The 65,722-nt window shown below is 54.8% G+C and overlaps 3 protein-coding genes across 3 annotated transcripts; 1 reads left to right on the top strand and 2 right to left on the bottom strand.

Moving 5' to 3' along the window:
* The first annotated feature begins 13,578 nt into the window (after positions 1-13,578).
* Positions 13,579-14,640, top strand: LOC141974218 (olfactory receptor 14A16-like). The gene has a single exon (XM_074933557.1). It carries the CDS (start codon positions 13,579-13,581, stop codon positions 14,638-14,640), a length of 1,062 nt encoding a protein of 353 aa, XP_074789658.1.
* Positions 14,641-14,742: 102 nt separating this feature from the next.
* On the bottom strand, positions 14,743-26,016 carry LOC141974217 (olfactory receptor 14A16-like). The gene is made up of 3 exons (XM_074933556.1): positions 25,106-26,016; positions 23,810-23,877; positions 14,743-14,807 (listed from the first exon to the last, which is right to left on the bottom strand). The coding sequence occupies exons 1-3, from the start codon at positions 26,014-26,016 to the stop codon at positions 14,743-14,745; spliced, it is 1,044 nt and encodes a 347-aa protein (XP_074789657.1).
* A 20,825-nt stretch (positions 26,017-46,841) lies between these two features.
* LOC141974187 (olfactory receptor 14A16-like) lies at positions 46,842-47,765 on the bottom strand. Its single transcript, XM_074933525.1, has one exon. It carries the CDS (start codon positions 47,763-47,765, stop codon positions 46,842-46,844), a length of 924 nt encoding a protein of 307 aa, XP_074789626.1.
* Between the last annotated feature and the right edge of the window lie 17,957 nt (positions 47,766-65,722).

The following is a 65,722-nucleotide window of genomic DNA, read 5'->3' as shown; positions in this document are numbered from 1 at the left end:
ACTTTTTCAGACACCTTTCCCCGTGATACTCTCAGTGATCTACACCACTCACCCGTGACACGAGGGGACAAAGACCTGGGCTCTGTGGGCCCCTCCCAGCCTTGCCAGCGCCCTTTGCCATCCCACCGCGGGCTGTTCTGCCCTGTCCCACCCCTGCCCCTCTCTCCCCGCAGGCTGCAGCACCCATCTCCCTGCCCCGCCTTGCTCCCACCCCACCATTTCCCGACCTTCACTGATGTTGCCCACTCCAGGGAAAGCTCTACGGCCTCCGAAACCGCCCTCCCAGCAGGGAACCCAACCCAAAGGCTTCCTGTGGCCTTTCCCCTGACCAGAGAGCAGGAACCCCACCAGGACCTTCTCAACCACGTGGCCGCTGTGGCCTTCCAGCTTCTGGGAGGGACGTGCCCAAGCCCTGTGCCTGCTGCTGTCCCACGTGTGCTCAGGTGGAATGGACACGACAGCCCACGGCCCAGCCCTTCTCCTGGGTGAGGCCTGCGGGGGCTTTGGCAGAGGCACTTTCCCAGCCGGGTACCTGCTGCTGGCCTCTCACCCCAGAGACAGAACTGACCTCACGGTCCCTTCACAGCCACACGCTTCCTGCTGGACTGAGACTGTCTGAGACACAACTGACTCATAATACCGTGCGCATCCACCCCCTCCTCATGGCCCAGGACCTGACCAGAGCAAACTCTGCTTCTTTATTAACGTCTATCACATATTTCTTATTACTGGTCTGAGTGGAGAAGCATTCTTCACAGGAACCGCTGTAGTTATGTTGACACATTTCATAGCTCCTCTTTGTTGCTTGATATTTTCTCTTCTCCCTCAGGCTATTCTGTCATCAGAAACCTTGTCAAGGGAAAGATCCATAGAATCAAAGAGTAACTCAGGGGTGAAGAGAGCCCTGAAAAACCTCTTGTCCAGCTCTCAAGCTGAAGGCAAGTTGAACCAGGTGAGGTTGTTCAAGGCCTCTCTCCAGCTTCGCATCACCCACAAAGGAGCTGATGTGCGCTCTGTCCCATCGTAGAGGGGGACAGGAAAGATGTTCACTGTGTTGGCCCAGGAGCTGGTCACTGAGGGATGCCGCTAGTGACCGGCTGCACGCAGGACTTTGTACCCCTGATGGCATTTAAGGTTGATCACCCAGCCAACATCCCACCCACCCTAACGTCCACTTCTTCAGCCCAGGCAGCACCAACCTGGCTATGAGAACACGATGGGAGACCATGTCACAGGCCTTGCACAATCCCATGTGCACAACACGCCCTGCTTTCCCCGGTCTGTTGTGCGTCAGCAATCCCTTCCTTGGCCTTCAGCTACCTGGACACAGCTGAAGGAGGACATAGCCTACGACCTTCCCAGGGATGGAGGGAAGCTGACAAGCCTATAACTCTCCCCCTATACTTCTCCCAGTTCTCATTCCTGCCCTTCTTGAAGATGGGTTTGCCCTCGGCCTTCTCCATGGACCCCAGAACCTCTCTGATTGCTCTGGCCCTTCTGAGGGCTCAGCCCAGAATCACCGGCGAGGGTGATGGAGCCAACAGGAGCACTTGCCATGAGCCTGTCCAAGGCAGCGGAGATGAGTCTCACTGGGAGAGTGGGGGTTGTTCCTGGGTCACACACACAAGTGTCTGGGCTCTGTCAGGTGCCCACATCTCAGCTGGCCCCATGCCCTCACCTTACACACAGGGGGTTCAGAGACACGAGTCCTTCCCTTGCACACGCAGAGGCAGTGCATTGCCGGAGTCGTCGTGTCTCTCTGGGCTCCTGCTGCCACGGCCAGAGGCTGGGAGGCCCCTCAGCCCTGTGCTGATCACCCTGCTCTGCACTCGTGGGAGATGCCCCACGGCATGAGGAATGGACTCGGGGACCTCGGTTCAAGGAAACACCTCCCAGGGCTGCAGCCAGGGGGTTGCCCAGGGGACGTTACTGTCAATGTGAAGTGACCTCATGACCCTGTTTGTGCCACACACCTTCACAGCACCCCCAGGAATAGCTGATGGCATTTGTGCTCTCTCACCTCACACACATGATGTGCATGTTTACATCTCCTCCATAAAATGCAAACATGAACTTCTGACCTACTCATTTGGTGTCCCTCTGTGGAGGGACAAAGACCCACTATGATCAAGGGTGAGAGGCCCGTGATGGAAATGGTGTTTGGGAGGGGCTAGAGCGTGATGATTTCCCTGGGTCAGGGTCATGGTTTAACCCCAGCCAGCATCTGAGCCCCACACAGCCACTCACTCACTGCCCTGGGTGCGATGAGGGAGTGAATCACAAGGGTAAAAGTAAGAAAACTCACAAGTTGAGATACAGACTATTTTATAGGTAAAGCAAAAATCACACGTGTAAGCAGAGGAAAACATGAAATTTAATCACTTCCCATTGCCAGGCAGGTCTTCCGCCATCTCCAGGATATCAGGGCTCCATCACAATTAATGGTAAATTGGGAAGACAAACGTCATAGCTTTGAATGTCCCCATGTTTGTCCTTCTCCCCCAGCTTTATATAACGGAGCATGATGTCATAAGGTACAAAATACCCCGTTGGTCAGTCAGGGTCAGCTGTCCCAGCCGTGTCCCCTCCCAGCTCCTTGTGCACCCCCAGCTGCTCGCTGGTGGGGTGGGGTGAGGAGCAGGAATGTCCCTGACCCTGTGTAAGCCCTGCTCAGCAATAACGAAATCAGCCCTGCGTTACCAGCACTGTTCATGGCACAAACCAAACCCCAGCCCCATAGCAGCTCCCAGCAAGAAAAGGAACTCTCTCCCAGCCAGAGCAGCACAGGCAGCTGCCCCAGTGTGTCCAGTGAGCGCAGACACAGAGCAGAGCCTGCTCCTTCAGGTCTCTCCCAGGAGGCCTGGCTGTGCGAGGACACTGCTGCCAGCCCCCACCCTGCAAATCACACTGTTCACCTCTTCGCTGGGGTTTTCCTCTGCGGGCCACTTCCTTGGGCGTGTTCTTGAGATCAGGTTTGGGAGAAGAGCTCAGCCTTCAGGCACTGCCCTGAGCAGATCCTCTTTCATGAGGGAACCGCTCTTCGGGAGGCCGGCTCTGTCACACAAGTGCCCAGTGCCTGTCCCTGCCTGCGGTCACAGGGCTGTCACACAGCAGGAGTTGTCTGGGCTTCCCTTCTTAGCCAAAGGAGACAAAGGAGTTGTCTCCACTGAGGTGTCTGGAGATCCTTTTCCTGGTGGCCAGGGAATGCTCCAGAAGGGCTCCCATAGGTCCTGGGTCACCCTTCCAAGCACCCTGTGGGTACTTCAGCTCCCCCAGGGCATGTCAGAGAGCAACAGCTGATGGATGTGGGCAAAGGAACTACTGAGAATCACGGAATCATCGAGGTTGGGAAAGACATTGAAGATGGTCTAGACAACCATTAACCTCACGCTGACAGTTCCCCGCTGCACCATATACCTAAGAGTTATGTCAACGTGACTCTTCAACCCCTCCAGGGATGGGGACTCCCCCCTGCCCTGGGCAGCCCATTCCAACGCCCAACAGCCCCTTCTGCAAAGAAATCCTTACTAATATCGTGTCTAAACCTTCCGTGGTGCAACTTGAGGCAATTTCCTCTTGTCCTGTCGCTTACTACTAGGTTAAAGAGGCTCAAACCCAGGTCTCTGCACCCTCCTGTCAGGTTGCTGTAGAGGGCCAGGAGGTCTCCCCTCAGCCTCCTCTTCTCCAGACTGAATCCCCCCAGTTCCCCCAGCCGCTGCCCAGCAGACCTGTGCTCCAGACCCTGCCCCAGCTCTGTTGCCCTTCTCTGGCCACGCTCGAGTCATTCAATGGCCTTTTTAGGGTGAAGGGCTAAAAACTGAACCCAAGAATCAAGGGGTGGCCTCACCACTTAGTGAAACTCCCCGAGTTGGGCTAAGCCCATGGCTCCAGCCTGGCCAGGTCTCTCTGCAGAGCCTCCCCACCCTCGAGCGATCAACACCCCCACCCAACTGGGTGTCATCTGCAAACTGACTGAGGGGGCACTCGATCCCCTCGTCCAGAGCATCAATAAAGTTGTTAAACTGGATCGAGTGGATCTGGACTGGCAGCATAAAGGTGAATTTCTGGCTCGCTGGGCCCTTGACTCCTCAGGCCATCAGGGCTGAGATGGAACATCGAGACGGGCTCGTGACTGAGGGGTGGACACCATGAATGTGCTACGATCAAGCAACCAATCGGTTAAAGCCCCTTTGGTACAGAGGATGAGGGTTAAAATATAAATATGGGGAGGCCTGGCAGGTTGATTATACCCCACTCCCACAAACTCGGCACGACAAAGCCCCCGTAGTGCTCCCTGGGATTATGTTGGGGAAGACCGTCGGGGTTACTCCTCCATGGGGTAAAGTTAAACCCGTGCGTGGGCTTACTTTTGCCCAAGGCCCGGGGTGCACTTGGTGGGGGAGCCAGAAGGATGGAGAGGGCCGATGTGTGCCTCGATGGGAGCTGGTTTTAGGTGAGAACAGCCAAAGAACCGCAGTGTCAGACACCCCTGGTATTGCCCACAGTGCCTTGCAGCATCCCCGGGCCACAGCCAAAGCCTCCTGCTCGCACCGAGTGAGCCGACTCCGCCTCATTCCTCAGATTCCGGACAGATGGAACCCGAAGTTACGGACTAAATGACCTCAGCAAACATTGTGGAAGGACGGAGCAGAGACCGAGGGAACGATACCTGATTGGAATTTGGAACGTGCAGGCTTCCGGAAACCCACATCACCCCCAAAAATCCCGTGTCTCCTGTCTGTAGATGCTGCTAATTTATTAAACCACGACAATGTCCACCTTGACACTCCAGGCCACCATCATCCACTGTCAATCCCGACTCTCCATCAGACTTTGGCCCCGTGGGGCTCTTAAAGGGGCAGCGCATCCCTTATGGTGACCCCATGGCTAAACGACAGGTAGCCACAAAGCTGCTTTATCACTTGCCCCCCACCCCCCCCCCAACCTTTCCCCCTTGATTTTCTCAACAGGGCAAAAAAGGGAAAGAAAATAAGAAAAACCAACCCTTGGGGGTAAAACAAAAGGAGTTTGAAACAAAACAAAGCAAAAGTCCACACGTGGAAGCAAAAAAAAAAACCCAACAAACCCCACAGAAAAGAGATTAATTCTCTACTTGCCACGGAGAGGCGCCGTCGTGCCTTCTCAGGGAGCAGGGCTACCACACACGGAGGGCTTGCTTTGGAGGACCAAGAGTGACCCCACCCCCTTCCTCCTTTCTCCCAGCTTTATACTGAGCAGATGTCACGTGGTCTGGAATATCCCTTAGGTGAGTTGGGGTCAGCAACAAAGGCCAACGATGGCCAACGATGGCCAACAAAGGCCAACCAAGGCCAAAGATGGCCAAAAAAACCCAACGATGGCCAATAAATGCCAACGATTGCCAATAATCACAATTATGGCCAACAAAGGCCAGCAATGGCCAACGATGGTCAAAAAAGGCCAACAACTGTCAACAAATGCCAACGATGGTCAACAATAGCCAAGAAATGCAAGCAATGGCCAACAATGGCCAACAAAGGTCAACAAAGGCAAACAATGCCAACAAAGGCCAGCAATATCCATGGTTGGCCAACAATGGGTAACAAAGGACAGCAAAAGCCAAAAAAAGCCAAAAAAATCCAACAAAGGCCAGCAATGTCCAAGGATGGCCAACATTGGCCAACAATTGCCAACAAAGGACAAAAAAGACCAATGATGGCCAACAGTGGCCAACAACGGCCAACAAAGGAGAGCAAATGCCAAGAAATGCCAACAAAGGCCAACAATGACCAATGATGGCCACCAAAGGTCAACAAAAGCCAACAAAGACCAGTAATGGCCAACAAAGACCAACAATGGCTAACAATGGTCAATAAACACCAACAAAGTCCGCGATGGATCACGTGGCCCATTACTGGATCATGTTTTCTTACCGTCCACCGGCACGGCCAAGGCCTTGTCCCCAGAGCTGCTCCCCAGCCAGGCAGCGCCCTTCTCCCGCCACAGCAGGGTGTCCGTCTGTCCCAGGTGCAAGACGTCACCTTTGTCCTTCTTCTGTCTCATGAGGTTCCTCACAGGACGGTCCCGTTGCCTGGCAGGGTTCATCTGAACGGCGCCCCCAGGGCTCAGGAATTGTCGTCTCTAGTGTCAGTGACAAGCACGGCCACAGCTGCCACCTCTGGGTCATGGGTGCACCCAGAAGGGTCCCCTGTGCTGCCACAACGCCCCAGTATGTCCCAGTGACCTCCAGGTGTTCCCTCCACCACAGCTCTCTCAGCCTCCAACGGGTGTTTTACCCATCTCGTTGCCACCCCAGCCCGGCTGTAACGGCCTAATTTAGGTACGAGAATATTGAGGGAGACCGTGTCCAGTGGACTTGTTGACTTGGAGTCAGGTGACACCCACCGTTCTCCTCCCACCTACCAAGGCGGCCACTTCCCCATGAAGGCAATCAGGTTGGGGAGCCATGATGTCCCCTTGGGGGGTCTGTTTGGGCACTGTCTGTTCTTCTGGGTGCCCGGGAATGTCACCCGAGAGGGCTCATTGGAAGGGCCACTCCTCACCTCGTGCACCCAGTGGGTGCTGGGGGGCAATTCTGGCCTCTTTCAAATGTGGGTGCGACATTGGCTTGTCCTCACCCACCAGAGACCTCCTGCAACACCGTGATCTTTAAAAGGGAATATTAAAAAAAAATAAAATAAATTGCTCTTCCCCTGTAACTTCATTGTCACTTCTGGGCAACACTGTGTCAAATTCAGTTTTCATTTTTTTCACCTGTCCCAATTGAACGAACCATTCCTGAAGACACATTTTTCCAAAGCGAACTGACTAAAGTAAAAAAAAAAAACCAAAAAAAAAGGGCTTTCCCCACAATTCTTTAGTATTCTTTCTCATCCTTTCGGTTAGTTCCGCTTCCTCTCAGCTCGCGAGCTGCTGCTTTGAACTTCAGGTGGTTAAAATCTTGCCTCTCTCTCAGCAGACTAATTGTCTTCTTGGCCAACTCCTCCAGTATGTTTATCTCTACCTTTTTCTATCTGCACACCGAAATATTACTCATAAAATTACACATTGTAGAAAGGCAACCTCATTGGAGATTATACTTAACTTATAGGAGAGAAATGTATTTTATTTTGTATGAACCCTGATGCTGTTTGACTTTTTCGTGCTTGCAAACAGCAGAAATCCTTCTGCGCCCGTGTGCAGGCGGTTCTCCAAGGACAACAGGGGGGAGATTGTGCAAAGGAGCTGTAACCTCCCGCTGCAGAGATCAGAGGAGAAATCTGATGTAAGGAGAGATGATGCGAGTCCCAGGCGGCTGAGGAGAGAAATGCTGGGACTGGGGGTGAGGACAAAGGTTGTCCGGACTGTGTTGGACCCCAAGGGACTGTCCAGGAGATCTCCCGAGGAGATGCTCTGCATCGATGTCAGTCAGAGAGTGCTGCTATCGCCTCTTCTCTAAAGTGTAAATTAAATAATGTGCTCTTTAAAATACAGATTGATTTGTATTAGGGGCACTTTGAAATCTTCCTCCTTAACTACACCAGGAAATGACTCCAATTAGCTGCACAAGTCCTGATGACTTGAAGAAATCTAAAGGAAGAGAACGAGCTCGTTAGGGCTTTGTGTATTTTAATGAGCCCCGTGGTGTGTTTGGCCCCATGTCCATGATGCTCAGGCCCTGAGAGGAGACTGAGCAAAGGCCTCAACAAGTCCAAGTCAGCAGCAAAGCTCCCCGTGCCCTGAAGCCCTGATTGGCCCCACGGAGGGCCAGGACTGACAAAGCCTCTGCAGGGACTCGTTAGAGCAGAGAATTGGAGGCTGTGATTGCAGGCAGGCAAAGGCCCCGTGCAGGGCTGTCCTGCTGTGAAACCCTTGGGTTGGTGATGGAGCACAAAGGCCAAGCCCTGACCCTCAGGCCCTGGGAAGGAGATGCTGCCCCTCGTGTGTGGCTCAGGGCTCTTCCTGGGGGCAGGGGCTGTGAGGGGGAGCAATGCCAAGTGTAGGAAACTGCACAACCCCTCCCGCCTTCCCCAAGCAATGGCGAAGAAGAAATGAAGTGCAGAGCCTCCCAATCAAGTTTCTCCTGTGAGGCCTCAGTGGCAGAGGCAACTGCCATAGCCCAGGGGAGAAAGACCTTGGTCCTGTTGGGCCTTTTCGCCGTGCCACAGCCCTTGGCCATCTCGCCTGCCGGCTGTCCTACACTGGCCCCTGCCGGCACCTCTTTCCCTCCAGGCTGCAGACACCCATCTTGCTTTCCCACCCAGCTCCTACCTCAGCATTTCCACACCTTCACTGATGTCTCTCCACCCTCACCGGCTGTTCCTTGAGAGACAAACCATGGGCTGATCCTGACTCCCTCGACGGGATCTCTTGCACCACACTGCTACCATCTGAGTGAGATTGCTTCTCCTTCAAATGCAGTCTGAACCTTCCAAGATGCACTTTGTTGAGATTTCCTTCTCTTCCGACTACCGAGAAATGCTCCATCACTCGGAAACCCCCCTTCAAGCAGCTGCAGGCTGTTTGTACAGTGCCCTGAGGCTGCACCTCACCAGGCTCAAGCAGCCCAGGTTTCTCAGCCTCTCCACCAAGTCCCCACACCCCGTCCTGGCAGCTCTGCTCTGGAGCCTCTCCAGTTCCTCCCCATTCCTTCAGCACAGGGAGCCCCACCCCAGACACCCCAGTCATGATGTGGCCACCACAGTGCTGATGGGAACTGCCTTGTCTGAGCTGGCCACATGCCCCTAACGCAGCCCCATGGGCAGCTGGCCTTCCTCACGGGGACACGCCCCTCTGCCTTGGATGGCATCCCGAGGGATGCCCAGGCCCTTCTCCTCGGGGTCACTGCTCCGCCGGTCAGGTCCCAGCGTGCCCCCAGCTCTGGGGTTGTTCTGTCCCCAAATGCAGGACTGGCCACTTGCCCTTGTGAAGATTCAGGAGGTTTCTACTGACTGAAGCCCAGAGATTTTCAGGGTCCCCCAGCAATGCAGCTGGCTCCAGGGCCAGCTGGGAATGTGCAGGTAGAGGAGAGCATTCCCCCAGGTGCAGTCAGGGATCACTGTCCACCTTCCCTTCAACCCAGGCTGGCTAGCAGAGGTCCATGGACTTCCAAGTCCCCGCGGAGTACCAGGGCCTAAACCTGTGTCCTTCCTCCAGCTGTCCAGAGGAGACTTCATCCTCCTGCTGTCCTTCATCAGGAGGTTGGCTGATCCTGAGCAGAAGACCCCTGTGCCCTGAAGAGTCCGTGATGCTCAGCACAGCAAACCTGAGCAGAGCCAGGCCTGGGCTGTGCCGGGCTGTGCTCCATGTACAGCTGGGCCTTCAGGCCCTGTTGGGCTGAGTGTATCCCTTGGGCGTCAGTTCAACTTGATTGTAAGAGAGAAGAGTGCAGGAAGGTCCCACCTGCCCCTGGCCATCCCGCCATCGGCATGTCCTGACCTTTATACAAAAGCAGCAGCACACGCCCGTGGGAACATCCTCTGTTGGGGGCAGCAGGAGCAAGAAAACCCTTGGGAGAGCAGCACTGTAACTGGTAACACAGAAAGAGCTCACAGGGGCACAATGAGAGAACAGTTCCAGGGGTGGGATCTGCACAGCTCCCTGCACCAGCATCAAAACCCTGTCCTTGTGCAAACCAGCACCCAAGCCTGCTGCTGGCCTGCCAGGGATTGCGGCAGGTGTGACCTCACAGCTGCCTTCACAGCCATGCACCTGCTGCTGGCCCACGAGATCCTGAGGCACAGCTGAGCTCATCCCAGCGTTCCACACCACAAGACCTCCATTGCCAATGGGATGTCCCCAGTTCCAGCAAGGGACTGGAGAATCAAGTGTACCCCAGTTGCCCAGACTGGAGGCCCTCCAAGTCCCCCCCACTAATTACCACCACGCCATAACCTGCTCTCGCTTTGAGGAATGCCTCGGGAAGAAGAGCAAAGGGGTGCTCTGGACTGGATCTTGGTGGGCTGGGGGTGGGCACAGCTTTCCCCAGTCCCCACAGGCCCATGGCTTCCCCTGGTCTGAGCAGGAAAATCCCTTCTGCCCTGCCCAGCCCCATTCCTCCAAGTGTCCCCGGGGATACCTGTCCATGCAAGGGCCAGGGGTGGGGACGGAGACAAGGAGAGAGTGAGGAATTCATGTCCTCCAAAGGGGAGGGGTGGAGGTGGGGGAGACCCAAAGACAGGGCACTGGGGGGAATTAGTGGACACCAGGGTACGGGGCTGGAGGGGTTGCCGGGACAGGACTGTGTCGAGTGCAAGTGAGGATGAAAGGAATTCAAGTGGAGGGACACGGAGACTGCAAGCAGAGTGGCTGTTGGGGACAGAAGGAAGAGGAGTGCAGAGGACAAACCCAATGGGATTGGAGAGTGTTTGGGAGTGGGGGATCAAGGCAGGGGATCCGGGGACACTCCTGCAGGGGACAGGATGGACAGTGAAGGAGTGAGTGGAGAGAGGGAAGGAAAGGCCTCGGGAGGGATTCAAGGGAGGGGATTTGGGGACCCCAGAGAGGACATGAAAGAGATGCCAGGGATGAGATGTCTGAAGGGAGCAAACCAATGGGATAGGGAGGGATAAAAGGGGTGGAGGTGGGGGCATCAGGACAAGAATTTTCCTTTGTAGTAAGATACAGCGTGAGAAAGGTCTAATGCCATGTGAGAGACGAGAAACCAGGCCTGTGAGAAACTAAGACAAACAACCTGGGAAAGCAAAAGTTGAGGCTGATTGAAGAAATGCCTCAAACACTCGCAAGACAAAACTATGAGTCACAGGGTGCATGCTGTGAAGGCCCAAGCTGATAACGCTGCCCGATGTAGCTGGGGGAGAGAGCCCTGTGGAGACAGGACGGCTCTGCCCTGGGGCACCTGGGCAAATTTCAAGGGCCATGTGTCCGGTGAATGAACTTTGCTTCATTATCCACAAAATGCATATTAAAGTTGACACCCCTCAATATGCTAACGAGGGCTGTCATGATCATGCTAATGACATCATCCCATGAAACACCTTACCCCTCCCTGTACATGGGATACGTAGATATGTGGGTCGACCTAGGGGACGGACCCAAGGAAAATGGTTATAAATCAAAGGGGGGAAGAAAGGGCTCTCTCTCTCTCTGCCCCTCTCCCTGCCCCCCCCCGACCGTCTGGAGAAAGCAGTGAAGCGAAGAAGACGAATGCCAGCAAAGTAGACGGCCGCCTCCTGGAACCCTCGCCGGTGGGATCAGCGCAGGAACCCAGACCGGTGATCTGTATTCCCCCATTCCCTCTATCTCCCTCTTTTCCTTTTTCTATTAAGAAATGCAAAGCATATTATATTGCTCACCACAACTTGCTCTGTACTTGGCCAATTATCATGTGTTCAATTAGTGCATTGTAGGTAGTTAATAAATGCTTGAACTTGGAGACTTGTTGTCCGCTCCAATTGGGGATTTGCGAATCTGAGTCACTTGCCCCCCTCATCGGAGCGGGACGTGACATGCCACCAAGTGCAGCTGAGGATGCCCAGGCTGGCACAGAGCAATGTCCCTGGAAGGGCAGTGCTGTGGTGGAACAGGTCACCCCGAGGGAGACTGGAGCAGCCCCAGGCTTTGTGTGTCAAGGAGCAGGCAGGGAGGACGCAGAGATCTCAGGAAAGGAATGGAGATGCTCAGGGGAGAGCAGGGTGTGGTAGCTGGGTGGACGTCTCCAGCCGGCAGAGAAAGAGGTGCAGGTGTGGGACACGGTGGGACAGCCTGTGGTGGAGACGACAGAGGGGTGAGCAAAGTCTGAGCATCCCCCAGCAGAGCTGAGCTCTCTCTGCCCTTGGCTCTGGCTGGTGTCTCTGCCACTGGTGGCCATGAGGAAGCCCCTTCCCCTTCCAGCACTGGGTCTCATGGCCTCCCCTTCCCCAGCCGAGAGCCTGGCAGGGGTTGGACCATAGTCCTGCCCTTGGCATTGCCCATCCCCACATCACCCTGCCCCAGGAAGAGCCCTGAGGAACAGCATCTGACTTCCCAGGGGCTGGGGGTCAGGGCGTGGCCCTTTGCTCCATGTAACACACCCAGGTTTGCTCAGAATCTGTTCCACACTGACAGGGCCTTTGTTTCCCTGTCATCTCTGCCGGGAGTTTTCTGCTGTAACCAGCCCCGCAGGAGGTTTGTCAGTTAAGGTCCTCACTGGGAGCCATTAACACTCCAAGAAACTTTGCAGTTGGCCTCTGGCTTTGACTTCCTGACTGGCACCTTCATCATCCAATCACTGTCTGAGGTCCATGGACTCAGACCAACCCTCCTCAAGGAGTCATTAAAATGCCTTGGGCTTGCATTCTGCTGTGATGCTGGGCCGGGCTGCTGGGCTGGAGGGAGCTGAGGGCAAGTGGTCAGCGCTGCAGAGAGCCAGCTCTGCCCAGGAGCAGCTCCTCTGCAAAGCGCAGCAGGGCTGAGGGCACTGCCTGCAGGCACCGAGGGCAGAGGAGCCGGGCACAGAGAGGGCAGAGGCAGACGGCACTGGCAGGGTGCTGAGAGCTCACTGCAGGAGAAATCTTCCCAGCCCGTGACACCGTCAGTCTGTGGGTGCGGGGCAGGGCAGCTGCAGGTGGCGGAGGGATGTGGTGAGGCCGGCACAGCCCCAGGAATCTCCCTGGTGTCTGGAGGAGGAGGCCGTGCTCCCGAGCAGGGTTTCCCTGCTGCGCTGCCAGAGGGACAGGCCATGGCTCTGCCTTCTCCCGGGGACGGCTGCAGGGGGTGCAGGCGCGGGTGCAGCCGGGGGTGCCCAGGGCTGTCCTTCCGAGCAGGGTCCCTGCACCCCCGGGGCTGTGTGCTGGGGCAGGGACTCTGCCGCCGGCCAGGGTCAGCACTCAGCCTGCCCGGGGAGCTGCCCACGGCGCCGGGGGGAGCAGCTGTGGGGGGCAGGAGAGACCCCGGCAGGGCAGGGTCCTGCTGCTGTGGAGAGGGTGCTGCCTGGGGCAGGGCTGCTCCCAGCCCCACATCACCCCCAGGACAGTTCCACTGACTATTTACAGCTGGAATGTCAAGGCAAGGATTAGTTAAAACATAAGGATCTTTCTTTTTTCTGTGATTTTATTTGTCTTTGTGGAATTTGGGGGGAGAAATGGAAATGGAGTTCTCATGCTTGAGCTGGGCAGCTCAGATCAAGTCGTAGGGACAGAGCAGCTGCCCTCACTCTGCACTAAGCCACAGGCCATCCTCTTGCCTTGCAGGACTCGCTCTGTTCTCCCTGGGTGCAGCAGAAACGCTGAGGGGTTCTGACATCCAGGAACACTCACCAGGTGAGATGGAGGGAGCTTCAAAAAATCCAAATGACTCTAACTGCCTTCTGCCGTCCTCGTTCCTCAGCCCTGGCAGTGCAGATGCTGACAGGCCCTTTTGCATTACAAATGCTCACATATCAGAAAGTCGAACACCTGCTCTGGCTCCTGCCCGCAGTGTTTACACAAACTCGCTGCTGCAGAGCAGGGCTGACGCATGGGCAGCCTGTGGGCAGAGGCCCTGCTGCTCAAGGTACATTAATCCAGTGTCAGCTGGAGTTCCAGTAACATAACAGAGGGAAATTGTCCTAGAAAACGAAAAATGGGAGCATGGGTACAGTAGGGAGAGGGGCATTGGGAAATGACACTGATTTTGGTCAGAAGAGTTACCCCTAAATTGTCACTGTTGTTTCCTCCTTTGACAGTCCTCCATGTCCAGAGGCAGCAAATGTCCAACGGCAGCTCCATCACCGAGTTCCTCCTCCTGGCATTCGCAGACAGACGGGAGCTGCAGCTCCTGCACTTCTGGCTCTTCCTGGGCATCTCCCTGGCTGCCCTCCTGGGCAACGGCCTCATCATCACCGCCATCGCCTGTGACCACCGCCTGCACACCCCCATGTACTTCTTCCTCCTCAACCTCTCCCTCCTCGACCTGGGCTCCATCTCCACCACTCTCCCCAAAGCCATGGCCAACTCCCTCTGGCACAACAGGCACATCTCCTACTTGGGGTGTGCTGCACAGCTCTTTATGTTTGCCTTTTATATCTCAGCAGAGTTTTCTCTCCTCACAGTCATGTCCTACGACCGCTACGTTGCCATCTGCAAACCCCTGCACTACGGGACCCTCCTGGGCAGCAGAGCTTGTGTCCACATGGCAGCAGCTGCCTGGGGCACTGGGTTCCTCAATTCTCTCCTGCACACGGCCAACACATTTTCACTGCCTCTCTGCCATGGCAACACCCTGAACCAGTTCTTCTGTGAAATCCCCCAGATCCTCAAGCTCTCCTGCTCACACTCCTACCTCAGGGAAGTTGGGCTTATCATGGTCAGTGCCTGTTTGGCTTTTGGGTGTTTTGTGTTCATTGTGGTGTCCTATGTGCAGATCTTCAGGGCCGTGCTGAGGATCCCCTCTGAGCAGGGACGGCACAAAGCCTTTTCCACGTGCCTCCCTTACCTGGCCGTGGTCTCCCTGTTTGTTTGCACTTCATTTTTTGCCCACCTGAAGCCGCCCTGCCTCTCCTCCCCATCCCTGGACCTGGTGGTGTCATTTCTGTACTCGGTGGTGCCTCCAGCAGTGAACCCCCTCATCTACAGCATGAGGAACCAGGAGATCAAGGATTCTCTCAGGAAAGTGTTCGGCTGTTTTTCAGCAGCCATAGACTGTCAACCATTCTTTGGAAATGACTCCCAGTATATATCATGATAAATCAAGCATTTATTTCCTTCCTTATATAAATATTTTTTTCTTTTTCCATTTGTGATGATGTGATCTCCAAAGACATTCCATTACACCTTCCCTCCTACTTTAGTATCCACCCTTTTTGTGTGAATCGGGGACTTTGTCCAAAGGAGGAATCATGGACTCTGTGTCTTTAAGAAAAATAAATGAACACCCAAATCTTTGTCTTACATCAATCCTAACCAGGGCAGGAAAAAAGTGAATTTAAACACCTTTCTGGCTGCACCAGCTGAAGACTCTTCTCCTGGTCTGATCTGAAGGGATAGCACGGAGTGGCTGCAGACCCCTCAGGATCTGCTGGAGAGGAGAGCAGGGGACACAGGGTGCCCCTGACCTGCTTCTCCTTGTGCCATGGGTGCCTCCCATCTCTGGGGCTGACCCCTCCCTGCCCCCGAGGAGCTGCTGTGCCCTTCAGAGGGGCTGCGGCTGTGGGGTGAGTGCCCAGAGCACCCTGCAGTGGGCACTGCCTTGGGACTAACTCAGACTGGGCTGTGCCGGGGAGAGAGTTGGAGAGTGAGCAGGGGAGGTGGGAGAGCTTGGCGGGAGCTGGGCTGGGCTGGAAATTACTGGGGATATAAAACCAGGAGCATATAACTGGCACGGTGTGACCTCGCAGGGTGAGGACTCACACCAGGACATTTGTGGTGCAGAGCCAGGGCTTGTGGAAGGGATCGAAGACATGGAGGTGCAGGAGGGAAGGGGCTGCTCTGTGCCCTTGGTGACATGGGCCTTCATCACCCCCCAGTCCCTCCCGTCGGCCATTTCCAGCACTGCCCACTCACGCCGGTTTATGGGCGGTTTTGCTCGGTGCCCATCTCCTTCCTCCTACTGGTCTCGGTGCCTGTGTCAGGGGAGGAGCCAGCCCTGCCCCAGCCTCTCTTCTTGCCCAGACCTTGGCAGCCCCCAGAGCACGGCACTTTGGAACATTTCTGGGACAAAGCTGGGACTTATCTGGGGCCAGGCCATAGGGGTTGCCAAAGCAGGACAGCTGGTGGGGATGGACGCTGAGGTCTGGCAGGGGGGGTCTGCTGGGGGACATTTCCCCCCCCCGAACACACCCTGTCCTGGGCAGTGTCTGATGGGGGGCTGTGGGGGCATGTGTTGGGCACTGGGGCTGCACTGGTGCAGGGATGGGTCACAGGTGGGGGCCATGACACGGCCATCGGGAGGTGGCTGCAAGGACAGGCTGTGAAGGAGGAATTGAGAAATAGGAGCTGAGCTGAGCTGAGGCGTGTGTTTAGGAAAGCCAAAGGTCCCCTGGAGCTGAGGGGCCTGCAGGCAACATCCAGAGCAAAATGCAGAGCTTCAGTCGCTGCGTTTGAGGAAAAGGCTGAACATGGCCCGTGGCAGGGGCTGCTGAATGGGGAGGGGGTTTCACAGCAGCAGAGACAGATGGGGATGAGGGGCTCAGCCTTTGCTTTAGTCTTTCCTGAGAAGGTCTTGCAGGCCTCTGCTCAGGGACAGGGCTCCTACTGACAGGCTTCTTCAGCCTGGAGAAGGGGGGCCGAGGGGCACCGCACAGCCAGGGGGGCCTCCCCTTTTGCACCATGAGGCGAGCCAAGCACGGGAACAAGCGTTGGTCCCCCCGAGGGATTGTGAAGTCCTCTATCCTGGCAGGTTTTCAAGACCCGGATAGACCAAGCCCTAAGGAGCAAAGAGTCCCCGTATACCCGACTCTGCTTTGACTGCAGGGGGAGCCTGGGAGGCACTGCCTGAGACAGCTCTACATCACCCCTGCACCTCGCTGCATCCAGCTTTGACACACACAAAGGCTGGCCATGGTCTGGACCGTGAAGCTTCGACTTGTACGTTTTAGTAATCAGGGAAGCTGAATGCCACTGGTGACTGAAATACCTTCCCACTGTTCATGGACAGCAAGGAGTTTCTCCTTCTGGTGCATTCCCATGCCACGTGGATTCCACCTGGGATGAGTATGATAGAAATGCTTAGAAATTATCAGTCAAAATGAAACAAGGAAGAAAGGAGGAGATATAAGAATAATTTTAAATAGAACTTCAGGCATTTATTATGCTTATTCCCTCTTTAACTTACTTTGTTTTGATATACCAATTTTGGGGGATTTCATGAATATTTTTTTAATTATAATTTTGAAATACAAAAATATTTCCAGGACCAGGGTGGGATGTAGCTGCAGGACACAGCTGCCCTAACTCATAGGGCAGGAGATGCCCGGGGGCAGTGCAGGTGCCCTGGGCCCCTCTGCCCGGCCTCTCCCAGCAGCTCCCCAGGGGCTCTGCTCTCCTGCAGGAGACGTCCTGGCCTGGGTGACCGCGGCCAGTCCCAGGGAAATCCGTCAGATCCCCCGGGGCGTCTGCAAGGGGCACTCGATGTCCATGGTGTATTGGGTCTGGCTGAGCTGGAATCGGTTTCCCCTACAGCAGCCCTCACGGTGCTGTGGTTTATGCTGGGAGCTGCAGGGTGTTGGCAGCACCCTGGTGTGGTGGCTGCTGCTGAGCAGGGCTTACACAGCACCAAGGCTCCTTCCGACATTTCCCCCAGTGGGACGGGGTGGGCAAGATCTTGGGAGGGGACACAGCCAGGACAGCTGACCCGAACCGACCAAAGGGACATTCCAGACCATGTGACATCTGCTCAGTGTAAAGCTGGGAGAAAGGAGGAAGGCGGTGGGGTCACCCTTGGTCCTCCGAGGCAACCACTACGCGTATGGGAGCCCTGATCCTGAGAAAGCCCCACATCGCCTGTCCATGGGAAGTAGAGAGTAAATCTGTTTGCTTTTGCTTCCGCGCGCGGACTTTTGCTTTGCTTTGCTTATATTAAAACTGCTTTTGTTTCACCCACAAGGGTTAGTTTATCTTCTTTCCCCTCTTTACCCTGTTGAGAAAACAAAGGGAAGGGGGGGGGGGGGGGGGGGGAAGTGATAGAGCGACTTGGTGGATACCTGGCATTTAGCCAGAGTCAAACCATCACAGTCTATTCTGGCGCCCAACGTGGGGCAAAACAACGGCAGTTTTATATTAAATGTGCTGTAGCCATAGTAGTTATTAAGCAACAAGCTCTTGTGCTGGTCACGGGCTTGTTTATTGCGCTGCTTATCTTTATTTTGTTAAGCTCGGGAACATGCTGCAAGGAATCGGGAACATCATGAGTGGTTTTATTTTGCAGGCTCCCGAGGTACTTAGCCATCCTTATGTTAGTTCATTGATACTCTTTATTAATGCTGTTCGCCTGTTGTGGGTTGTGTGGAGCTCGGTATGCTCTTGGTGTAAGAGAACGCAAATTTTGAGTGAATCGGTGCCAAAATATGCTCTGAGGCGGCTGTTCCTGGGTGGCAGGGGGAGTGGAAGGAGTTGGGCAGGTTCCTAGGACGGTTATCACCTCCTGTAGCCTGGGATCTCACCCCTGAACAGGCAAGCAACCCCACAAAACTGACACATCACCTGACAGAGGGGTGTCTTGCCTATCCCAGTGAGAATCAGCAACTTCTAGTGCTGTACTGGGGCCTGGCCTGTGCTTACCGAGCCGCAGTTCAGCACTCTCAAAGGGCTGTGGTTGGCATGGGAACTCAAACAATAACAACAACAGAGATTGCCCCCGTAGTAAAAAAGAAACAATGGACAAGGAGAACAACAGGCCCATACCCTCGATTAATAAGGGAGGAGAAAGAGGAGGAAGAAGCTGGTCCTTCAGCAAAGGTGTCAGAAGAGGGAATAACGGAACTGAAACAGGAGGCAGAAACTACCCGGTCCCTGACGTCATCAGAACTGCGAGATCTGCGGAAAGACTACTGCCGTGTCCCGATCCGATATCGGGGGAGGGTTCTTAAAAAAAAATCCCGAGAGCGAGATTAAGACACAAACGAGGTCAGATGCTGAATAACCTTATGAACTTTATTTCTATAACAACTAATAAGAGCGATAGGACAGAGAGGAAAAGAAAGGAAAAGGTCGGAATCCCTAAGCAAGAACATGGTAGAGGCGCAACTAATTACCACCACCACGACCGGGGATCCGGCGATGTTCTGTCGGTCCGATGACGCTCCACGTTCCTGGCTCCGAGTTGGTTCCCCTCTTCTTGTTGGTTCCCATCTTCTAGCTGGTTTCCCTCTTCTCTGGAGTATGCAGTCCGCTTTTTTTTTTATAGTCCCCGTCCCCACAGTTTGTCCGCCCATTTCCACGGGGCTCGTTGCTGTAGGTGCCACCCCGTGGTCCTCCATGCGCGCATGCCTGGGTGTCCATGGTGGTCGTGCTGGCGAGGGGCCAATCTGTCTCGCTGCGGTTTCCCCTCCACCCGGCTCACGCGCTCGCGCGCGTAGGCGCAGCTAGATAGATGACTGCTGATGTTCTTGTCTAGGGCAGATGTGGTTTTCGTCGGGGACTGTGTGTTTGCTCCTTTACGTTGAGTCAGGAGGTGGTCGTCGTGGAGACAGCGATGTTGAGACATACTAAAAGTCCAAAAAGTTCCTTACATGCCGCCAGCCGGGTGAGCGGATCGCTGCCTGGCTGCTGCGATGCTGGGATAACGGGGCAGATGCTCAACAGCTGGAAGGGAAGGAAGCCCAACAGCTGGGCTCCCTTGCTAGAAATCGAGGAATTGAAAGGGGAATTGGAAAAGAGACAGCAATTTGCAGTCTGTGGAGACGGCTCCTTTCAAGTGTTAAAGCAAGGTATCCTTTTAAGGAAGATCTTATGGACCACACCCCAGGGAAGTGGGCTACTGCAGATGAAGGTGTCCAGTACCTGAGAGAATTAGCAGTGCTGGAAGTCATCTATGGTGATCCAGATAATGATGAAGCCCCTAAAAATCCAGAGGATGTCCCATGCACACGGGCCATGTGGAGGAAGGTGATTAAAGGTGCGCCATCCTCGTATTCTGCCGGCTTGGCCGCAATGTACTACCCAGAAATGGATGCGGGAGAAGGACTAAGATGTACGCCAGCTGTGGAGGCAGTCTCTTCCTGGCTTCAGAACTTTGAAGAGAGTCTTGGTACCTCCTCATCTCTACGGGCGAGTGCCCTGGATGTTAGGAGCTCCCCAAGAAATCATTTCTCTTCTGTCCCAGTCAGGGGGAAAGGAAAGCCAAGGCGCATGACACGTGGTGAACTCTGGTTCTTCCTGCGCGACCAGGGGGAGGACATGAGGAAGTGGGATGGTCAACCCACCTTTAAGTTGGAAGCACGTGTACATGAATTGCGAGGAAAGACCCCTGCCAACAAGAAGACATCCAAGCAGGTTGTTAATGTAGCTGGTGTAAAACCACAAGGAAGTAACCAGCAATCTCCCAGATACAGAAAGACTGAGATCACCTCCCTTGATCCTGAAGAAGGAACCTCCGGCCTGGCACGGCAAGAGTCAGACAGTGAGTACTCCGACCAAGACCGGGAATAGAGGGCCCCTGCCTCCATCCAGGAGGAGGAAAGGGATGATCGGGTGTATTGGACAGTGTGGATTCGATGGCCTGGCACATCAAATCCACAGGACTACCAGGCTTTAATTGACACCGGGGCACAATGTACACTAATGCCGTCAAGTTATAGAGGGGCAGAACCCATCTGGTTCTCAGGAGTGACAGGGGGCTGTCAAGAACTATCAGTATTGGAGGCCGAGGTTAGCTTGACTGGGGACAAGTGGGAAAAACATCCCATTGTAACTGGCCCAGAAGCCCCTTGCATCTTGGGCATTGACTATCTCAAGAGGGGATATTTCCAAGACCCAAAAGGATACCGATGGGCTTTTGGTGTGGCCAGTGTGAATACAGAAAAGGTAAAACAGTTGTCTAATCTGCCTGGCCTCTCAGAAGATCCTTTTGTTGTGGGACTGTTGCAAGTTGAAGAACAACAGGTGCCAATTGCTATGAGGACCGTGCACCGACGGCAGTATCGTACAAACCGAGACTCTCTGGCTCCCATCCAAGAATTGATTCGTCAACTGGAGAACCAAGGTGTCATCAGTAAGACACATTCGCCTTTTAATAGCCCAATATGGCCAGTGCGAAAGTCTGACGGAGGGTGGAGGTTAACAGTAGACTATCGTGGCCTGAATGAAGTGACGCCACCACTGAGTGCTGCTGTACCAGATATGTTAGAGCTCCAGTATGAACTGGAGTCAAAGGCAGCCAAGTGGTACACCACAATTGACATTGCCAATGCATTCTTTTCAATTCCTCTGGCAGAAGAGTGCAGGCCACAGTTTGCTTTCACGTGGAGGGGTGTCCAGTATACCTGGAATCGACTGCCCCAGGGGTGGAAGCACAGCCCCGCTATTTGTCATGGACTAATTCAAACTGCACTGGAAAAGGGTGATGCCCCTGAACATCTACAATACATTGATGACATCATTGTGTGGGGCAATGAGGCAGAAGAAGTGTTCAAGAAAGGACAAAGAGTAATTGAGATTCTTCTGAGAGCTGGGTTTGCCATAAAGAAAAGCAAGGTCAAGGGACCAGCACGAGAAATTCAGTTCTTGGGAATAAAATGGCAAGATGGACGCCGGCATGTGCCATTGGATGTTGTCAACAAGATAGCAACTATGTCTCCACCGACCAACAAGAAGGAAACACAAGCTTTCCTAGGACTTGTGGGATTTTGGAGGATGCATATTCCAGGTTACAGTCAGCTTGTGAGCCCTCTCTATCGAGTGACCCGAAAGAAGAACAATTTTCAGTGGGGTCCTGAGCAGCAACAAGCCTTTGAGCACATCAAACAAGAGATAGCTCGAGCGGTAGCTCTTGGGCCTGTTCGGACAGGACCAGCTGTGCAAAATATACTTTACACATCACCTGGGGAGCACGGACTCACATGGAGCCTCTGGCAGAAGATACCAGGTGAAACTCGAGGTCGACCATTAGGATTTTGGAGCCGGGGGTATCGAGGATCAGAAGCCCACTACACTCCGACTGAAAAGGAGATACTGGCAGCATATGAGGGGATTCGAGCTGCTTCAGAAGTTGTTGGTACAGAAGCACAGCTCCTCTTGGCACCACGGCTGCCTGTATTACATTGGATGTTCAAAGGAAACATCCCTTCCACACACCATGCAACCAGTGCTACCTGGAGTAAATGGGTCGCGTTAATCACGCAACGGGCTCGACTGGGGAAACCCAACCATCCAGGGATCCTGGAAGAGATCATGGACTGGCCAGAAGGTAGAGATTTTGGAGTGCGGCCTGAGGAGGTGGCTCGTGCCCAAGAGGCACCGCCATATAACGAGTTACCAGAAGATGAGAGGCGTTATGCTCTCTTTACTGATGGATCCTGTCGTGTGGTAGGAAGCCATCGGAAGTGGAAAGCTGCTGTGTGGAGTCCCACAAGACAAGTCGTTGAGGCCACTGAAGGAGAAGGAGAGTCAAGTCAGTTCGCAGAAGTAAAAGCGATCCAACTCGCCCTAAAGATTGCTGAACGGGAAAAGTGGCCAGTATTATATCTCTACACGGACTCCTGGATGGTGGCTAACGCCCTGTGGGGGTGGCTACAGGAGTGGAAGAAGACCAATTGGCAGCGCAGAGGTAAACCCATCTGGGCTGCTGCATTGTGGCAGGACATCGCTGCCCGAGTGGAAAACGTGGCTCTAAAGGTACGTCATGCAGATGCTCATGTGCCCAAAAGGCGTGCCGCTGAAGAACATCAAAACAATGAGCAAGCAGACAGAGCTGCCAAAATTGAAGTAGCTCGGCTGGACCTGGACTGGGAGCGTAAGGGTGAGCTGTTTGTAGCTCGATGGGCCCATGAAACATCAGGGCATCTTGGCAGAGATGCAACGTACAGATGGGCTCGTGATCGAGGGGTGGACCTGACCATGGAGGCCATCTCACAGGTCACTCACGAATGTGACACATGTGCTGCAATCAAGCGAGCCACACGAGTAAAGTCTCCCTGGAACAGAGGGCGATGGCTGAGTTTTCAATATGGTGAGGCCTGGCAGATTGACTCTATTGGACCACTGCCACGAACACGCCAAGGCAAGCGCTACATACTCACCATGGTAGAAGCAACTACGGGTTGGCTAGAAACGTACCCTGTAAATCATGGCACTGCCCGAAATACCATCTTGGGTCTTGAAAGGCAAATTTTATGGCGACATGGTCCTCCTGAAAGAATCGAGTCAGACAACGGGACCCATTTTCGAAATAATCTTATAAACTCCTGGGCAAAGAAACACGGCATTGAGTGGGTGTATCACATCCCTTATTACCCACAAGCCTCTGGAAAGATTGAAAGATATAATGGACTGTTGAAGACTCTGTTGAGAGCATTGGACAATGGGGGATGGAAGCATTGGGATATAAATTTAGCAGAAGCCACTTGGCTAATTAATACCAGAGGATCTGTTAACCGTCCTGGTCCTGCCCAAACAAACCCCCTTCATCCTGTGGGAGGAGATAAGGTCCCTGTAGCACACTCAGGGAGGTGGCTGGGGAAGGCAGTGTGGATCGCTCCTCCCTTGGGAAAAGGCAAGCCCACTCGTGGGATTGTCTTTGCTCAGGGACTGGATGTACTTGGTGGGTAATGCGGGAGGATGGGACTACTCAGTGTGTGCCTCAAGGACATTTAACCTTGGGGGGAAAGTAATCTGTGGGATGAGTTGTATGTTGCAGGAAGTGATGGAGGAAGTAGGAACGACGAAGAGTGAACCAGACACGTGCAATTACGACCCAAACCTAGCCGGTGCTGGAGTCCAACGGTCGAGCATACTTCTGTCCTGAGCATCTGTCTTGGCAGATGGAAGCCAAGTCACTGAACATCTGAAGAAGTGAAGAAAGCTGATGGAATGGATAAATGAATGTTATGTGGGACCTGGGCATAACGTAAATGGTATGGAATAAGGGGTGGAGACTGTACTGGGTCTGGGTGAGCTGGAATTGGTTTCCCCTACAGCAGCCCTCACGGTGCTGTGGTTTATGCTGGGAGCTGCAGGGTGTTGGCAGCACCCTGGTGTTGTGGCTGCTGCTGAGCAGGGCTTACACAGCACCAAGGCTCCTTCCGACATTTCCCCCAGTGGGACGGGGTGGGCGAGATCTCGGGAGGGGACACAGCCAGGACAGCTGACCCGAACCGACCAAAGGGACATTCCAGACCATGTGACGTCTGCTCAGTGTAAAGCTGGGAGAAAGGAGGAAGGGGGTGGGGTCACCCTTGGTCCTCCGAGGCAACTACTACACGTATTGGAGCCCTGCTTCCTGAGAAGGCCCGACATCGCCTCTTCATGGGAAGTGGAGAATAAATCTGTTTGCTTTTGCTTCCGCGCGCGGACTTTTGCTTCGCTTTGCTTATATTAAAACTGCTTTTGTTTCACCCACAAGGGTTAGTTTATCTTCTTTCCCCTCTTTACCCTGTTGAGAAAACAAAGGGAAGGGGGGGGAAGTGATAGAGCGACTTGGTGGATACCTGGCATTTAGCCAGAGTCAAACCATCACACACCCCCACCTCTCTCTCCCTGCACTCTCACGTGTCCCACAAACCCTTCTGCTTCCCCTGCAGCCATGGGACCTCAGAGCTGGATTTTTCTGCATCCTCCAGGCTCATGGATGTTTCCTGAGTTCTGTTCAAGTGTGGGAGTGAAGGAAGAAATGAGAGGTGTCTCAGCCTCCTCATCAGCCCCAGGGCTGAGGCCAGCCATGGCATGAGGAGATGGAGGCCAGTGTCTTCTGTGTCCCTGCTCCTGTCTCCAAGGCATCCTTATTGTCCACTCCCAGCAAGCCCCTCTGTGCCAGCCCCTCCCAGGAAAAGTCTCCTGTCCCAGAGACTCCTCAGGCTTCTCCAGCTGCCTCTGCCATAGAGAAAATTCCCTGAGCTGCTGCATTAGAAATAAGTTTCTCGTGGTCTTTTATTTCCCTCTGGCAGCACAGTGCCGATTATTTACATATCTTGGGGGATGGTCCAGCTCCTAGAAAACTTTTCAGCAGTGAAATGTTTCCATGCTGACCTGACCTGTCACTCCTACACCCTGTCCCCATGCTCTCACAGGCCTCGTGGTGCTGCTCTGCAGAGCGAGTGGACTGTGGGGCCTGAAAGCCATGGGGTGACAGTCCCAGGCACATCCCTGGGATCATTCTCCATCTCCGGGGAAACTCAGCACCCACGGGGAAAGGCTCATTCCCTAACACATCACGCCATGCCCTCCTCCCATGGACAACCCAAGCCCCTTGTGGGAGCAATTTCTTCAGCCTGCCCTCAGCTTTGGAAGAAGAGCCCAACCTGCAGACATTGAGGAAATCCCCTTTTATTACAGAGGTGCCACATGGGAGCCCAGCTGTACCATCGTGCCAGACACACGGGAACAGAGCTCTGGGTCAGACAGGCTGGGTCATGCCTCTGGGGAAGTAGAGTGGGTGCAGACATGGACAAACATGGTTATCACAGATAAAATGCCCGAATGCAGGAGGTTCCCTGAATGAATGTGAAGTCACTTCTGAAGAGACACGGGCAGGTTAATGGTGCTGAGAAACAGCTGATTGAATCAGCTTCTTCAGTGTCTGTTTAAGCTCCTGGTTCCTCATGCTGTAGATGAGGGGGTTCACTGCTGGAGGCACCACCGAGTACAGAAATGACACCACCAGGTCCAGGGATGGGGAGGAGAGGGAGGGCGGCTTCAGGTTGGCAAACATGCCAGTGCTGACAAAGAGGGAGACCACGGCCAGGTGAGGGAGGCACGTGGAAAAGGCTTTGTGCCGTCCCTGCTCAGAGGGGATCCTCAGCACGGCCCTGAAGATCTGCACATAGGACACCACAATGAACACAAAACACCCAAAAGCCAAAGAGATACTAATTACAAGAAGCCCAACTTCCCTGAGGTAGGAGTGTGAGCAGGAGAGCTTGAGGATCTGGGGGATTTCACAGAAGAACTGGTCCAGAACATTGCCTTTACAGAATGTAAGTGAAAATGTGTTGGCCGTGTGCAGGAGAGAATTGAGGAACCCAGTGCCCCAGGCAGCTGCTGCCATGTGGACACAAGCTCTGCTGCCCAGGAGGGTCCCGTAGTGCAGGGGTTTGCAGATGGCAACGTAGCGGTCGTAGGACATGACTGTAATAAGGAAATACTCTGCTGAGAGCAAGAATAGAAACATAAAGAGCTGTGCAGCACACCCCGAGTAGGAGATGTGCCTGTTGTGCCAGAGGGAGTTGGCCATGGCTTTGGGGAGAGTGGTGGAGAGGGAGCCCAGGTCGAGGAGGGAGAGGTTGAGGAGGAAGAAGTACATGGGGGTGTGCAGGCGGTGGTCACAGGCGATGGCGGTGATGATGAGGCCGTTGCCCAGGAGGGCAGCCAGGGAGATGCCCAGGAAGAGCCAGAAGTGCAGGAGCTGCAGCTCCCGTCTGTCTGCGAATGCCAGGAGGAGGAACTCGGTGATGGAGCTGCCGTTGGACATTTGCTCCCTCACGGCACGAGGGCCTGTTCACAGAGGAAAAAGCATCAATCAGTCGGGACAGATTTCTCATTTCTCTCCATCCAGTTCCTCACGGGGCTGCTGGAGAACACAGAGCTGCCCGGGGAGAGCTGTGCCCTTCTGGAGGACAGGCTGCAGCCCAGCAGGACCCCACTGGGAAAGAGTCCAGTGCCCTAAAGATGGGGTGTCCTGAGGGGGGAACTGGCTCCTTTGTGTCCCCCGGAGCCTGCAGATGGCGAGGGCACTCGGACATTTCACTCCCAGGGAAACATCTGCATGGCAGTGCCCACAGGTCTTGCTCCCAGCTGAACCCCCGCCCATCCCCGAACGTCCGGTGATCCCAACGCGGGGAGCAGAGGCCCACGGGGAAATGTGGGGAAATGCCCCAGTGCTGCTGGGAGGAGGCAGCACAGGGACAGCGGGTGGGGCTCTGCTGGCTGGGAGAGGAGACCAGGGGGCTCCTCTGGAGTGGGTGTCTGCACTGCAGGGGGTGGCAGGGGGTGCCTGAATTCCTGCCCCCAAGGTGTTTCCAGCAGCAGCTCCCTCTGACTCCCTGCCCATGTCTCTGGTGCCTGGAGCTGTCCCAGCCAGGAGCTGCTTCTCTGTCCCCACGTCTCCTCCCTGTCAGTGCTCACAGCCCCCATCCCACCCGCTGGGTGCTCAGCTCTGCCCTGCAGACCCCTCCTGGCAGCAGGGCCCTGCCCAGGGGCAGCTCTGCCTCTGCAGGGGCTCAGGAGACAATTAAAGATGTGCTAATGAAACAGCTGCCTTAGCACTTTCTCTGGAAAGGAGGAATAAAATGCCACCTCCCCCTGCCCACCCAGCAAAACAAGAGTTCACTTACCATGTTACCTGCTGGGAAGATTTCTCCTGCAGTGAGCTCTCAGCACCCTGCCAGTGCCGTCTGCCTCTGCCCTCTCTGTGCCCGGCTCCTCTGCCCTCGGTGCCTGCAGGCAGTGCCCTCAGCCCTGCTGCGCTTTGCAGAGGAGCTGCTCCTGGGCAGAGCTGGCTCTCTGCAGCGCTGACCACTTGCCCTCAGCTCCCTCCAGCCCAGCAGCCCGGCCCAGCATCACAGCAGAATGCAAGCCCAAGGCATTTTAATGACTCCTTGAGGAGGGTTGGTCTGAGTCCATGGACCTCAGACAGTGATTGGATGATGAAGGTGCCAGTCAGGAAGTCAAAGCCAGAGGCCAACTGCAAAGTTTCTTGGAGTGTTAATGGCTCCCAGTGAGGACCTTAACTGACAAACCTCCTGCGGGGCTGGTTACAGCAGAAAACTCCCGGCAGAGATGACAGGGAAACAAAGGCCCTGTCAGTGTGGAACAGATTCTGAGCAAACCTGGGTGTGTTACATGGAGCAAAGGGCCACGCCCTGACCCCCAGCCCCTGGGAAGTCAGATGCTGTTCCTCAGGGCTCTTCCTGGGGCAGGGTGATGTGGGGATGGGCAATGCCAAGGGCAGGACTATGGTCCAACCCCTGCCAGGCTCTCGGCTGGGGAAGGGGAGGCCATGAGACCCAGTGCTGGAAGGGGAAGGGGCTTCCTCATGGCCACCAGTGGCAGAGACACCAGCCAGAGCCAAGGGCAGAGAGAGCTCAGCTCTGCTGGGGGATGCTCAGACTTTGCTCACCCCTCTGTCGTCTCCACCACAGGCTGTCCCACCGTGTCCCACACCTGCACCTCTTTCTCTGCCGGCTGGAGACGTCCACCCAGCTACCACACCCTGCTCTCCCCTGAGCATCTCCCTTCCTTTCCTGAGATCTCTGCGTCCTCCCTGCCTGCTCCTTGACACACAAAGCCTGGGGCTGCTCCAGTCTCCCTCGGGGTGACCTGTTCCACCACAGCACTGCCCTTCCAGGGACATTGCTCTGTGCCCAGCCTGGGCCTCCTCAGCTGCACTTGGTGGCATTAGTCCTTTCTCACGCTGTATCTTACTACAAAGGAAAATTCTTGTCCTGATGCCCCCACCTCCACCCCTTTTATCCCTCCCTATCCCATTGGTTTGCTCCCTTCAGACATCTCATCCCTGGCATCTCTTTCATGTCCTCTCTGGGGTCCCCAAATCCCCTCCCTTGAATCCCTCCCGAGGCCTTTCCTTCCCTCTCTCCCCTCACTCCTTCACTGTCCATCCTGTCCCCTGCAGGAGTGTCCCCGGATCCCCTGCCTTGACCCCCCACTCCCAAACACTCTCCAATCCCATTGGGTTTGTCCTCTGCACTCCTCTTCCTTCTGTCCCCAACAGCCACTCTGCTTGCAGTCTCCGTGTCCCTCCACTTGAATTCCTTTCATCCTCACTTGCACTCGACACAGTCCTGTCCCGGCAACCCCTCCAGCCCCGTACCCTGGTGTCCACTAATTCCCCCCAGTGCCCTGTCTTTGGGTCTCCCCCACCTCCACCCCTCCCCTTTGGAGGACATGAATTCCTCACTCTCTCCGTGTCTCCGTCCTCACCCCTGGCCCTTGCATGGACAGGTATCCCCGGGGACACTTGGAGGAATGGGGCTGGGCAGGGCAGAAGGGATTTTCCTGCTCAGACCAGGGGGAAGCCGTGGGCCTGTGGGGACTGGGGAAAGCTGTGCCCACCCCCAGCCCACCAAGATCCAGTCCAGAGCACCCCTTTGCTCTTCTTCCCGAGGCATTCCTCAAAGCGAGAGCAGGTTATGGCGTGGTGGTAATTAGTGGGGTGGACTTGGAGGGCCTCCAGTCTGGGGAACTGGAGGACACTTTGGTTCTCCCATCCCTTGCTGGAACTGGGGACATCCCAGCAACCATGGAGGTCTTGTGGTGTCTCTACAGGGGGAACTGAAAAAGGCAGGCACCATGAGTTCTGCTGCCCTCAGACCCTCCCCTCCCATGGCCATGACACTCCAGGGCATCCCAGTGTGCCCCAGTAACAGCCTGGGTTTTACCACCTAACCCTCGGAAGCCCTTGTTCCCACACTCTGACCCCGTCCCCCTGAGTCCCTATCCTAACCCTGACTTGGTCTGTCTGGCCCTTGGGGGCAGCACAGGCACTGCAGGGTTCTAGAGCAGCCGTAAGGCCTTGGAAGCGGAACGTGAGGTGACCTGTATCTGATCCCCTCATGGGCCACGAGGAGGAGCTGGTGTGGAGCGCTGGGATGAGCTCAGCTGTGCCTCAGGATCTCGTGGGCCAGCAGCAGGTGCATGGCTGTGAAGGCAGCTGTGAGGTCACACCTGCCGCAATCCCTGGCAGGCCAGCAGCAGGCTTGGGTGCTGGTTTGCACAAGGACATGGTTTTGATCCTGGGGCAGGGAGCTGTGCAGATCCCACCCCTGGAACTGTTCTCTCATCGTGCCCCTGTGAGCTCTTTCCGTGTTACCAGTTACAGTGCTGCTCTCACAAGGGTTTTCTTGCTCCTGCTGCCCCCAACAGAGGATGTTCCCACGGGCGTGTGCTGCTGCTTTTGTATAAAGGTCAGGACATGCCGATGGCGGGATGGCCAGGGGCAGGTGGGACCTTCCTGCACTCTTCTCTCTTACAATCAAGTTGAACTGACGCCCAAGGGATACACTCAGCCCAACAGGGCCTGAAGGCCCAGCTGTACATGGAGCACAGCCCGGCACAGCCCAGGCCTGGCTCTGCTCAGGTTTGCTGTGCTGAGCATCACGGACTCTTCAGGGCACAGGGGTCTTCTGCTCAGGATCAGCCAACCTCCTGATGAAGGACAGCAGGAGGATGAAGTCTCCTCTGGACAGCTGGAGGAAGGACACAGGTTTAGGCCCTGGTACTCCGCGGGGACTTGGAAGTCCATGGACCTCTGCTAGCCAGCCTGGGTTGAAGGGAAGGTGGACAGTGATCCCTGACTGCACCTGGGGGAATGCTCTCCTCTACCTGCACATTCCCAGCTGGCCCTGGAGCCAGCTGCATTGCTGGGGGACCCTGAAACTCTCTGGGCTTCAGTCAGTAGAAACCTCCTGAAGCTTTACAAGGGCAAGTGGCCAGTCCTGCATTTGGGGACAGAACAACCCCAGAGCTGGGGGCACGCTGGGACCTGACCGGCGGAGGAGTGACCCCGAGAAGGGCCTGGGCATCCCTCGGGATGCCATCCAAGGCAGAGGGGCGTGTCCCCGTGAGGAAGGCCAGCTGCCCATGGGGCTGCGTTAGGGGCATGTGGCCAGCTCAGACAAGGCAGTTCCCATCAGCACTGTGGTGGCCACATCATGACTGGGGTGTCTGGGGTGGGGCTCCCTGTGCTGAAGGAATGGGGAGGAACTGGAGAGGCTCCAGAGCAGAGCTGCCAGGACGGGGTGTGGGGACTTGGTGGAGAGGCTGAGAAACCTGGGCTGCTTGAGCCTGGTGAGGTGCAGCCTCAGGGCACTGTACAAACAGCCTGCAGCTGCTTGAAGGGGGGTTTCTGAGTGATGGAGCATTTCTCGGTAGTCGGAAGAGAAAGAAATCTCAACAAAGTGCATCTTGGAAGGTTCAGACTGCATTTGAAGAAGCAGCAATCTCACTCAGATGGTAGCAGTGTGGTGCAAGAGATCCCGTGGAGGGAGTCAGGATCAGCCCATGGTTTGTCTCTCAAGGAACAGCCGGTGAGGGTGGAGAGACATCAGTGAAGGTGTGGAAATGCTGAGGTAGGAGCTGGGTGGGAAAGCAAGATGGGTGTCTGCAGCCTGGAGGGAAAGAGGTGCCGGCACGGGCCAGTGTAGGACAGCCGGCAGGCGAGATGGCCAAGGGCTCTGGCACGGCGAAAAGGCCCAACAGGACCAAGGTCTTTCTCCCCTGGGCTATGGCAGTTACCTCTGCCACTGAGGCCTCACAGGAGAAACTTGATTGGGAGGCTCTGCACTTCATTTCTTCTTCGCCATTGCTTGGGGAAGGCGGGAGGGGTTGTGCAGTTTCCTACACTTGGCATTGCTCCCCCTCACAGCCCCTGCCCCCAGGAAGAGCCCTGAGCCACACACGAGGGGCAGCATCTCCTTCCCAGGGCCTGAGGGTCAGGGCTTGGCCTTTGTGCTCCATCACCAACCCAAGGGTTTCACAGCAGGACAGCCCTGCACGGGGCCTTTGCCTGCCTGCAATCACAGCCTCCAATTCTCTGCTCTAACGAGTCCCTGCAGAGGCTTTGTCAGTCCTGGCCCTCCGTGGGGCCAATCAGGGCTTCAGGGCACGGGGAGCTTTGCTGCTGACTTGGACTTGTTGAGTCCTTTGCTCAGTCTCCTCTCAGGGCCTGAGCATCATGGACATGGGGCCAAATACACCACGGGGCTCATTAAAATACACAAAGCCCTAACGAGCTCGTTCTCTTCCTTTAGATTTCTTCAAGTCTTCAGGACTTGTGCAGCTAATTGGAGTCATTTCCTGGTGTAGTTAAGGAGGAAGATTTCAAAGTGCCCCTAATACAAATCAATCTGTATTTTAAAGAGCACATTATTTAATTTACACTTTAGAGAAGAGGCGATAGCAGCACTCTCTGACTGACATCGATGCAGAGCATCTCCTCGGGAGATCTCCTGGACAGTCCCTTGGGGTCCAACACAGTCCGGACAACCTTTGTCCTCACCCCCAGTCCCAGCATTTCTCTCCTCAGCCGCCTGGGACTCGCATCATCTCTCCTTACATCAGATTTCTCCTCTGATCTCTGCAGCGGGAGGTTACAGCTCCTTTGCACAATCTCCCCCCTGCTGTCCTTGGAGAACCGCCTGCACACGGGCGCAGAAGGATTTCTGCTGTTTGCAGGCAAGGAAAAGTCAAACATCATCAAGGTTCATACAAAATAAAATACATTTCTCTCCTATAAGTTAAGTATAATCTCCAATGAGGTTGCCTTTCTACAAGGGGTAATTTTATGAGAAATATTTTCGGTTGGCAGATAGAAAAAGGTAGAGATAAACATATTGGGTGAGTTGGCCAAGGATTCAATTATTCTGCTGAAAGAGAGGCAAGATATTAACCACCTGAAGTTCAAAGCAGCAGCTCGCGAGCTGAGAGGATTCCGAACGAAGAGAAAGAATAAGAAAGAATACAAAAGAATTGTGGGGAAAGCCCTTTTTTTTTTTTTTTTTTCTAGTGAGTTTGCATTGGAAAAATGTGTCTTCAGGAATGTTTCGTTCTGTTGCGACAGGTGAAAAGAAATGAAAACTTGATTTGACACAGCGTTGCCCAGAAGTGACAATGAAGTTACAGGGGAAGAGCAATTTTTTAAATTTTTTTTTTCAATATTCCCTATTAAAAATCACGGGGTTGGGGGATGTCTCTGGTGGGTGAGGACAAGCCAATGTCGCACCCACATTTGAAAGAGGCCAGAATTGCCCCCCCAGCACCCACTGGGTGCGCGAGGTGAGGAGTGGCCCTTCCAATGAGCCCTCTCGGGTGACATTCCCGGGCACCCAGAAGAACAGACAGTGCCCAAACAGACCCCCCAAGGGGACATCATGGCTCCCCAACCTGATTGCCTTCATGGGGAAGTGGCCGCCTTGGTAGGAGCGAGGAGAACGGTGGGGGTCACCTGACTCCAAGTCAACAAGACCATTGGACACGGTCTCCCTCAATATTCTCGTACCTAAATTAGGCCGTTACAGCCGGGCTGGGGTGGCAACGAGATGGATAAAACACCCGTTGGAGGCTGAGAGAGCTGTGGTGGAGGGAATACCTGGAGGTCACTGGGACATACTGGGGCGTTGTGGCAGCACAGGGGACCCTTCTGGGTGCACCCATGACCCAGAGGTGGCAGCTGTGGCCGTGCTTGTCACTGACACTAGAGACGACAATTCCTGAGCCCTGGGGGCGCCGTTCAGATGAACCCTGCCAGGCAACGGGACCGTCCTGTGAGGAACCTCATGAGACAGAAGAAGGACAAAGGTGACGTCTTGCACCTGGGACAGACGGACACCCTGCTGTGGCGGGAGAAGGGCGCTGCCTGGCTGGGGAGCAGCTCTGGGGACAAGGCCTTGGCCGTGCCGGTGGACGGTAAGAAAACGTGATCCAGTAATGGGCCACGTGATCCAGAGCGGACTTTGTTGGCCATTGCTGGTTTTTGTTGGCTTTTGTTGTCCTTTTTTGGTAATCATTGGCCATTGCTGGCTTTTTTTGGTGTTTGTTGGTGTTTGTTGGCCTTTGTTTTCTTTTGTTGGCCATTGTTGGTCATTGTTGGCCATCATTAGACTTTTTGGCCTTTGTTGGCAATTGTTGGCCTTTGTTGACCTTTGTTGGCCATTGTTGGCAATTGCTGGCCTTTCTTGGCCTTCGTTGGCCATCATTGGACTTGGCTGGCTATCATTGGCCTTTGTTGGCCATTCCTGGCAATTGTTGGACTTTGTTGGCAATCATTAGCCATTGCTGGCCTTTGTTGGCCATCATTGGACGTTATTGGCCACTGCTGGACTTTATTGGCCATTGTTGGCCATTGTTGGCCATTGTTGGCCATGATTGGTCTTTTTTCGCCTGTGTTGGCAATCGTTTGCCTTTGTTGGTCATCCTTGGACTTTGCTGCCCCTTGTTGGCCTTTTTTGGCCATTGTTGGCCTTTGTTTACCTTTTTTGGCCATTGTTGGCCATTGCTGGCCTTTCTTGGCCTTTGTTGGCCATCGTTGGACTTTGTTGGCAATCGTTGGCCTTTGTTTACCATTCCTGGCCTTTGTTGGCCTATGTTGGCAATCATTAGCCATTGCTGGACTTTGTTGCCCATCATTGGTCGTTATTGGCCATCTTTGGGCTTTATTGGACATTGTTGGGGTTTTTTTGCCATCCTTGGCCTTTGTTTGCCTTTGTTGGCCATCGTTGGTCTTTGTTGGCTTTTTTTGACCATCACTGGCCTTTGTTGGCCATTGTTGGCCTTTGTTGCTGACCCCAACTGACCAAAGGGATATTCCATACAATGTGACATCTGCACAGTAAAAAGCTGGGAGAAAGGAGGAAGGGGGTGGGGTCACCCTTGGTGCTCCGAGGCAACCCCTCCGCGAGTGGTAGCCCTGCTCCCTGAGAAGGCACGACAGCGCCTCTCCGTGGCAAGTAGAGAATAAATCTGTTTTCTGTGGCGTTTGTTTTTGTTTTTTTTTTTTTGCTTCCACGTGTCGACTTTTGATTTGCTTCGTTGCAAACTCCTTTTGTTTTACCCCCAAGAGTTGGTTTATCTTATTTTCTTTCCCGTTTCTGCCCTGTTGAGAAAAACAAGGGGGAAATGGGCAGGGGAGTCAAGTGATAAAGCAACTTGGTGGCTACCTGGCGTTTAGCCATGGGGTAAACAGCAGGGATGCGCTGCCCCTTTAAGAGCCCCACGGGGCCAAAGTCTGATGGAGAGTCGGGATTGACAGTGGATGATGGTGGCCTGGAGTGTCAAGGTGGACGTTGTCGTGGTTTAATAAATTAGCAGCGACTACAGACAGGAGACACGGGATTTTTGGGGGTGATGTGGGTTTCCGGAAGCCTGCACGTTCCAAATTCCAATCAGGTATCGTTCCCTCGGTCTCTGCTCCGTCCTTCCACAATGTTTGCTGAGGTCATTTAGTCCGTAACTTCGGGTTCCATCTGTCCGGAATCTGAGGAATGAGGCGGAGTCGGCTCACTCGGTGCGAGCAGGAGGCTTTGGCTGTGGCCCGGGGATGCTGCAAGGCACTGTGGGCAATACCAGGGGTGTCTGACACTGCGGTTCTTTGGCTGTTCTCACCTAAAACCAGCTCCCATTGAGGCACACATCGGCCCTCTCCATCCTTCTGGCTCCCCCACCAAGTGCACCCAGGGCCTTGGGCAAAAGTAAGCCCACGCACGGGTTTAACTTTACCCCATGGAGGAGTAACCCCGACGGTCTTCCCCAACATAATCCCAGGGAGCACTACGGGGGCTTTGTCGTGCCGACTTTGTGGGAGTGGGATATAATCCACCTGCCAGGCCTCCCCATATTTATGTTTTAACCATCATCCTCTGTACCAAAGGGGCTTTAACCGATTGGTTGCTTGATCGTAGCACATTCATGGTGTCCACCCCTCAGTCACGAGCCCGTCTCGATGTTCCATCTCAGCCCTGCTGGCCTGAGGAGTCAAGGGCCCAGCGAGCCAGAAATTCACCTTTATGCTGCCAGTCCAGATCCACTCGATCCAGTTTAACAACTTTATTGATGCTCTGGACGAGGGGATCGAGGGCCCCCTCAGTCAGTTTGCAGATGACACCCAGTTGGGTGGGGGTGTTGATCTCTCGAGGGTGGGGAGGCTGCAGAGAGACATGGCCAGGCTGGAACCATGGGCTGAGCCCAACTGGGGGAGTTTCACTAAGTGGTGAGGCAGACCCTTGATTCTGGGGTTCAGTTTTTAGCCCCTCACCCCAAAAAGTCCATTGAATGACTTGAGCGTGGCCAGAGAAGGGCAACGGAGCTGGGGCAGGGTCTGGAGCACAGGTCTGCTGGGGAGCGGCTGGGGGAACTGGGGGGGTTCAGTCTGGAGAAGAGGAGGCTGAGGGGAGACCTCCTGGCCCTCTGCAACTCCCTGCCAGGAGGGGGCAGAGAGGGGGGATGAGTCTCTGGAGCCAAGGCCCCAGCGCCAGGCCCCGAGGGAATGGCCTCAAGCTGCCCAGGGCAGGGTCAGGCTGGCTCTGAGGAAGGATTTCTGTGCAGAAGGGGCTGTTGGGCGTTGGAATGGGCTGCCCAGGGCAGGGGGGAGTCCCCATCCCTGGAGGGGTTGCAGAGTCACGTTGACATAACTCTTAGGTATATGGTGCAGCGGGGAACTGTCAGCGTGAGGTTAATGGTTGTCTAGACCATCTTCAATGTCTTTCCCAACCTCGATGATTCCGTGATTCTCAGTAGTTCCTTTGCCCACATCCATCAGCTGTTGCTCTCTGACATGCCCTGGGGGAGCTGAAGTACCCACAGGGTGCTTGGAAGGGTGACCCAGGACCTATGGGAGCCCTTCTGGAGCATTCCCTGGCCACCAGGAAAAGGATCTCCAGACACCTCAGTGGAGACAACTCCTTTGTCTCCATCGGCTAAGAAGGGAAGCCCGGACAACTTGATTTGACACGGACATCGGCCCGGAGGTGTCTGATGTTGGGGAGAACAGTCTCCTCCCTTTCTTCACCTAAAAAGCACTCCCTCTTCATTCACCCCGAAGGGACTAAAAAGGGAGTGTTCCTGGATGATGCAGAGACCCCTTTGAGCAGACACCGTCACACAGATGTGTTGAGACAAGTGCAAATCTGGCCACCCCAACCCAGGGGGTTTCGCTGCAGGTGCTCACCCAGCTTCCCCGTAGCAGGGGAGAGAGCTGCCGCCTCAGTGGGGACTCTCTTGGGGCAAGGGGTGAGGAGTGGCAAGGGTGCTGCTGGGTGGGGAGGGCTTTAGTGTGCTGGGACCTCTGCAAGGCATGGAAATATCTGTCTCTGTGCTGCAGGCCTGAGTATCATAGAAATGCTTAGAAATTATCAATAAATAATGAAATAAAGATGAGAAAAGACGTAAAGCAAATATTTTTTTAAAAAAAATTTTTAAGCTCGCTATCAAATTTTGTGCGTTAATATTCTTTTAGTTTAGCTTTGCTTTGTTTTGATGTACAAGTCTTTGCGGTATTTCGTGAACGTATTTTTTGTTTTTGATTATGATTTTGAAAGACACAAATATTTCAGGACCAGACTGGGATGTAGCTACAGCCCTTCCCTGTGACTTTAGGGCAGGAGATGCGGGGCTCTGAGGGAAGCCAGCGGGAGCTGGTGCAGAGGAGCTGTAACCTCCAGCTGCAGCGGGGCTGGAGAAGTCTGATGTCAGGAGAAGCTCCCGGTGCCTTGAGGCTGAGGTGTGTCCGGGGGGGCCTCAGCTGCAGAGGCAGCAACCACAGGCAAAGGGGAAAAGTCCTTGGCCCTGCTGGGGGCTCTCCGCCATGCCAGAGCCTCCAACCGCCTTTCCCACAGGCTGTGCTCAGTGTCCCACACCCGCAGCTCTTTCCCTGCAGGCTCTCAGCATCGTCCTTGCTTCCCCACCTCGCGCTCACCTCAGCGTGTCCCTGCCCTTCCTGATACGGGAGAGGAACGAATCGAGGAGACTGTTGCAGCTGGAAGGGACCTACAGTGCTCATCGACTCGCCCACCTGACCAGGTGAGGGCTGACCAAGTTAAAGCTGTTGTTAAGGGCATTGTCCAAATGCCCCTCAAACACTGACCGGCCTGGGACACCGACCCCCTCTCTAGGAAGCCTCTGCCAGGTTTTCTCCTCCATCTCGGTAAAACAAATCCTTCCCCATGTCCAGTCTAAACCTCCCCTGCCACAGCTTTGAGCCGTTCCTACACCTCCTGTCACTGATCCCGGGGAGAAGAGAGCAGCACCTCCCACTCCATGTCCCCTCCTCAGGAAGCTGCAGAGAGCGATGGGGTCACCCCTCAGCCTCCTCTTCTCAAGACCAGACAAACCCCGACACCTCAGCTCGGCCCCAGGTGACATTCCCTCCAGCCCTGTCACCAGCTCTGTCACCCTCCTCTGGGCGCATTCCAGGACCTTCCCATCCTTCTCCAGTTGGGGGCCCAGCACCGCACACAGGACTCAGGGCGAGGCCGCACCAGCACTGAATATCTCTCCATCCTCCCTGGCTCTTCCTTGAAACACAAAGCTATGGGCTGGCCCAGAATCCCTCTCGGTGTCTGGGTGCTGCACAACACTGCCCTTGGGGTGACAATTCTGTAACTTCATGCCCGTTCTGAACCTCTCCAGCTTCCCTTGGGTCACTTATGTCTTTCTCATGCTGTTTCCCACCACACAGAAATGCTCCATCGCCTCTGAACACCCTTCAAGCACTCTCAGGCTCATCCTTTACTGCCCGGCACCTCCCTGCCATTGGCCCCAAGATGCCCACGTCCCTCCGCCTCTGCACACAGGCCATGTGTTGAGACCCCGAACCCCATCTTTGCAGACCTCCCCTCAGCACTCTCCACCTCCTCCTGTCTTGCAGAGATAAGACTCTACAACCGTGGAATTATAAAGTGGGTATGTTTATTCAGCGCCGGGCGCATGGGGGATCGCTCCACCACAAGCACGCGCATCGTTTGCAGCTCCCGTCCGGCTGATACGTTACAGAATAGTGCATATTCATAGAACGCCTGTACATATACATAGCCTACCCCCGCCTCCCCTCTCTTCGCATGGTAATCAGGTCTCCTCCCCTTGCACCTGCGCGATGAGCTCTTCAAGTTCCGGGCAGGGGTCATATAGATGAAGCACCTCTTCTTCCTCACTGATGAACTTTTCACCCTGTCGCTCTGCGCAGCCTCAGTTGTTTCCCTGGGCCCTGGACAAACCGCCAGGCCAGTTTGTGCTGGTGTTTGGGGTAATCTCCTGCTGACACCCACAACTTCAAGGACCAGAGGAGGCTTCTCTTTGGTCTAGGAGATAGTCGCCTAGCAACGTTATCAGCACCTGGTATGTCTTTGCACACAGCCCCTTACGCCTCCTTTTGTCTTGGTGAAAATTCCCCAGTCTTGCACCATCAATCTAAGGTTGTTTAGACTCCCCATCTCACCACACGCTGAATCTCTACAGAGCCCACATTTACAAAAGCCAGACCTGACTGGAGCCCAGTCCCAGGGAGAAAAGAGGGCCTTCCCCAACAGGGAACTCGGCACATTGCACCCGCAGAGAAAGACACTGCCCCTGCCTGCAAAGGGTCCCAGCTTTTATCCCTAAGGGGGACACCTGACCTTTGTTTAATTAATGCAGGACCCCTGGGGCTCATTTACCCCATGGCTCTGTCTGCCAGGCCGGCCCCACCCTGGAGGGAATCCTAAAGGCAAACTTACCCCCCCTTTGGGAAGGGCTGTGGGAATCACCCCTATGTAAACTTAATTTGGGGCTTGGGGTTGAAACCCCAGCATTTCAACCCTTCACCAGCTCCGTTGCCCTTCTCTGGCCACGCTCGAGTCATTCAATGGCCTTTTTGGGGTGAGGGGCCCAACACTGAACCCACTCATCACCTCAGTTCATAATCAAATCTCTGTTTTAACTGACAGTAAATGGAGTCACATTCCCCCAAGTCAAGTCTTGCCTGCAATGGGAACTGGGAACTGATCTCCCTGTCCTTGTCCCCACCCAGCAGCTTTCTCACCCCCATTCTTCCTATTTTCTCCCCCATCCCGCTGGGGTGGGAGAGGCCGTGAGCGAGCAGCTGGGTGGCAGTTGGGTGATCAGCCACGGGTAACCCACCACAGCAAGAAGATGCCTCGGCTGGTGGGTGAGGGGAGAGCAGGGAAGGGGTTTCACCTCCGCAGTAACAATTCTTGTCACGCTGCATCCCGTCACAGCCCGATAGGCGTGAGGGAGGGGGGCTGGAAACAGGGTGAATGGCCGGATCCAGAAGGCCGTGGCCAAGAGCACAAAGTGCCCGTGGGAGCAGGGCACCAGTGGTGACCCCCAGGGGCCAGTCCTGAGTCCAGTCCTGTTTAACTGGTGGGTTTGCCGATGGCAATGGGAAGGGATGGGATGCAGATGGGAAGCTCGAGGGAGCTCGTGACTTCAGGCTGTGACTCTGGGAGTGACTATGGACAGAGTCTGGGGCAGGGGGGGCTGTGGGGGTTCTTGGGGTCTCTGCTTGACAAAAAATGGCTTTTCCTCTGTTCTAAGCCCATCTCCACTGTGGAAAGTAGCCTGTTGAAGTGGAAAAATGGACTTAATATGCAGCAGAGGAGTGTAGTTTATTTTTTATTGAACCATGCCTTCTGCTGATTTAGCTTTCTGGCAATTAAACATCCTTCTGTGTCTGCGTGCAGCTGTGTGCAAGTACCAAGTACAGCAGGTGGGAGTTGGTGGGAAAGGTCTGAAAGATGCAGCTTCAGACTGTCATGGAGAAAGCTCAGCTTTGAACAGAGGTGCTGGAAGTGCCAGGGGGCTGATGAGAGAAATGTGGGGTTGGAGGCAGGGACAAAGATTGCCCCCAGAGTGTCTGACATGGAGGGTCTTGGCTTCCCTCCATGTTCAGCCTCTATCAGCAGATGCTCAGGACCAATATCCAGTGGAGTTTGCTGATGTCACTGCATGGGTGAGCAGATAAATAAGGACCAGTGGAAAGAGAAGAAATTGTTCCTTACTGACATTTAGGACTGAAAGCTTTTCCCTTTGCCTGCACGGCTGAAACCTCTCACATTCCCCCCGTCAGAAGGGAGGAATGAAGTTCTGCCAGAGACTTGGCTTGTCAGGGGGATTTGCGTGTTCATGAGCCCTCTGGTGCCAAGTTCCTGAACTGCAGGTGCAGCAGAGGGGTTGGAGTGGCCTCTAGAGAAGGGCAAGTCAGCAGCAAAGCTCCAAGGCTGTGAGGGTGTCAGTGATGCCCAGCGAGGGCCATCACTGGAGAGGCCGGGCAGGGAATGAGGAGACAAGGTTCCTGTCCCTGGGGCTGGGGAAGCAGGAAGGCAGAGGCTCTGCTCACAGGCTGCCAATCCAATGTTGAGGGGCCCTGAAAGGCCTTGATGGGTTTCATCCCCAGGAGGGTCCAGCCCTGAGCCCATCCCCTGGGAACGGGGATCCTTTCCCTCCTGGGATGCTCAGGGCTCTTCCTGGGGCAGGGAGAGGCAGGGGGTGATGCCGAGGCAGGACAGCGGTCGGATCCCCCCAGGCTCTGTGGAGGGTGGGCAGGAGGCAGCAAAGTGCTGTGCCTGTAGGAACTGGTGTCCTCTCAGGGTCCTCAGGGGAAGCGACAGCAGCCATAGTCGAGAGGACAAGGATTTCAGTTCTGTTGGGGGGTGCCAGCCTCAGCCAAGGGCCCATCCCCACCACAGGCTGTCCCACACTTTCCTCTCCCTCTGCCTGTTTCTCTGCAGATTTTCACCCCACCCCTGCTGCCCCACCTCACTCTGACCCCAGGCTGTCCCAGCACTTACTGATGACTCTCTGTCCTCACTGTCTTCAAACACAAAACTGTCACTGTCTGTGCTCTGACAAGGGCTGTGAGATCCCCAGAACCTGTGCAGCAGGTGATGAACTGATCACACACCCCATCCCCTGCCCCCCTGCGCCGCTGCGAGGGAGGAGGGAGAGAAATCAGGAGCAAAGCTGAGCCTGGGGAGAAAGCAGGGGAGGGGGAAGGGGCTTTTACATGTGGTAAAACCTCTCAGTGTCCCAGTCTGGGGTTTAACTTTTGTTGTTAGTGTTGGAATTAAATGGATGGGTTTTTTGTTCCCCTAACCTGTCTGTCTTTTGCTCATGGCCATAAGGGGTGAATCATCCCTCCCTGTCCCGATCTTGATGTCTGAGCTCTTTGTTGTGTTTTTTCCTTCCCACTCCGGAGAGGGGAGGGGTCACTGAAAGGCCGAGCTGGCCAGGGCTGTGAAGACTGGCTGCCATGACCCTGAAATAGCAGGGCCCCAGTTCAGGAGGGGAGGGAGGAAGCAGATTGGAAGACACCAGACGCCACAATTCAGAGGAGCAGCCTTTGGCCTGTTCTGGGCAGTTTCCGTGGGGATCTCATGGTCAGCAGCGCTGAAGGGAAGCCCAGCTCACTGCAACTGGTCTGCAAGAGCATCTTCCCAGCTTGGCAATGGTCTGTAGCAAAACTCAGTGGAAACTGGAAAGTGAGGTCAAGGGCATGAGAACCAAGGTGTTGTCTGCTTCAGGAAGAGTTAACAAAGTAGCAGAGAGCATGTGGGAGCTCTGCTCCATGTAGTAAGGGTCTGTGGAGAAAGGTCTGAGACACTCTGTCCTCTTCTCCTCAGCCTTCCCCAGCAAGGTCTGCCCGGCCTTTGTGCCTCGAGGCAGGACTCTGGAGCAGAACAGTCAGGGGGCGGTGAAAACTAGATCAGAGGCTACTTGATGAACCTCAACCCTTCCAGTCCACAAGCGCAGAGGGGCTGCATCCCAGGGTGCTGAGAGAGCAGGATGATGTCACAGAGAGGCCACTCCCCATCATCTCTGAAAGGTTTTGGAGACTGGGGAAATAACGGGAGTTTATTGATATCACATGATCTGTAACCAGAACAGAAGGGAAATGGAAAAAGAATAAATGATTTCTTACTGTTCCTGAGAACTGAAACTTGTTCACCTTGACTGTGCTCCTGAAACCTCTGAGATGAAGCACCTAAGAAGAGAGGAGTTAAGGGAAGTGCTGCCCACTGCCTTGGCTTGTCAGGGCATTTTGTCTGTTCCTGAGCCCTCTAGTGCCAAATTCCTGAACTGCAGATCCTGAAAGAAGAACCAACAAGGCTCTGGAGCACTAAAAGTCAGCAGCAAACCCCCGTGTGTCTGAGGGTATTACCGTGCCCCACCGAGGCCATCGCTGAAGAGACTCTGGAGGGAACCACCAGAAGAGGTGACCACCCCTGGGGGCGGGGGGAGAAGGAAATCAGAGGTGATGGAACCAGGCAGAAAAGGAACGTGGAGGTGGCTGTGAAGGGATCCTAGAGTAGAGTGACAGAAGAGTTTGGGCTGGAAAAGACCTTTAAATGCCATCTAATCCAAGCCCCTGCAATGAGCAGGGACACCTTCAACTAGATCACGTGGCTCAAAGCCCCGTCCAAAGCGACCTTGAATGTTCCCAGGGACGGGGCCTCTACCACCGCTCTGGGCAGCCTGTTCCAGGGTTTCTCCAGTGCCACTGTAAAAGTGTTCTTCCTTTTATCTCCCTGAATCTGCCCTCTTTTAGTCGAGAACCATTACACTGTGTCCTTTCACAAAAGTCTCCCCCCATCTCACTTTGAAGCCCCCTCTCAGCGCTGAAAGGCAGCAGCAAGGTCTCCTTGGAGCCTTCTCTTCTCCAGGCTGAAGAATCCCTCTGAATATTTTTGTGGCCCTCCTTTGGAGCCACTCCAAGAGTTCCATGTCCCTGCCGTGCTGAGAACCCGAGCTGGACGCAGCACTCCGGGGGCTCTCAGCACAGCAGAGCGGCACCATCCCCTCCCTCGAGCTGCCGCCACACTTCATTTGATGCAGTCCAGGACACGGTTGGCTTCCTGGGCTCGGAGTGCACATTGTCATCTCAGGGTCAACTTTTCCTGCACCAGCACCCCCAAGTCCTTTTCTGCAGGACTGCTCCCAGCACCTTCATCCTCCAGCCTGTGCTGATACTGGGATTTGCCTTGACCCAGATGCAGGACCTTGCACTTGGCCTTGTTGCATTTCAGGAGGTTCGAAAGGCCCCACGTAGGACCTGCCAAGTAACCCTGACTCAATGACTTCAGTGGGACACAAAAGCTACAGAGGATATCTCTACAGTTACATCTGCTCCCTCCATGGTCACGGGGAGTGTGGGTGCTCTCCCGGTCATCATCAAGGGAAGAGCTGTGGTGGAAGGAAATGCACCGTCACCCATCCTGGAGGGGACCTCGGGAGGTCTGTAGGCCAAGCACAAGCCCTGTCAGTGGCGACAGGAGAAACGAGGTTTGGGCTGTTTGTGTGCGGGGCTGTGGGAGTGGGAACCCTTGGCCTCTCCAGACACGTGTCCAGGAGTGATCTCTGCAGGAGCTGATCTCAGACTCTCCACCTGTCCAGGAGCTGCCCGGGGATCCCTCATCCCTCCAGGACCTGCCCTCCACCACCACAAAGGTCTCTCTCCAGCACAGTCACGGAACCACTGAGGCTGGCAGGCAGCCAGCTCCCACCTTCTCTCTGCTGCCTCTTCCTGCTTCATTGTTACCAGGACCTTCTCCCTCACCTGTACCAGTCTCCTCCCAGGCTGCTTGACTTCCTGCATTTCTGGGTGGACTGGAGCTCAAAGAGGAGTCTGAGTCGCGGAAAAAAGGCTCCACAACTCGAGTAGAGTTACACAGCAGGGATGTTTACTGTGGTGCCAGGGTGCACGGGGATCTCTCCACAAAGCTTGCACACCCCCCGCACAATTTACCAAAACCTGATCGAGTGTGGATTTCCATATTCATTGGGTTCCATCACACAAACATCATGTGCAGGAGTGAGGCTGGGTTAGCTCTAGAGGCTGCTGTCAGCACTTGATGTCATCTTTGCACCTGCCCATTGCCTCCTGGGGGCGTCTCCGGGGGGCTTTGGGAGGAAGGCTCGGAGTCTTTCTCACCCTGTTTTTGCCCGGAGCATGCACAGATTCTCTTGGCCAATTCCTTGAATAACAAGAGTGATTTTCAGACAGTTTACTTTCTATCTTAACTAAGAGAACTAATAGAACTTCTACAATTCGTATATGGCTATCTTCACTCATTAGCATAATTCCAACTAGATAGAGCCACCTGTTACTCAAGGAGAAAAGTATAATATTTTGCTGAACATTGCAATCCTTGGGAGATTTTCACAGTGAACTGCTTTGTGTTGATGAACACAGCAGTCCTTGGTAAAATTCCACAGGACAGTCTGGGCAAGCAGGATTCTTAGCAATGTTTTCTAAAAATATTACAATTTGCTATAAGTAAGTAAATAAGTTGCTGAACACTTTTCTATAAGTAATTAAGTAAATAAACCTGAAAACAAGCAATCATTTCTCTGCATCAAGACCCGTGACCATCAACAGCTCTCCACTCTTCTCTTCAGTGCAGCATCCCACGGGATTCTTCCAAACAGGTTCCTCAGCAGGCCAGAGCCCGCTCTCATGAAGCCTGTTCTTCAGCTCTCAGCTGACTCCTCCTCCATCCCCCGGCAGAGCTCCATGCCTTCCTGCTGCTCTCTCCCATAAAGGGTAACTTCCCCTCCGGGTCCAGCCCCATGGCCTTATCAGTAGCAAAGCCCCAGGACCCCACAGTTTCTCTAGGAGGGAGCATTTGTAGTGCCCTGCAACTCCTCATGCTCTTCCCTTGTGAAAGACACCCCAATCGAGATGAGCCAAATGCCCACAACTATTAAAAGGTGACCAATAGGAGCTTCAGACCGTGGGGACCTTGAGAAACTCTGTGATTGGGAAAATGGAAGTAAATTGAAGCTTTACAAGGAAAAGTGGCCAATCCTGGATCAGCAGGGAGAGGAGGTGGATAGTCCCATAGCTGAGGGCAGGCTGGGACCTGCCGGGCTGAGCAGCGGCTCTGAGGAGAAGGGCCTGGGCACTGTGAGGGATTCCCTACGAGCCAGGAGAGGATGGACACGATGAACAAGGGCAGCTGCCACGGGGCTGCATTGGGAGGAGCGTGGGCCACCCAGACACCCTGGGTTACCATCCCCCTCCACTCAGCACTGGTGTGGCCCCACACACGTGGGTGAGTCCCAGGGAGTGGGTCCCCATTCTGGAGAAGTGGGGGGGACCTGGGGAGTGTTGAGTGAAGCTCTGCCAAGGTGGGGTTTGGGGCCCAGTGCCAATTCTTCTTCAGCCCAGGCAGCACCCACCTGGCTATGAGAACACGATGGGAGACCATGTCACAGGCCTTGCACAATCCCATGTGCACAACACGCCCTGCTTTCCCCGGTCTGTTGTGGGTCAGCAATCCCTTCCTTGGCCTTCAGCTACCTGGACACGGCTGAAGGAGGACGTAGCCTACGACCTTCCCAGGGATGGAGGGAAGCTGACAAGCCTGTAACTCTCCCCCTATAATTCTCCCAGTTCTCATTCCTGCCCTTCTTGAAGATGGGTTTGCCCTCGGCCTTCTCCATGGACCCCAGAACCTCTCTGATTGCTCTGGCCCTTCTGAGGGCTCAGCCCAGAATCACCGGCGAGGGTGACGGAGCCAACAGGAGCACTTGCCATGAGCCTGTCCAAGGCAGCGGAGATGAGTCTCACTGGGAGAGTGGGGGTTGTTCCTGGGTCACACACACAAGTGTCCGGGCTCTGTCAGGTGCCCACATCTCAGCTGGCCCCATGCCCTCACCTTACACACAGGGGGTTCAGAGACACGAGTCCTTCCCTTGCACACGCAGAGGCAGTGCATTGCTGGAGTCGTCGTGTCTCTCTGGGCTCCTGCTGCCACGGCCAGAGGCTGGGAGGCCCCTCAGCCCTGTGCTGATCACCCTGCTCTGCACTCGTGGGAGATGCCCCACGGCATGAGGAATGGACTCGGGGACCTCGGTTCAAGGAAACACCTCCCAGGGCTGCAGCCAGGGGGTTGCCCAGGGGACGTTACTGTCGACGTGAAGTGACCTCATGACCCTGTTTGTGCCACACACCTTCACAGCACCCCCAGGAATAGCTGATGGCAGTTGTGCTCTCTCACCTCACACACATGATGTGCATGTTTACATCTCCTCCATAAAATGCAAACATGAACTTCTGACCTACTCATTTGGTGTCCCTCTGTGGAGTGACAAAGACCCTCTCCGAGCTGAAGTGAGAGGCCAGTGCTGCAACTGGTGGTTCTGAGGGGCTACAGCATCATGTTTGCCCTGGGTCAATGTCATGGTTTGAACCCATCCAGCATCTGGGCCCAACACAGTCACACACTCACTCCGCTGGGTGCAATGGGGGAGTGAATCAGAAGTGTAAAAGGGAGAAAACTTGCAGGTTGAGCTATAGACAGTTTAATTGGTACAGAAAAACACACAGGTAAGCAAAGGGAAACATGGAATTCCTTCACTTCTTCCCATTTCCAGGCAGAGCTTACGTCATCTCCATGATATCAGGGCTCCATCACACATAACAGTGACATGGGAAAACGAACTCCATAACTCTGAATGTCCCCATGTTCGTCCTTCTCCCCCAGCTTTATATAACGGAGCATGATGTCCTAAGGTACAAAATACCCCGTTGGTCAGTCGGGGTCAGCTGTCCCAGCCGTGTCCCCTCCCAGCTCCTTGTGCACCCCCAGCTGCTCGCTGGTGGGGTGGGGTGAGGAGCAGGAATGTCCCTGACCCTGTGTAAGCCCTGCTCAGCAATAACGAAATCAGCCCTGCGTTAACGCCTTTCAAATTATAATACCAACACCAACAACAGAATATAGACATGACACATTGGGCCTGTACAGAGTTCTATTAATACTACTGCGCTGTAGAACATGAGTCGTATATTGCTTAAAAATATCTAGTTATCATGCTATCCAGGGCATGTTTGAGATCCCTGTTCCTCAAGCTATATATGACAGGATTCACTAATGGAGGAATTACAGAGTACAGAAATGACACCACCAGGTCCAGGGTTGGGGCTGAGAAGGAGGAGGGCTTCACGTGGGCAAACAGACCAGTGCTGACAAATAGGGAGACCACGGCCAGGTGAGGGAGGCACGTGGAAAAGGCTTTGTGCCGTCCCTGCTCAGAGGGGATCCTCAGCACGGCCCTGAAGATCTGCACATAGGACACCACAATGAACACAAAACATCCAAACACTAAACAAGCACTTGCAAGAAGAATCCCAACTTCCCTGAGGTAGGAGTGTGAGCAGGAGAGCTTGAGGATCTGGGGGATTTCACAGAAGAATTGGTCCAGGCTATTTCCATGGCAGAGTGGCAGTGAAAATGTGTTGGCCGTGTGCAGGAGAGAATTGAGGAACCCAGTGCCCCAGGCAGCTGCTGCCATGTGGACACAAGCTCTGCTGCCCAGGAGGGTCCCGTAGTGCAGGGGTTTGCAGATGGCAACGTAGCGGTCGTAGGACATGATGGTGAGGAGAGAAAACTCTGCTGAGATGAAGAAGAAAAAGAAGAAGAGCTGTGCAGCACACCCCAAGTAGGAGATGTGCCTGTTGTGCCAGAGGGAGTTGGCCATGGCTTTGGGGAGAGTGGTGGAGAGGGAGCCCAGGTCGAGGAGGGAGAGGTTGAGGAGGAAGAAGTACATGGGGGTGTGCAGGCGGTGGTCACAGGCGATGGCGGTGATGATGAGGCCGTTGCCCAGGAGGGCAGCCAGGGAGATGCCCAGGAAGAGCCAGAAGTGCAGGAGCTGCAGCTCCCGTCTGTCTGCGAATGCCAGGAGGAGGAACTCGGCGATGGAGCTGCCGTTGGACATTTGCTCCCTCACGGCACGAGGGCCTGTTCACAGAGGAAAAAGCATCAATCAGTCGGGACAGATTTCTCATTTCTCTCCATCCAGTTCCTCACGGGGCTGCTGGAGAACACAGAGCTGCCCGGGGAGAGCTGTGCCCTTCTGGAGGACAGGCTGCAGCCCAGCAGGACCCCACTGGGAAAGAGTCCAGTGCCCTAAAGATGGGGTGTCCTGAGGGGGGAACTGGCTCCTTTGTGTCCCCCGGAGCCTGCAGATGGCGAGGGCACTCGGACATTTCACTCCCAGGGAAACATCTGCATGGCAGTGCCCACAGGTCTTGCTCCCAGCTGAACCCCCGCCCATCCCCGAACGTCCGGTGATCCCAACGCGGGGAGCAGAGGCCCACGGGGAAATGTGGGGAAATGCCCCAGTGCTGCTGGGAGGAGGCAGCACAGGGACAGCGGGTGGGGCTCTGCTGGCTGGGAGAGGAGACCAGGGGGCTCCTCTGGAGTGGGTGTCTGCACTGCAGGGGGTGGCAGGGGGTGCCTGAATTCCTGCCCCCAAGGTGTTTCCAGCAGCAGCTCCCTCTGACTCCCTGCCCATGTCTCTGGTGCCTGGAGCTGTCCCAGCCAGGAGCTGCTTCTCTGTCCCCACGTCTCCTCCCTGTCAGTGCTCACAGCCCCCATCCCACCCGCTGGGTGCTCAGCTCTGCCCTGCAGACCCCTCCTGGCAGCAGGGCCCTGCCCAGGGGCAGCTCTGCCTCTGCAGGGGCTCAGGAGACAATTAAAGATGTGCTAATGAAACAGCTGCCTTAGCACTTTCTCTGGAAAGGAGGAATAAAATGCCACCTCCCCCTGCCCACCCAGCAAAACAAGAGTTCACTTACCATGTTACCTGCTGGGAAGATTTCTCCTGCAGTGAGCTCTCAGCACCCTGCCAGTGCCGTCTGCCTCTGCCCTCTCTGTGCCCGGCTCCTCTGCCCTCGGTGCCTGCAGGCAGTGCCCTCAGCCCTGCTGCGCTTTGCAGAGGAGCTGCTCCTGGGCAGAGCTGGCTCTCTGCAGCGCTGACCACTTGCCCTCAGCTCCCTCCAGCCCAGCAGCCCGGCCCAGCATCACAGCAGAATGCAAGCCCAAGGCATTTAATGACTCCTTGAGGAGGGTTGGTCTGAGTCCATGGACCTCAGACAGTGATTGGATGATGAAGGTGCCAGTCAGGAAGTCAAAGCCAGAGGCCAACTGCAAAGTTTCTTGGAGTGTTAATGGCTCCCAGTGAGGACCGTTCCTGACAAACCTCCTGCGGGGCTGGTTACAGCAGAAAACTCCCGGCAGAGATGACAGGGAAACAAAGGCCCTGTCAGTGTGGAACAGATTCTGAGCAAACCTGGGTGTGTTACATGGAGCAAAGGGCCACGCCCTGACCCCCAGCCCCTGGGAAGTCAGATGCTGTTCCTCAGGGCTCTTCCTGGGGCAGGGTGATGTGGGGATGGGCAATGCCAAGGGCAGGACTATGGTCCAACCCCTGCCAGGCTCTCGGCTGGGCAAGGGGAGGCCATGAGACCCAGTGCTGGAAGGGGAAGGGGCTTCCTCATGGCCACCAGTGGCAGAGACACCAGCCAGAGCCAAGGGCAGAGAGAGCTCAGCTCTGCTGGGGGATGCTCAGACTTTGCTCACCCCTCTGTCGTCTCCACCACAGGCTGTCCCACCGTGTCCCACACCTGCACCTCTTTCTCTGCCGGCTGGAGACGTCCACCCAGCTACCACACCCTGCTCTCCCCTGAGCATCTCCCTTCCTTTCCTGAGATCTCTGCCTCCTCCCTGGCTGCTCCTTGACACACAAAGCCTGGGGCTGCTCCAGTCTCCCTCGGGGTGACCTGTTCCACCACAGCACTGCCCTTCCAGGGACATTGCTCTGTGCCCAGTCTGAGCCTCCCCTGCTGTACTTTTCGGCATTAGTGTTTCTCATGCTCTTTCTTACTTCAAAGAAAATCTCCATCATCTCTGTAATCCCCCCTCAGTTCACTCTCAGGCTGCTCCTATGGTGCCTGGAGCCTCCACACCACTGGGCCAAAGAACTCCAGGTCCCTCAGGCACCTCCCCACACAGTCCATGGGCACTGGGTCCCAAACCCCACCTTGGCAGAGCTTCACTCAACACTCTCCAGGTCCCCCCCACTTCTCCAGAATGGGGACCCACTCCCTGGGACTCACCCATGTGTGTGGGGCCACACCAGTGCTGAGTGGAGGGGGATGGTAACCCAGGGTGTCTGGGTGGCCCACGCTCCTCCCAATGCAGCCCCGTAGGCAGCTGCCCTTGTTCATTGTGTCCATCCTCTCCTGGCTCGTAGGGAATCCCTCACAGTGCCCAGGCCCTTCTCCTCAGAGCCGCTGCTTAGCCCGGCAGGTCCCAGCCTGCCCTCAGCTATGGGGCATTCACCCCCCATCCAACACTGAGGTACGTCTGGTTACTTCTCCCTGTCAAACTTCAAGTGGCTTCCGTTTTCCCAATCCCAGAGTTTCTCAAGGTCCCCACGGACTGAAGCCCCATTTGGTCAGCTTTTCGTGTTTGCGTGCAGCTGGCTTGACTGGGGTGTCTCTCCCAACAGAGAAACATGAGTTTTATGACACTGTCAATCCCTTCTCCTGCAGAAACCGTGAGTCCTCAGGGTCTGGTACTGATGAGGCTGTGGGGATGGACCCAGGAGGGAAATTGTCCTTCCTGGGCGAGAGCAGCAGGAATGTGTGGAGCTCTGCCTGGGCATGGAGGATGAGTCACCTGAGAGCTGAAGGCTCCTGGGCAACACTGTGGTGGGTGGATGTCTGGTACAGAACCCCCGGTGAGGAAGAGGCAGTAGATGAAGCCTTCATTCTACTGGAAGAAGCCCTTGTCCTCATGTCAGTCCTGACCTATCCCAATATTTGCTGAAGGGACAACACCGCAAAGTGAAAGTGATCCAGGAGGTTTTTGGAATTACTTGACAACATCATCCCAACAAGGGTGACGGAGGAGCCAGTGAGGGGAGGTGTCCTGCAGGAAATCAGACTTAGAAACAAGGAAGAGCTGGTCGGGGATGGAACAGTCAAGGGGGACAAAGGAGAGTTGAGGCTCCTGAGAGAAGGGAAGAAGGCAAAGAGCAGGACGTCAGGAGAGCAGGCTCTGGCCTGTTGAAATATCTCGTGGGTTGTGACCCTGCAGAGAAGAGGGGAGAGCTGTTTGATGGTCAAGAGTCCCGTCTTCAGGCGGCACAAAAGTCCATCCCTACAGGCAGGAAGTCAAGCAGCCTGGGAGGAGACTGGTACAGGTGAGGGAGAAGGTCCTGGTAACAATGAAGCAGGAAGAGGCAGCAGAGAGAAGGTGGGAGCTGGCTGCCTGCCAGCCTCAGTGGTTCCGTGACTGTGCTGGAGAGAGACCTTTGTGGTGGTGGAGGGCAGGTCCTGGAGGGATGAGGGATCCCCGGGCAGCTCCTGGACAGGTGGAGAGTCTGAGATCAGCTCCTGCAGAGATCACTCCTGGACACGTGTCTGGAGAGGCCAAGGGTTCCCACTCCCACAGCCCCGCACACAAACAGCCCAAACCTCGTTTCTCCTGTCTCCACTGACAGGGCTTGTGCTTGGCCTACAGACCTCCCGAGGTCCCCTCCAGGATGGGTGACGGTGCATTTCCTTCCACCACAGCTCTTCCCTTGATGATGACCGGGAGAGCACCCACACTCCCCGTGACCATGGAGGGAGCAGATGTAACTGTAGAGATATCCTCTGTAGCTTTTGTGTCCCACTGAAGTCATTGAGTCAGGGTTACTTGGCAGGTCCTACGTGGGGCCTTTCGAACCTCCTGAAATGCAACAAGGCCAAGTGCAAGGTCCTGCATCTGGGTCAAGGCAAATCCCAGTATCAGCACAGGCTGGAGGATGAAGGTGCTGGGAGCAGTCCTGCAGAAAAGGACTTGGGGGTGCTGGTGCAGGAAAAGTTGACCCTGAGATGACAATGTGCACTCCGAGCCCAGGAAGCCAACCGTGTCCTGGACTGCATCAAATGAAGTGTGGCGGCAGCTCGAGGGAGGGGATGGTGCCGCTCTGCTGTGCTGAGAGCCCCCGGAGTGCTGCGTCCAGCTCGGGTTCTCAGCACGGCAGGGACATGGAACTCTTGGAGTGGCTCCAAAGGAGGGCCACAAAAATATTCAGAGGGATTCTTCAGCCTGGAGAAGAGAAGGCTCCAAGGAGACCTTGCTGCTGCCTTTCAGCGCTGAGAGGGGGCTTCAAAGTGAGATGGGGGGAGACTTTTGTGAAAGGACACAGTGTAATGGTTCTCGCCTAAAAGAGGGCAGATTCAGGGAGATAAAAGGAAGAACACTTTTACAGTGGCACTGGAGAAACCCTGGAACAGGCTGCCCAGAGCGGTGGTAGAGGCCCCGTCCCTGGGAACATTCAAGGTCGCTTTGGACGGGGCTTTGAGCCACGTGATCTAGTTGAAGGTGTCCCTGCTCATTGCAGGGGCTTGGATTAGATGGCATTTAAAGGTCTTTTCCAGCCCAAACTCTTCTGTCACTCTACTCTAGGATCCCTTCACAGCCACCTCCACGTTCCTTTTCTGCCTGGTTCCATCACCTCTGATTTCCTCCTCCCCCTGCCCCCAGGGGCGGTCACCTCTTCTGGTGGTTCCCTCCAGAGTCTCTTCAGCGATGGCCTCGGTGGGGCACGGTAATACCCTCAGACACACGGGGGTTGCTGCTGACTTTTAGTGCTCCAGAGCCTTGTTGGTTCTTCTTTCAGGATCTGCAGTTCAGGAATTTGGCACTAGAGGGCTCAGGAACAGACAAAATGCCCCGACAAGCCAAGGCAGTGGGCAGCACTTCCCTTAACTCCTCTCTTCTTAGGGGCTTCATCTCAGAGGTTTCAGGAGCACAGTCAAGGTGAACAAGTTTCAGTTCTCAGGAACAGTAAGAAATCATTTATTCTTTTTCCATTTCCCTTCTGTTCTGGTTACAGATCATGTGATATCAATAAACTCCCGTTATTTCCCCAGTCTCCAAAACCTTTCAGAGATGATGGGGAGTGGCCTCTCTGTGACATCATCCTGCTCTCTCAGCACCCTGGGATGCAGCCCCTCTGCGCTTGTGGACTGGAAGGGTTGAGGTTCATCAAGTAGCCTCTGATCTAGTTTTCACCGCCCCCTGACTGTTCTGCTCCAGAGTCCTGCCTCGAGGCACAAAGGCCGGGCAGACCTTGCTGGGGAAGGCTGAGGAGAAGAGGACAGAGTGTCTCAGACCTTTCTCCACAGACCCTTACTACATGGAGCAGAGCTCCCACATTCTCTCTGCTACTTTGTTAACTCTTCCTGAAGCAGACAACACCTTTGTTCTCATGCCCTTGACCTCACTTTCCAGTTTCCACTGAGTTTTGCTACAGACCATTGCCAAGTTGGGAAGATGCTCCTGAAGACCAGTTGCAGTGAGCTGGGCTTCCCTTCAGCGCTGCTGACCATGAGATCCCCACGGAAACTGCCCAGAACAGGCCAAAGGCTGCTCCTCTGAATTCTGGCGTCTGGTGTCTTCCAATCTGCTTCCTCCCTCCCCTCCTGATCTGGGGCCCTGCTATTTCAGGGTCATGGCAGCCAGTCTTCACAGCCCTGGCCAGCTCGGCCTTTCAGTGACCCCTCCCCTCTCCGGAGTGGGAAGGAAAAAACACAACAAAGAGCTCAGACATCAAGATCGGGACAGGGAGGGATGATTCACCCCTTATGGCCATGAGCAAAAGACAGACAGGTTAGGGGAACAAAAAACCCATCCATTTAATTCCAACACTAACAACAAAAGTTAAACCCCAGACTGGGACACTGAGAGGTTTTACCACATGTAAAAGCCCCTTCCCCCTCCCCTGCTTTCTTCCCAGGCTCAGCTTTGCTCCTGATTTCTCTCCCTCCTCCCTCACAGCGGCGCAGGGGGGCAGGGGATGGGGTGTGTGATCAGTTCATCACCTGCTGCACAGGTTCTGGGGATCTCACAGCCCTTGTCAGAGCACAGACAATGACAGTTTTGTGTTTGAAGACAGTGAGGACAGAGAGTCATCAGTAAGTGCTGGGACAGCCTGGGGTCAGAGTGAGGTGGGGCAGCAGGGGTGGGGTGAAAATCTGCAGAGAAACAGGCAGAGGCAGAGGAAAGTGTGGGACAGCCTGTGGTGGGGATGGGCCCTTGGCTGAGGCTGGCACCCCCCAACAGAACTGAAATCCTTGTCCTCTCGACTATGGCTGCTGTCGCTTCCCCTGAGGACCCTGAGAGGACACCAGTTCCTACAGGCACAGCACTTTGCTGCCTCCTGCCCACCCTCCACAGAGCCTGGGGGGATCCGACCGCTGTCCTGCCTCAGCATCACCCCCTGCCTCTCCCTCCCCAGGAAGAGCCCTGAGCATCCCAGGAGGGAAAGGATCCCCGTTCCCAGGGGATGGGCTCAGGGCTGGACCCTCCTGGGGATGAAACCCATCAAGGCCTTTCAGGGCCCCTCAACATTGGATTGGCAGCCTGTGAGCAGAGCCTCTGCCTTCCTGCTTCCCCAGCCCCAGGGACAGGAACCTTGTCTCCTCATTCCCTGCCCGGCCTCTCCAGTGATGGCCCTCGCTGGGCATCACTGACACCCTCACAGCCTTGGAGCTTTGCTGCTGACTTGCCCTTCTCTAGAGGCCACTCCAACCCCTCTGCTGCACCTGCAGTTCAGGAACTTGGCACCAGAGGGCTCATGAACACGCAAATCCCCCTGACAAGCCAAGTCTCTGGCAGAACTTCATTCCTCCCTTCTGACGGGGTGAGTGTGAGAGGTTTCAGCCGTGCAGGCAAAGGGAAAAGCTTTCAGTCCTACATGGCAATAAGAAACAATTTCTTCTCTGTCCACTGCTCCTTGTATTTCTGCTCACCCATGAAGTGACATCAGCAAACTCCACTGGATATTGGTCCTGAGCATCTGCTGATAGAGGCTGAACATGGAGGGAAGCCAAGACCCTCCATGTCAGACACTCTGGGGGCAATCTTTGTCCCTGCCTCCAACCCCACATTTCTCTCATCAGCCCCCTGGCTTTCCAGCACCTCTGTTCACACCTGAGCTTTCTCCATGACAGTCTGAAGCTGCATCTTTCATACCTTTCCCACCAACTCCCACCTGCTGTACTTGGTACTTGCACACAGCTGCACGCAGACACAGAAGGATGTTTAATTGCCAGAAAACTAAATCAGCAGAAGCCATGGTTCAATCAAAAATAAAATACACTCCTCTGCTGCATATTAAGTCCATTTTACCACTTCTGAAGGCCACTTTCCACAGTGGAGATGGGCTTAGAACACAAGAAAACACATTTTCTGTCAAGTAGAGACCCCAAGAACCCCCACAGCCCCCCCTGCCCCAGACTCTGTCCATAGTCACTCCCAGAGTCACAGCCTGAAGTCACGAGCTCCCTCGAGCTTCCCATCTGCATCCCATCCCTTCCCATTGCCATCGGCAAACCCACCAGTTAAACAGGACTGGACTCAGGACTGGCCCCTGGGGGTCACCACTGGTGCCCTGCTCCCACGGGCACTTTGTGCTCTTGGCCACGGCCTTCTGGATCCGGCCATTCACCCTGTTTCCAGCCCCCCTCCCTCACGCCTATCGGGCTGTGACGGGATGCAGCGTGACAAGAATTGTTACTGCGGAGGTGAAACCCCTTCCCTGCTCTCCCCTCACCCACCAGCCGAGGCATCTTCTTGCTGTGGTGGGTTACCCGTGGCTGATCACCCAACTGCCACCCAGCTGCTCGCTCACGGCCTCTCCCACCCCAGCGGGATGGGGGAGAAAATAGGAAGAATGGGGGTGAGAAAGCTGCTGGGTGGGGACAAGGACAGGGAGATCAGTTCCCAGTTCCCATTGCAGGCAAGACCTGACTTGGGGGAAAGTGACTCCTTTTACTGTCAGTTAAAACAGAGATTTAATTATGAACTGAGGCGATGGTGGGAAATGACCAACATTTAAACAACACTAGCTGGCTCCAGCTCGGCTTGGCCCTGCTGCTCACCACCCTCTGGGTCCTGCCCTCCGCCCCTTTTCTACCCAGCACCCAGCCTGCTCATCCTGCCCACACATCGACAGCTTCTCGGTGAGGTTCCTGTGGCAGGGAGTGTTGAAAGCCTTCCCGCAGTCCAGGCAGACAAGATCCACTGCTCTGCCTCCAGCTGCCAGGCCAGACACTGCGTCGGAGAAGTTCATCACGTTGGATCACCTGTCGTCGTGCTGACATCTCCTGATTATTCTCTTCTCCTCCAAATGCCTGGAAATGGTTTCCAGGATTAGCTGCTCCGTCACCTTCTGAGCGATCAAGGTGAGGCTGACCGGCCTTTTGTTCCCTGGTGCCTACTTGTGGCCCTTCTTGAGGACAGGAGTGACATTGGATTTCTTCCATTCTCCAGGCTCTTCTCCCAGTCACAATGCGTAATCAGAGATCATTGAGGGTGGCCTTGAAATGCCATCTGCCAGCTCCCTCAGCACTCATTGCTGCGTCCCGTCACGGCCCAAGGACTTCTGCATCACCAGTCCATGGCCACTTTGCCTGCTTCACCATCAGGTCCCTGTTCCCTGACCTGATACTCTTCCATCAAGGGGCATCTTCCTTGCTCCAACTTTCCCCCTGTTCTCGGGGCCCTGGGATTCCTGAAGGCCCATCCTGCTGGTAAAGCCCGAGGCAAAGGAGCCATTCGGTACCTCAGCCTGTCCCACGTGTGTGTAAGAAGGTCCCCAGTCCCACTGAGCCACGGGCCCACCTTTTCCATCGTTTTCCCTTTGTCACGCATTTATTTCAGGAAGCCCTTCAGTTGGCTTTGACATCCATGGTCAGATTCCGTTCCCTTTGGGCTTTAGCTTTCCTCCCCTCATCCCTGCAGGCTTGGACAGTGGTTGGTTATTTCTCCCGGGTTATCCACCTTATTTCCCCCTTCCTTATGCTTCCTTTAGTGTCTGAGCCAGGAGAGGGCAGGACAATGTGGGCCAGCTCCGGGGTAAACGGAGGGTCTCAGGCCAACTCCTGGAGAGATACGTATTGTCTGAAATTCTATATACATATACATATCGGCCACTAACCCGGCCCAGCACATCAGCTCTTTGTTGCCCTTACTATACTGCTCTTGGTTTGCTTCCTTTGAACCCTCCTCTGGTGCTTTAGGGGTGCTTGTCACAGTCATTGTTCTCTGGGCCAGAAACTGAACTAGCACCTCCTTTTATCTCCTGCAGCATGCTGAGAGTCCTCCTGTTGTTACTGTGTGAGACACACCTCAGGCAGGGTGAGCCATCGGCACCCAGACATTAACAGCGGACCAAGCGGCGCTTCTAGTCCCGGGGGACCTTGAGAAACTCAGGGGTTTGACCAATAAAAACCCTCTGGATATTTCCAAGGAGACGCGGCCAGTCCCGCACTGGGAGGAAGAATAACCCCGTGCATCAGGGCCCGCGAGGCCTTGCCCAGGTGAGCACGGACCCTGAGGGAAGGGCCTGGGCACTGGGAGGGACGGCACACGAGCCGGGGGGGCACGCTCCCAGGAACAAGGCCAGCTGCCTGGGAGGCTGCATCAGGAAGGAGGTGGCACCCACAAACCCCGAGTTAGCTTCTCCTTCAACTCAGCACTGGTGTGGCTCCACACACACAGGTGTGTCCCGCTGTGCAGCTCCTGTTTGTAGGGGTTGGGAGGAGGTGGAGAGTGCTGAGGGGAGGTCTGCAAAGATGGCGTTTGGGGTCTCAACACATGGCCTGTGTGCAGAGGCGGAGGGACGTGGGCATCTTGGGGCCAATGGCAGGGAGGTGCCGGGCAGTAAAGGATGAGCCTGAGAGTGCTTGAAGGGTGTTCAGAGGTGATGGAGCATTTCTGTGTGGTGGGAAACAGCATGAGAAAGACATAAGTGACCCAAGGGAAGCTGGAGAGGTTCAGAACGGGCATGAAGTTACAGAATTGTCACCCCAAGGGCAGTGTTGTGCAGCACCCAGACACCGAGAGGGATTCTGGGCCAGCCCATAGCTTTGTGTTTCAAGGAAGAGCCAGGGAGGATGAAGAGATATTCAGTGCTGGTGCGGCCTCGCCCTGAGTCCTGTGTGCGGTGCTGGGCCCCCAACTGGAGAAGGATGGGAAGGTCCTGGAATGCGCCCAGAGGAGGGTGACAGAGCTGGTGACAGGGCTGGAGGGAATGTCACCTGGGGCCGAGCTGAGGTGTCGGGGTTTGTCTGGTCTTGAGAAGAGGAGGCTGAGGGGTGACCCCATCGCTCTCTGCAGCTTCCTGAGGAGGGGACATGGAGTGGGAGGTGCTGCTCTCTTCTCCCCGGGATCAGTGACAGGAGGTGTAGGAACGGCTCAAAGCTGTGGCAGGGGAGGTTTAGACTGGACATGAGGAAGGATTTGTTTTACCGAGATGGAGGAGAAAACCTGGCAGAGGCTTCTTAGAGAGGGGGTCGGTGTCCCAGGCCGGTCAGTGTTTGAGGGGCATTTGGACAATGCCCTTAACAACAGCTTTAACTTGGTCAGCCCTCACCTGGTCAGGTGGGCGAGTCGATGAGCACTGTAGGTCCCTTCCAGCTGCAACAGTCTCCTCGATTCGTTCCTCTCCCGTATCAGGAAGGGCAGGGACACGCTGAGGTGAGCGCGAGGTGGGGAAGCAAGGACGATGCTGAGAGCCTGCAGGGAAAGAGCTGCGGGTGTGGGACACTGAGCACAGCCTGTGGGAAAGGCGGTTGGAGGCTCTGGCATGGCGGAGAGCCCCCAGCAGGGCCAAGGACTTTTCCCCTCTGCCTGTGGTTGCTGCCTCTGCAGCTGAGGCCCCCCCGGACACACCTCAGCCTCAAGGCACCAGGAGCTTCTCCTGACATCAGACTTCTCCAGCCCCGCTGCAGCTGGAGGTTACAGCTCCTCTGCACCAGCTCCCGCTGGCTTCCCTCAGAGCCCCGCATCTCCTGCCCTAAAGTCACAGGGAAGGGCTGTAGCTACATCCCAGTCTGGTCCTGAAATATTTGTGTCTTTCAAAATCATAATTAAATCAAAAAATGTGTTCACGAAATACCTCCAAGACTTGTACATCAAAACAAAGCAAAGCTAAACTAAAAGAAAATTAATGCAGAAAATTTGATAGCAAGCTTAAAAATTGTTTTAAAAAAATATTTGCTTTACGTCTTTTCTCATCTTTATTTCATTATTTATTGATAATTTCTAAGCATTTCTATCATACTGAGGCCTGCAGCACAGAGACAGATATTTCCATGCCTTGCAGAGGTCCCAGCACACTAAAGCCCTCCCCACCCAGCAGCACCCTTGCCACCCCTCACCCCTTGCCCCAAGAGAGTCCCCACTGAGGCAGCAGCTCTCTCCCCTGCTACGGGGAAGCTGGGTGAGCACCTGCAGCGAAACCCCCTGGGTTGGGGTGGCCAGATTTGCACTTGTCTCAACACATCTGTGTGACGGTGTCTGCTCAAAGGGGTCTCTGCATCATCCAGGAACACTCCCTTTTTAGTCCCTTCGGGGTGAATGAAGAGGGAGTGCTTTTTAGGTGAAGAAAGGGAGGAGACTGTTCTCCCCAACATCAGACACCTCCGGGCCGATGTCCGTGTCAAATCAAGTTGTCCGGGCTTCCCTTCTTAGCCGATGGAGACAAAGGAGTTGTCTCCACTGAGGTGTCTGGAGATCCTTTTCCTGGTGGCCAGGGAATGCTCCAGAAGGGCTCCCATAGGTCCTGGGTCACCCTTCCAAGCACCCTGTGGGTACTTCAGCTCCCCCAGGGCATGTCAGAGAGCAACAGCTGATGGATGTGGGCAAAGGAACTACTGAGAATCACGGAATCATCGAGGTTGGGAAAGACATTGAAGATGGTCTAGACAACCATTAACCTCACGCTGACAGTTCCCCGCTGCACCGTATACCTAAGAGTTATGTCAACGTGACTCTTCAACCCCTCCAGGGATGGGGACTCCCCCCCTACCCTGGGCAGCCCATTCCAACGCCCAACAGCCCCTTCTGCAAAGAAATCCTTACTAATATCGTGTCTAACCCTTCCCTGGCGCAACTTGAGGCCATTTCCTCTTGTCCTGTCGCTTACTACCAGGTTAAAGAGGCTCAAACACAGGTCTCTGCACCCTCCTTTCAGGTAGCTGTAGAGGGCCAGGAGGTCTCCCCTCAGCCTCCTCTTCTCCAGACTGAACCCCCCAGTTCCCCCAGCCGCTGCCCAGCAGACCTGTGCTCCAGACCCTGCCCCAGCTCCGTTGCCCTTCTCTGGCCACGCTCGAGTCATTCAATGGCTTTTGGGGTGAGGGGCTAAAAACTGAACCCAAGAATCAAGGGGCGGCATCACCACTTAGTGAAACTCCCCGAGTTGGGCTCAGCCCATGGCTCCAGCCTGGCCAGGTCTCTCTGCAGCCTCCCCACCCTCGAGAGATCAACACCCCCACCCAACTGGGTGTCATCTGCAAACTGACTGAGGGGGCACTCGATCCCCTCGTCCAGAGCATCAATAAAGTTGTTAAACTGGATCGAGTGGATCTGGACTGGCAGCATAAAGGTGAATTTCTGGCTCGCTGGGCCCTTGACTCCTCAGGCCAGCAGGGCTGAGATGGAACATCGAGACGGGCTCGTGACTGAGGGGTGGACACCATGAATGTACTACGATCAAGCAACCAATCGGTTAAAGCCCCTTTGGTACAGAGGATGATGGTTAAAATATAAATATGGGGAGGCCTGGCAGGTTGATTATATCCCACTCCCACAAACTCAGCACGACAAAGCCCCCGTAGTGCTCCCTGGGTTTATGTTGGGGAAGACCGTTGGGGTTACTCCTCCATGGGGTAAAGTTAAACCCGTGCGTGGGCTTACTTTTGCCCAAGGCCCTGGGTGCCCTTGGTGGGGGAGCCAGAAGTATGGAGAGGGCCGATGTGTGCCTCGATGGGAGCTGGTTTTAGGTGAGAACAGCCAATGAACAGCAGTGTCAGATACCCCTGGTATTGCCCACAGTGCCTTGCAGCATCCCCGGGCCACAGCCAAAGCCTCCTGCTCGCACCGAGTGAGCCGACTCCGCCTTATTCCTCAGATTCCGGACAGATGGAACCCGAAGTTACGGACTAAATGACCTCAGCAAACATTGTGGAAGGACGGAGCAGAGACCGAGGGAACGATACCTGATTGGAATTTGGAACGTGCAGGCTTCCGGAAACCCACATCACCCCTAAAAATCCCGTGTCTCCTGTCTGTAGTCGCTGCTAATTTATTAAACCATGACAACGTCCACCTTGACACTCCAGGCCACCATCATCCACTGTCAATCCCGACTCTCCATCAGACTTTGGACCCGTGGGGCTCTTAAAGGGGCAGCGCATCCCTGCTTGTGACCCCATGGCTAAACGCAGGTAGCCAACAAATTGCCTTATCACTTGTTCCACCCCCCCCACCCCCCCCGCCCTTTCCCATTTGTTTTTCTCAACAGGGCAAAAACGGGAAAGAAAATAAGATAAACCAACCTTTGGGGGTAAAACAAAAGGAGTTTGAAACAAAGCAAAGCAAAAGTCCACACGTGGAAGAAAAAAAAACAACACAAACCCCACAGAAAACAGATTTATTCTCTACTTGCCACGGAGAGGTGCTGTGGGGCCTTCTCAGGGAGCAGGGCTACAACACGCGGAGGGGTTGCCTCAGAGGACCAAGGGTGACCCCACCCCCTTCCTCCTTTCTCCCAGCTTTATACTGAGAAGATGTCACGTGGTCTGGAATATCCCTTAGGTCAGTTGGGGTCAGCAACAAAGGCCAACGATGGCAAACACAGGCCAATGATGGTCAACAAAAGCCAACAAAGGCCAATGATGGCCAACGATGGCCAACAAAGGCCAACCAAGGCCAAAGATGGCCAAAAAAACCCAATGACAGCCAATAAATGCCAACGATTGCCAATAACGACCAATGATGGCCAACAAAGGCAAGCAATGGCCAACAATGTTCAAAAAAGGCCAACAATTTCCAACAAATGCCAATGATGGCCAACAATGGCCAAGAAATGCAAGCAATGGCCAACAATGGCCAACAATGGTCAACAAAGGCCAACAAAGGCCAGCAATGTCCATGGTTGGCCAACAATGGCCAACAAAGGACAGCAAAAGCCAAAAAAAGCCAAAAAAATCCAACAAAGGCCAGCAATGTGCAAGGATGGCCAAGAAAAGCCAACAATTGCCAACAAAGGACAAAAAAGACCAATGATGGCCAACAATGGCCAACAACGGCCAACAAAAGATAGCAAATGCCAAGAAATGCCAACAAAGGCCAACAATGACCAATGATGGCCACCAAAGGTCAACAAAAGCCAACAAAGACGAGTAATGGCCAACAAAGGCCAACAATGGCTAACAATGGTCAATAAACACCAACAAAGTCCGCACTGGATCACGTGGCCCATTACTGGATCATGTTTTCTTACCGTCCCCTGGCACGGCCAAGGCCTTGTCCCCAGAGCTGCTCCCCAGGCAGGCAGCGCCCTTCTCCCGCCACAGCAGGGTGTCCGTCTGTCCCAGGTGCAAGACGTCACCTTTGTCCTTCTTCTGTCTCATGAGGTTCCTCACAGGACGGTCCCGTTGCCTGGCAGGGTTCATCTGAACGGCGCCCCCAGGGCTCAGGAATTGTCGTCTCTAGTGTCAGTGACAAGCACGGCCACAGCTGCCACCTCTGGGTCATGGGTGCACCCAGAAGGGTCCCCTGTGCTGCCACAACGCCCCAGTATGTCCCAGTGACCTCCAGGTATTCCCTCCACCACAGTCCTCTCAGCCTCCAACGGGTGTTTTACCCATCTCGTTGCCACCCCAGCCCGGCTGTAACGGCCTAATTTACGTACGAGAATATTGAGGGAGACCGTGTCCAGTGGTCTTGTTGACTTGGAGTCAGGTGACCCCCACCGTTCTCCTCCCACCTACCAATGCGGCCATTTCCCCATGAAGGCAATCAGGTTGGGGAGCCATGATGTCCCCTTGGGGGGGCTGTTTGGGCACTGTCTGTTCTTCTGGGTGCCCGGGAATGTCACCCGAGAGGGCTCATTGGAAGGGCCACTCCTCACCTTGTGCACCCAGTGGGTGCTGGGGGGGCAATTCTGGGCTCTTTCAAATGTGGGTGCGACGTTGGCTTGTCCTCACCCACCAGAGACCTCCCCCAACCCCGTGATGTTTAAAAGGGAATATTAAAAAAAAAAAATAATAATTGGCTCTTCCCCTGTAACTTCATTGCCACTTCTGGGCAACGCTGTGTCAAATTCAGTTTTCATTTTTTTCACCTGTCCCAATAGAACGAACCATCCCCAAAGACACATTTTTCCAAAGCGAACTGACTAAAGAAAAAAAACCAAACAAAAAAAAAGGGCTTTCCCCACTATTCTTTTGTATTCTTTCTCATCCTTTCGGTTAGTTCCGCTTCCTCTCAGCTCGCGAGCTGCTGCTTTGAACTTCAGGTGGTTAAAATCTTGCCTCTCTTTCAGCAGACTAATTGTCTCCTTGGCCAACTCGTCCGGTATGTTTATATCTAATTTTTTCTTTCTACCAACCGAAAATATTTCTCATAAAATTACCCCTTGTAGAAAGGCAACCTCATTGGAGATTATACTTAACTTATAGGAGAGAAATGTATTTTATTTTGTATGAACCTTGATGATGTTTGACTTTTCCTTGCCTGCAAACAGCAGAAATCCTTCTGCGCCCGTGTGCAGGCGGTTCTCCAAGGACAGCAGGGGGGAGATTGTGCAAAGGAGCTGTAACCTCCCGCTGCAGAGATCAGAGGAGAAATCTGATGTAAGGAGAGATGATGCGAGTCCCAGGCGGCTGAGGAGAGAAATGCTGGGACTGGGGGTGAGGACAAAGGTTGTCCGGACTGTGTTGGACCCCAAGGGACTGTCCAGGAGCTCTCCCGAGGAGATGCTCTGCATCGATGTCAGTCAGAGAGTGCTGCTATCGCCTCTTCTCTAAAGTGTAAATTAAATAATGTGCTCTTTAAAATACAGATTGATTTGTATTAGGGGCACTTTGAAATCTTCCTCCTTAACTACACCAGGAAATGACTCCAATTAGCTGCACAAGTCCTGAAGACTTGAAGAAATCTAAAGGAAGAGAACGAGCTCGTTAGGGCTTTGTGTATTTTAATGAGCCCCGTGGTGTATTTGGCCCCATGTCCATGATGCTCAGGCCCTGAGAGGAGACTGAGCAAAGGACTCAACAAGTCCAAGTCAGCAGCAAAGCTCCCCGTGCCCTGAAGCCCTGATTGGCCCCACGGAGGGCCAGGACTGACAAAGCCTCTGCAGGGACTCGTTAGAGCAGAGAATTGGAGGCTGTGATTGCAGGCAGGCAAAGGCCCCGTGCAGGGCTGTCCTGCTGTGAAACCCTTGGGTTGGTGATGGAGCACAAAGGCCAAGCCCTGACCCTCAGGCCCTGGGAAGGAGATGCTGCCCCTCGTGTGTGGCTCAGGGCTCTTCCTGGGGGCAGGGGCTGTGAGGGGGAGCAATGCCGAGTGTAGGAAACTGCACAACCCCTCCTGGCCTCTCCAGGAAGGGGCGAGGAGGAAAACACAGTCCAGAGCCTCAACATCAGGTTTATCCCGGTAGCCCCCCATGGCAGGGCAACTGCCATGACCAAGGGGGCCAAGAGCTCTGTCTCGTGTGGCCTTTCAGCCCTGGCAGAGCCCTCAGCCATCTCTGCTGCAGGTTTGCTTCTGCTGGGCCCTTCAGGCGCCTTTTTCCCTCCAGGCTGGTGACATCCATCTCCCTTTCCTCCCTCGCTCTCCTCCCGGCATTCCCACCCCTTCATTGATGTCTCTCCACACTCACTGCCTGTTACTTGAAACACAGAGCCACAGGCTGATCCACACTCCCTCTGGGCGACCTCTTACACCACAATACCACCTCCTGATTGAGATTTCTTTTCCCTCAACTCCCATCTGAACCTTCCAAGCTGCACTTTGTTGAGGTTTCCTTCTCTTCCCACTACCAAGAAAAGCTCCGTTATCTCAGAAACTCTCCTCCCAGCAGGTGCAGGCGACTGCTGTAGTGCCCTGAGCCTCCACCTCACCAGGCTCAAGCAGCCCCGGTCCTTCAGCCTCTCCACAAAGGCCCCAAAGCCCACCCTGGCACATCTCCTTTGGAGCTTCTGCCTTTCCTCTCCATTCCTCCAGGACAGGGAGCCTCTCCCCCAGTCACACCAGTCTAGAGGTGGCCTCCCCAGCGCTGAGTCAAGGGGATGATAACGCCCTGGTTTGGTTTGCAGCCTAAGAGAAGGCTCTGGGGGTTCTCACTGACAAGCAGCTGAACAGGAGCCAGCAGTGTGCCCGGGGGGCCAAGAAAGCCAACGGCATCCTGGCTTGTGTCAGCACTAGTGTGACCAGCAGGAGCAGGGAGGTGACAGTCCCCCTGTGCTCGGCACTGGTGAGGCCACACCTGGAGGGTTGTGTCCAGGTTTGGGCACCTCAAACCAAGACAGAGATCTGGAGGGGCTGGAGCGAGGGCAGAGGAGGGCAACGAGGCTGGGGAAGGGCTGGAGAATCAATCCTGTGAGGAGCCAGGGAAGGAGCTGGGAGTGTTGAGTGTGAGGAGAAGGAGGCTGAGGGGAGCCCTCATCCCTCTCTGCAGCTCCTGACAGGACAGTGCAGAGAGGCTGGGGCTGGGCTCTGCTCCCAGGGGATCAGGGACAGGACAGGAGGTAACGGCTGGAAACTGCCCCAGGGGAGGGTCAGGCTGGTCGAACTTTTCCCAGAAAGAGTGGTCAGAGGGTGGAATAGTGTGCCCGGGGAGGGGGGGAAGTCCCCATCCCTGGATGTGTTTAAGGGTGGTTTAGATGAGACGTTGAGAGATACGGTGTAGGGGAGAACTTGTAGAGTCGGGCTGATGGTTGGACTCAGTGATCCCAAGGGGCTTTTCCAACCTCAGTGATTCTGTGATTCTGTGAATAACAGAGGTTCCTCCGCATTCAGAACCCATGTCTTGTCCCCAGACTG

Source organism: Athene noctua, unplaced genomic scaffold (assembly GCF_965140245.1).
Source record: "Athene noctua unplaced genomic scaffold, bAthNoc1.hap1.1 HAP1_HAP1_scaffold_36, whole genome shotgun sequence".
Lineage (NCBI taxonomy): Eukaryota > Metazoa > Chordata > Aves > Strigiformes > Strigidae > Athene > Athene noctua.
This window is presented reverse-complemented; position numbering and strand designations above follow the sequence as displayed.

Excerpts from the sequence above, each read along its gene's own strand:
- LOC141974218 (XM_074933557.1), top strand. The coding sequence starts at position 13,579 with ATGACACTGATTTTGGTCAGAAGAGTTACCCCTAAATTGTCACTGTTG.
- LOC141974217 (XM_074933556.1), bottom strand. The coding sequence starts at position 26,016 with ATGTCCAACGGCAGCTCCATCACCGAGTTCCTCCTCCTGGCATTCGCA. Across the intron at positions 23,878-25,105 it reads ACACTGAAGAAGCTGATTCA|AGATTTATTCTCCACTTCCC; the intron begins ATCAGCTGTTTC and ends GCAAAAGCAAAC. Across the intron at positions 14,808-23,809 it reads GAAGCAGGGCTCCAATACGT|ACACAGAGTCCATGATTCCT; the intron begins GTAGTAGTTGCC and ends TTTTTCTTAAAG.
- LOC141974187 (XM_074933525.1), bottom strand. The coding sequence starts at position 47,765 with ATGTCCAACGGCAGCTCCATCGCCGAGTTCCTCCTCCTGGCATTCGCA.